Source organism: Gastrolobium bilobum, unplaced genomic scaffold, assembly GCF_033153095.1.
Source record: "Gastrolobium bilobum isolate Gb01-03AN ecotype WA unplaced genomic scaffold, APGP_CSIRO_Gbil_v1 utg24763, whole genome shotgun sequence".
In the NCBI taxonomy this organism is placed as follows: Eukaryota; Viridiplantae; Streptophyta; class Magnoliopsida; order Fabales; family Fabaceae; genus Gastrolobium; species Gastrolobium bilobum.
In genome coordinates, this window is record NW_026898295.1 from 325,454 (window position 1) to 397,542 (window position 72,089).

At 35.2% G+C, this 72,089-nt stretch overlaps 4 protein-coding genes and 1 pseudogene across 5 annotated transcripts; 2 read left to right on the plus strand and 3 right to left on the minus strand.

Moving 5' to 3' along the window:
* Nucleotides 1-5,191: 5,191 nt before the first annotated feature.
* On the minus strand, nucleotides 5,192-6,073 carry LOC133314611 (AT-hook motif nuclear-localized protein 17). The gene has a single exon (XM_061516110.1). It carries the CDS (start codon nucleotides 6,071-6,073, stop codon nucleotides 5,192-5,194), a length of 882 nt encoding a protein of 293 aa, XP_061372094.1.
* Nucleotides 6,074-15,492: 9,419 nt separating this feature from the next.
* Nucleotides 15,493-29,277, minus strand: LOC133314612 (uncharacterized). 2 transcript variants are annotated; one of them, XM_061516112.1, is made up of 8 exons: nucleotides 29,143-29,277; nucleotides 27,947-28,143; nucleotides 27,728-27,819; nucleotides 27,608-27,650; nucleotides 27,444-27,500; nucleotides 26,613-26,658; nucleotides 16,198-16,322; nucleotides 15,493-16,110 (listed from the first exon to the last, which is right to left on the minus strand). In XM_061516112.1, the coding sequence occupies exons 2-8, from the start codon at nucleotides 28,088-28,090 to the stop codon at nucleotides 15,946-15,948; spliced, it is 672 nt and encodes a 223-aa protein (XP_061372096.1). In that variant the 5' UTR covers nucleotides 28,091-28,143; nucleotides 29,143-29,277; the 3' UTR covers nucleotides 15,493-15,945. The 2 variants fall into 2 exon arrangements, with proteins under 2 accessions (XP_061372096.1, XP_061372095.1); XM_061516111.1 differs by lacking the exon at nucleotides 29,143-29,277 and adding an exon at nucleotides 28,410-28,521.
* Nucleotides 29,278-40,590: 11,313 nt separating this feature from the next.
* On the plus strand, nucleotides 40,591-41,868 carry LOC133314598 (RING-H2 finger protein ATL43-like). The gene is made up of 2 exons (XM_061516094.1): nucleotides 40,591-41,622; nucleotides 41,653-41,868. The coding sequence occupies exons 1-2, from the start codon at nucleotides 40,591-40,593 to the stop codon at nucleotides 41,866-41,868; spliced, it is 1,248 nt and encodes a 415-aa protein (XP_061372078.1).
* Nucleotides 41,869-43,583: 1,715 nt separating this feature from the next.
* Nucleotides 43,584-46,211, plus strand: LOC133314599 (uncharacterized). The gene is made up of 3 exons (XM_061516095.1): nucleotides 43,584-44,013; nucleotides 44,180-45,181; nucleotides 45,295-46,211. Exons 1-3 carry the CDS (start codon nucleotides 43,584-43,586, stop codon nucleotides 46,209-46,211), a joined length of 2,349 nt encoding a protein of 782 aa, XP_061372079.1.
* Nucleotides 46,212-61,044: 14,833 nt separating this feature from the next.
* On the minus strand, nucleotides 61,045-69,728 carry LOC133314577 (probable ubiquitin-like-specific protease 2B; annotated as a pseudogene).
* Nucleotides 69,729-72,089: the final 2,361 nt, after the last annotated feature.

The following is a 72,089-nucleotide window of genomic DNA, read 5'->3' on the forward strand; positions in this document are numbered from 1 at the left end:
AAGCCAATTGGATTTTTGCTAATGGCCACACCTATATATCGCCTAGCATAACAATATTTCATGCACATTGGATACATATCATTATCACTCACATTCAAAAGAGAAGATTTCTTCCTTCATTTAATTCCTTTTCTTGTCCCCTTTCTATTCTTTCTCTAGTTGAAAGTATCTATGTGCCCATGAATTTTATATTAGAGAAGTAATATTATATATACATATAGAATTAAGCTAAAATTGGTTTCATAAATGTAGAATTAATGCTACAAACTAAATGGATAAATCTTGCGTCGATCGACACAGAAGCAGCATGGTCAAATATAAAACGAGAACACGAATCATTAGGTTTAGTGGCATTCCCAAAATGGGTTCAAAATATTTGATTTGGTAGTGAGGGGGCAACGATCTTAGAGGATCCCACACTTCTTTAAGATATTGATTAAAGCATGAAGTTATGATTTAAACGAGGATATATAGTCTCTTGTATGATTCGGCTGTTCAGCTGATAATATTAATTATATTTAGATACTATTAGTTTATATGAGTTTAAATACAAAAAGTTAAATTTGAAAAGAAAATAATGTTACTTAGAAAAAGAGCGCATGGATTAAAAATGTGGAAGGTGGTCAAAAAAAGAAGCGCAGACCGCTTTAAAGGAAGGAGAGTGTGAATTTTATAGTATTTTACCTTAGTCCGAATAATCTTACTTGGAATAATTTGTCTTCAAACTTTATATTTCTGACATCCATTTTTGTGTCTATGGTCAATTGGTCTTGTCTTGCTAGCTACATATAAAGTCGTAGTATGATGTTTTATCTTATCCTTTCTCTCTTTTCTTAAACTGCGAAAAATATTTCTGACATTTATACAAATTTTAAGCTACTTCAAAATATATTTTTATGCTACCAAATTGATCATTGCGAACTTCAATGCCCGCGATCCAACTGTTCATATTCTCATGCATGATGCATGCTTTTAACTGGATCTCCCTACGCAATAATAGGCATGTTATTCTTTATTTGAATTTAAAAAATTAAAAAATTATTCGTGAGTTTTTTTTTTTTTTTTGGAGTTAACCCATCTTAATTATCTTCTTGGGGCGAATCCACTATTAGTAAAAAAAAAACTCTTGTAATTATTTTTGGTAAATAACCATAAAAAGATTTAATTTATTCAAAAGTGATTGCAAGAAATCGTATTTCATTCATCTCCCTTCAGTTTTGTGCGTCTTTTACGTGACTATTTCCCCCCCTTAAAATTTGTTATTATAACAAAGACTATCAGATAAAGTATGCAAATTTAATAATAAAAATAATATTTTTATGCATTGAACTATTTTTTTACACCACTAACGCATAAATAATATTCAAATTAAAAAAATTAATTAATTACTTTGTTTTTCCTTTTTATATCACAAATTATTATCATACTCAACATTGATTATGATTAAGCTGGATTCGCTATAAATTTGAATGTTACTAACGATTATGATTAATTAAGCTGGATTCGATTTAAATTTGAAAATACGTTATTAACACTTTTTATTTTTCATTAATTATCAACTAGTTAGATTTAATTCAAATCTTGAAATTATACTCATTGTTAATATTTTTCCCTTAAATATTAATGTACTATTTTATCATTTGTCCATTTATAATAATAATTAATTAATGATTTATAAATTACAATTAAAACTAAAAAAATATATACGTATAACGTATACATTTTTCGAATGCTTAGAGAAAAAGATATAAATCAATTAACTGCGCCTTCAACGTAATTATGTTTTCGCTAAGATAAATAATAACAATAACATATTTAAAGTGAATTAAAATTATATGATAAAAAATTAAAATTACATTAAGAAGTTCATGAATGTTTATAAAATGTTGTAAATGAAAAATAAAAATTTTATGAGTTTGATTTTTTGTATTATCATTAAATTTATAAATGAATAACTAATAATGATGATAGTTTTAAAATTAAGATTTGAATAATTTGCTTGCATCAGATCTAGGGCAAAACCTATAACACTGTCACATAAAGATTCCGAACCATTAAAAAAAGTCAACCTTCTATTGGAAACATCTCAAGACCTAAAAAATTAACAAATAAATCTCAAATATAAATTTTAAACATTGTAAATTACTGACAATATATATGTCATTACACTAACGTCAACGTTGTTTTCCACAAATACAATTTTAAAAAATATTTACCAAAATAATTAACTATTCAAATATATAATCATTCCCGTTAATTAGACAAGACTAATCCCGCACCTCAATTACACATTAGCAAGCCCCGCTGACGCGGATTAATCTACATGTTTATAATGCACAACCGATTACCGACATAACAACTCTAAACCCTAAACCTGGATAAGGATCCTTTAGGGGGTGTTTGTTTCAAGTTTTTGGAAAGGATTACCAGTAATCCTTTTTTGGTAAATGTAATTACCACGTTTGGTAGAAGGAATAAATTACGATTTCTGGATATCCAAGGATTACCGGTAATTTGATTTATAAAGAAAAGTCACTATTCAGATTATCAAAAATAACATGGTAATTCGGAATAACAATCAGAATATCAAGTAAAGGGAAAGCACAACAATAAATTTTGAAACAAAAATACCCCAATACACATAAAAATCTAGACCCAATCTATCAATTACAAAAGTAAAAATAGTTTGGGGTTATTTTTGTAAAATAACCCCATATTCCAAGTCATATTTCGTTCTAAACCAAATATGGAATCAGTAATTTTTATCCAATATTCCCGGTAATATTTTGGCGAACCAAACACCTCTTTCGTAAGATTCCAAGTAAACTCAATTTCTACTGTATTCCTATTAATCATGATTCCCGGTCACCAAAAAATTTCTCTTGTACCAAACACACCCTTAATGTGAAAAATCACATGACCATGTGATGTGAGAAATCATAACCATACAAAGGTAGATCAATAGTAATAAGGGAGGAGAGAAAAAATATATTAAAATAGGTAGTTACAAAATCATAACCGTTGATTTACCTTTGTATGATTGTGATCTTCTCACATGACCATGTCATGTTTTTTTTCCACATTAGAGGATCCATTTCTCCTAAACCTTGGAAATTTCTTCTTAATATCAGATGTCCGTAAATGGGTATATATTTTTGTCAAAAGAGAAAATTTTCTTTTCAATTAATCCATAATTTTTTTAAGTATTTCCCATTAAATTTCAAATTCTTACCTTTTTTTGGACAAATGTATGATACATTTGATGCACCAAAAAAATATTTCTAAACCTCAAACATAAAGGGACTAATCTCGAATGCATATCATGCCTAAATAACTATCAATTTAAGGGTTCGTCGGATGTTTCGTTGCAAAATATTCTGCAACTATTTTTAATTATGTATTAAAAATAATATATAATTATAATATTAAAACTATTTTTTCTCTCTCCTTCACATACCGACTTTAATATTTTAATGATATACTACCTTTAATACATAATTAATAACCAATTGCAGGACAAAAATTTCCATTCCTACACTATAATACTTATATTTTTCTTAATTTAATCATATTCATCAAAAATGCATTATTTAAAAAATTGTTTACATTACAGCGAAAAACTGATTTTTAAGAAGAGAATAATATTTTCCAAAAAATATTACTCTCATTTTATACGAGAATAATTCTCTCATGTCATAAATTGAAACCAAGTGAAGCTCACCATTAAAGCAAAAAAGCAAAAAAAAGAAGGTTGGAATTTTCTAGAAGAAAAAATGAAATAACTACTTGTACAAGATGGAAGTAATATTTTCACTATTATATATATATAAAATAATTTTTATTTTTTATAACATAAAAAAAATCAAAACCTAATATAAAATAGAAATATATATATATATATATATATCTTTTTAAAGAACAAAAACTTCAATACTTTTAGAAAAGAAATATAAATCCCATTAAAAAAATAAAGACAAAAAAACAAATGTATAAATCTCATCTGTGTGTCTATCTCTCTTTTAAAAAATAAAATAAAATAAATTTGTGACACCATTTCCCCCATAAAATATCATATTTATAGTGCTTTTAGTGCCATTGCCCACCGTTAGTAAATAAGATCCCACGATGATGCAATAAAGTTGAAGCACAGTGCACTGAGCAGCAAGTGTTCAAGAATTTCTCTCTCTCTTTAATTACAAATCAGAGGGGCCTATCTATAACAAGTAGACAAAACAAAGTACAAACAGATCAGAGATATAAAGTGAAAATGGAGAAATAAAGTCGGGGAAAGATGTTGTATTCTCAAGAGCTATCAACAACTTATTCGATAAAGCAAAGCAAAATCAGCGGCAAGAGGTGACCGACCGCTGTTGCTGAAAAGAAACTGTCAGCAGGCACAACCCTAGCCACGTTCTCACTGCCATTCACCTTTTTTATCCAAATCAAAGAATGCTAAGGACTAACTCCATTTCCCATCCCATCCCATCATCATTCATATTTGCAGCAGCGTAGCAGAGTTATCAGCTGCTGCTGCTGCTACCTCAGCGTACGTTATCATCATCCACCAACAGCACGTCTCTTCACACTACTGCTGACCATCACAGTCTACAGAGATATTCTCAGGCTCTCAAACTTCAAATCAATACTTGGATTCTCACGCCACCTTCCCGGTCCAACCAAAACCCACGTTGGAAAATCTATTCTAACCAAAACAACCAACCTAGCCACCCAAATATTACCACATTCACATGTTGAACTTTATAAAAATATAAAGGAGAAAGGTCAATTCTCTACCTTGATATAGAAAGGGTAACCACAACACAACGCATTTCGAGTTTCCTTTCCTCACAAGCATTAACCAAAACTAGTTGCAACTTTAGTTCCCAAAAATTCCATTAAGAGAAAAAAAAAAAGATAACCCAACAAACTAAACAGTAATCAATAAAGAACAACGGCTGACAAAGAACTTGAATATGCATCATGCCTAGTTATATTATATAACTACATCACTAAACACTACTCTAAACTAGTGTTTCTGTTTATAACCTGAAGCTAATTAAACTAATACCAAGATTTCAACTAAAATTAATTAAACAGCAGGAAACAAAACAAGAAAAAGAACAACAAAGCATCTAGAAACGATTCACAATAGACACGAAGTTAAGGAAACACAAAACAACAATGTGATTGATCAGTACGGTGGTGGTGGTGGTGGTCTTGCTGTTGGAGCCCAAATCACATCCAATGGCAAGTGACAGCTGTACATGGACATTCCACACGACTCCGCCGGGCCATGCCCACTTTCGCCGCCGCCGCCACCGGAGACAGGCGGTGAATGTCCATCGCCGCCGGAGACGGAGTTTCGAGCCTCTTCTTCCGGCGGCAGCCTGTGATACGATGGGTCGTTGAACGAAGCGGCTATCACGAACACCGTCCCCGCAGCCATCAATTCGCCGGCGACAATCCCTCCAATGATCTGGCCCTGCGGTCCGGCGAGAGAGATTGAAAATCCGTTAGGACCCATCGGCGAAGCACCCGATTGTTGGGGAAGGAAGGTTGCGGATACGGAGAGGATATCGAAACGGCCGTGAAAAGTAACGGTGGCTCCAGGCGTTGTGGAGGGTTGACGGAGAGTGACGTTAACGACTGTTCCAGAACCCGTTAGTATGCAGAGGCCCATGTTCTTGCGTCGACTGAACCGTGCGATGGCTTCGACGACGTCGTTCCCGCCAGAAACTTCGAGAATGTAAGGGCTCATGGTAGGTTCGGGGTCGCGGGTTATGATAACTGGTGGCTTAGGTTTGTTTTTCGATCCGGGTGGACGACCCCTAGGGCGCCTCACGACCTCAATGGTGGCTCCGTCGCCGGAGGAGTTAGGCTTCTGCACGGTGATGGGGGTGGCGCCGCCGCTATTGCGGTTATCGTCCTCCCCGGAGAGTTGGAAAGGGTTGTGAGAAAATGAATGGTGCTGAGGTTGTTGAGATTGTTGTTGTTGTTGTTGTTGGGGAAGCTTTGAGAACATAGTTGGCGTTTCATTGTTAGGAACATGTTGCTCTACATATTCTCCTTTCATCGCTTTCTTCTTCTTCTTCTTCTTCTTCTTTTTGATTTATCTCTCAATTTTCTATGCTTACCAATCCCGAGTCTCTATGATTGGGTCAGGGTTTAGATTTTGGATGGTTATTGTAATAAAAGAGTGTGTTGAGACCAAAGACAGAGAGAGAGTAGGAAGATTCGATGAGAGGAAAGGAAAGAGCACAGACGAGGCAAATAGAGAGAATAGGGAGGTTTTTGGTGTTTGGATTTGTTTATTATTATATATATTGGGTATACTTGAGAAAGGAGATGTGGGATTTTATTACGGAGTGGTGAGAGATTGAAAAGGGTATATAGAGAGAGAGAGAGAGAAGGTTGGTGAGCTTGGAAACTAAGTAAAGACTAATGGCGCCGATGGTTGGGTTGGAGCAAAGTGGGTCCACAATCACACATGAGACAGATAGAGATGGATATATGTCGAATGCAAATTGGGCATTATTGGTTGGCTCAATCTTGCACCGCCTTTCCTTTTTTCTTTTTTCTTCAAAGCTTTCGAGAGGTACTTCCTCTTGTCTTAGGCATGACCTGACCCCGAGTTGATTATTGATAAGGATCCTTTGATGGGTCTCGTTTTGGGTTATGGGGGGATGACCTTTTCCTACTCTCTTTTTCTCTATCTATTCCATACTTTCACTTAAATTCTAATATTATTTCAGCTCATTTGTTTTGACATGACGATCTCCTCCTCGTTGCTTCCTAACGATGACATTCCATTATTTTTATCTTTTCATTTAGGTCAAATTGTCCTGAGTTTTATGATTTTGTTAAGGGATATGCTTGTCAGATTTATTTGTAAACGTTATCAATTCGACCACACTGGGAGCATGAATAACTGATTATGGTAGTTAATTATTAATTTTAGCTTGTTTCAAGAGCTTTGCTATTCTCATGTCACGTGAATTAATATTTTTCATACCATCTACACATTAAGTGATGGATCCACTACTTATTAAAAAAATATATATATTTTTGGATTTTTAATAAAAATTACAAGACCTATTTTAATTCTTTAGAAAAAAAAAAGTTAACTTATATATCTCTAAACTTTAAAATAGATTTAGTTAGTGGAAATCATGGTCTATCTGAAATTCAAAGAAGATACACATTAGTCTTTGTCCCTCAAAATAATTGATATGGATTTATTTTGAATTGTAAAGAAATCATAAGTCAATTTTTTCTAATAAAATAAATTGGTCCTAGTAATATTTGTTAAGGATTCAAAATATATTTTACTCTTAAAAAAAATAACACAAAATTTAATCACTCACAAGGGAAAACAATCTCCTATTACAAAATAAAACAATCTCCCTTGTTTTAATCTAATAAGTCCTTCCCTAGTTCTCCTCATCCGTGCCACTTTTACGCTAATCACCGCTTAATGGGTAATTCTGTTGTTCACTTTTATGCTCTGCCTCTTCATCTCATTTATCTATTGGTGTCATTTCAGTATTATTTGGAACAGTGATCATTGTGCCACTGTTCCCACACAAATTTACCTAAATGTCACGCTCCTGAACTAATTTTTCAAACTGCCACACAGGCAAGGTCACTTGCAGCAGTAGCGAACTATGCATGATGATATATCAGGAAGCTGGTGGTGTCAGAGTTCGCTTCTGACACAGGCGACCTCTGTTTTTAACTAAGTTCGCCTACCATGTAGGCGACCTTTATTTTTTTTTTAAATTTGATACTTGTTATCCACTATAAATGTGACACGTTAGCAAATCGAGTTCGCCTGTGTCAGAAGCGAACTTGCCCCCGTGGCAGATTGGGAAATAACACTGTTCGCGTGGCATTTAGGTAAAAAAATTGGTGAACAGTGGCATTTTGGTTAGTTATCCGTATTATTTGGTCTGCAATGTGAGTTAGGATAACTGACCAAAATGCCACTGTTCACCAACTTTTTTACCTAAATGCCACGCGAACAGTGTTAGTTCTCAATCTGCCACGGGGCAAGTTCGCTTCTGACACAGGCGAACTCGGTTTGCTGACGTGTCACATTTTCAGTGGATAACAAGTATCAAATTTAAAAAAAAAAAAATGAAGGTCGCCTACATGGTAGGCGAACTTAGTTAAAAACAGAGGTCGCCTGTGTCAGAAGCGAACTCTGACACCACCAGCTTCCTGACATATCATCATGCATAGTTCGCTACTGCTGCAAGCGACCTTGCCTGCGTGGCAGTTTGGAAAATTAGTTCAGGAGCGTAGCATTTAGGTAAATTTGTGTGAGAACAGTGACACAATGATCACTGTTCCATGTGAGTTACTGAATTTATCTTATTTGTTATTTTGAACTTTTGTGGTCTCCCTTCACATGGAATAAATATTTAGTGCAATTAATGCACTCAGGATTTAGTGAAATTGTCATTTATTTTGTGACACAATGGACAAAATATATTATCTCTGCTGTCATTTAAATTTTCTTTTTTTCGGTTGATGTGATTTTTTTGGTCTCTTTGTAACAAAATAAATAGCAGTTGCACTGAATCTTTAGTGTACGGATTGCATTATAAATTTATTCTTTCTCACGGTTGTGGTGCATGCACTCAACTTTATATGGTTTATAATCATTTTCTTTAATTACCAGTCTGATCATAATATGAATGTTTTCGGTTCTAATAGAATTGTATCTTATGAAAGATATATCTATTTTATCAAAAAAAAAAGCTCAAATTCATTTATGTAAAGAATCAAATAATTAAGAAGTTTAAGTTAATAAATCATCAATTTTTGCTTTGCAACTGGAGTCTCTGAACAAGAACCTACGAAAAAGAGATTCATGCAAAATTTTAAGCTGCTTTTGACATGTTCAAAACGAAAATGCAAAGGTTAAGAGTGTCACATGTAACCTAAAATTTCTAGTCAATTTAAAACTCTCACTCATCTTTTCTCTTCCTAGCCACACATAGCAAATTGTAGGTGTATTTTGACGGTAAAAGCCTTTCTTGAATAGCATTACCTCCGAGGATAGATTTGTCTCTCAGAAGTAAGTCAAAGGAAGCTTCCTTTGCTTCCTCAATTTTGTGCTAATTTCAAACCAATTGCAGTGGGCTTGGCAGGTACCATTAGATGCATGCATTCAATAGCTGACTCCCAAACTTAGCTCAAATTGTTTATACGCGTAGGGCCATTTGTGTTGTAAATATTAATTATTGGTTATATACAAGTTGAGTGAGAATTATATAAGTGCTGTTTCCAAAAAAAAAAAAAAAAAAAAATTTATATAAGTGCGAAAGACTTATAAATTTCTAATTTTAAGGTTTTCGATTGAAATATAATATCAATCTATTAATTGTTATTTGTTATTTGACACCATTAATGGAGGTATTTAGAAGAGAGAGAGAAAAAAAAACATTTACGAAATTTTATTACATTTTTTATAAGTTAAAGTTCAATGAAAAATAAAACTTTCGTATTCAAATGTCAAGACATTGTCACAACTCACAAGTCTTGGAAAAAATTATACTGATAAATTAATAGAAATTCCATAACTTTTTTATTTATATGGAAATATTTTTTGTAAAAAAAGAGATAAGATAAATTTAAATTTAGTTTCTTATCGATGCATGAACGCAATTTACTTGTAATAATATGCTAACTATTCCAAAGCTCACTAGCACAACAACAGGAACATATTTTTAAAATATTATATTTGATGGTCTAATTTTTTTTTAAATAATAATGACACTGAACTTTAAATTTATGACTTTATTCAAATTATTCAACTCTTTCATACTAAATCTTAGTATCTTGGTTCAAATTTATTTAAAAATAATCTAATATCACTAATTTAGTTTTTTTTGCCACATGTCATGAGATTAATATATTTCATATTATAAGAGATAATTTTATTTTCAATACACACACAAACACTTTTCCTATATATATATATATATATATATATATATATATATATATATATATATATATCAAAAAATATGTGTATTTTTAAAGGACACAAACTTAGATTCTTTTAAGAAAGAAATAGACAAAAAAAAAGTGGAACCCACATCTTTATTTTTTTAGTGGGACACATGCCTCTTTGTATCTATCTCTCTCTTAAAAGGATATAAATTTGTGTTCTTCAAAAGAATACACACTTTTCACACACATATATATATAAAAGTGTGTAGGACTTAAGTAAGGGAAAAAAAAAATTACAGACAAAAAATGTGTGTAAGTGATAAATCTCTTAGAATATAACTTACCATATTTTTGATTACCGAGCATTTTTCATTCCACAAATAGGAAGTAACGAAAGACCAGACAGTACTAGTCCCACGAAACATTATCCTTTTTCCAAAACCAAAATGCGAAACCTTGAGGACAGTATAATGCAATCTATGGCTTAGTGTTTGCCCGATTTGGCCGCTAAAAATGGAATATGTTCTTGCAACATACCTAAGTTGAAATGCGGTTTGAATATAAAAATGGAAACCTGAAATTATATTCAGTTTTAATGGCGGTGTTGGATTAAACTTTGACAGAGTATAGATTCTATTATATAAAATACCGAAATAGTGTTCATATTACATATCCTGCGACCATGTCTCTCTTTCTATTCCCCCTAATCTTTGGCCTCTCTCCCCTCCCAATTTGAACATATGTGGCTTTATAAACGATGTCACCATAAATAGCATATGTTTGTCGTGGACCACAAACTAACGAAGTTATAATTGGTATTTACAACACAGATTATTTTACAAAAAATTATAATTACAATATTTGATTTGTAAAAAAATAGATAGACAAAATATAAAAAAAGAGATATAAACTGTAGAGACTATCCAAATATATAATTTAATCATTTTTAATTTTTCTTTATTGTTAGATGAATGAGTAATTAAAGTAAGGTTTTTAACAAAATGAGGCTTCCATTCCATGCTGATCAACGTAGAGTTCTTAAAGAATACTATTTTGAAGAGCTTTCTCTGGCTCAAATCTCAACGTTTTATTATTTAATAAAAATAGATTAATCTCACTTTTTTTAATCAACGCATGTCCTTACAGGCTCACGTCAAACGGAACTTCTTCTTGTTGCCGTAATGATTGTCGACTTCAATTTGAAAATAGTTAAGAACAATTTACTAAAAAAAGTAAAAGAAAAAATTAAAACATTTTAAATATTTAAGTATAGTGTAAATATTTTTTGGGTTTATAATTCTCATTTAACATGAGAATTACAATTTTCCTACACACCCTTCGATTTCTGTGCTGACATGGGTCCTACATATAATTTTTTTTAACACATGGGTCCCACATACTTTTTATCTCTACAATATGAGATTTCAATTCTCCTTCAACATGAGAATTATAAAACCCATATTTTTTACATACAAAACATTTAGGAGGCGTTTGATTGAGAAGAAATTTTTTGAATACTAGGGAAATTGTTGGAAAGTGAGTTTGGTAGGAAAATGTAAAAAAAGTTGTTTGGTTGACCGAAATATTACCAGAGAAATTTATTTAAATTTGCAAAATCTATGTTCGGGAGAAACTTCGCACCTGTTTTTTCACTTCCCCGGTTATTTCAAAATACCACATCTCAAGTGGTATTCTGTAACAGTGAATTTCATCCAAAAATCAACACAAAAGTCATTTTCTCATCTATCCTATTTGCCTAGTATTTTTTAAAAAAACCTGAACCAAACGTGGTATTTTCCAATATCTACTTACGCTTTCCCATCAATCCCAAAATAAATCTTCTACCAAACACTACCTTAATGACTACCAAATTTTTTAAAAATTTAATTCTTTAAAGAATTATATCAAAGATTTTTTTCCCCTAAAAATCCTTTTTCCAAGACTTTTTTGAGCTTCTTTTCATTCAAAGACTTTTTTTTATATATATAAAACTGGGGAAGGATATTGTGACAACCAAGTTGTGTTACTACTAAGTGACTACCAATCAATCTTACCGTTAGATCGATTATATTGATCCAACGGTTATATTTATTTCCATTTTTGTATGGTCATGATTCCCCAAATTTAATACTTTATATTTATTTTCACCTTTGTATGATTATGATTTTCCATATTTAATGCTTTCACTTTAAATATGGGAATTAAGACCATACAAAGATGAAAATAAATAAAACCGTTGGATCATCATAATCGATCTAACAGTGAGATTAATTGGTAATCACTTGGTAGTAACACAACTTGGTTGTCACAATATCCTTCTTCTATAAAACTTGAGGGGAAATGTGACGATGATGAGGTTAAGTTCGTATTAGAAATAAGTGAGAAGAAAACTTTATTCAATCCTTTAAGATTTTGAGTTAAAATATTATATACGAGGATGTAATTTTATTTCATTCCATTGGTAATTACAAGAGTAAAGTTAGAGAAAATATGTAGACTCATATATATATGATCTCACATTGATACGATCTATTATTTCTTTTTCTTCTTAATTGTATCTCTAGTACTGCAGGCTAGGCTATCCAAATACAAAATGAAGATTTCATTCAAACAACGATGGGAAGGAAAAATAAATAAATATAGAGGGAGTCTTCCATGAAGATGCAAGTGTGGAATTTTTTTTTTTTGGGCATAAATCATTCAGTGTTCGGTTATCAACTATAATCCGGATACAAGCCAAGGTAGAATTATAAAGTCATCAAAATTCTTCTTATCAAATTTTAACACAGTTATGTATTAAAACTCAAATTTGAGACCATAAATTAAATTGAAACAACTCCTCACTAAGTTAATCACGTGCTTGTAAATGCAAGTGTGGAATCTTTAACCCAATCTCTAACCAAGGAGGAGGTTGATAATTTTTTAACCAAAAAAGGTTTCAAGTGATAAATATTTGATTCTGTCTAAATAAGGTCTTGCAAAAAAATTTCTGATTCAAATATGATTGTCTCTCATGAAAAATTTACGTGGTTTATAAGAAAAAAGAAGAGGAGGAGGAGGTGTGACTCTTCCTTTAAGGCGATGATAAGTCTCTAGATATCAAATTGAGGTATCAAAGCTTTCAAATCTCTTAGGCCGGAGCTCATCTTTAGTACATCAGTAGTACATACTACTTTCATTTAAAATCTAACACATGTATTTGAGACCCTATTTTTCTCTATTACATGTCAGAATTGATATTTGTTATTTGGTTTTGATTGGAGGAATGTATAGAAAATTAGGTGCATATGTAATATTGTAGAAATTTCCTTAGGCCGCCTCTAATTCTTTGCGAAACAGTTGGAAATGGTTCATTATGCTGTATTTGCATTGGTTGTTTTTGCTTTGAGATGATGATTTTGTTAATTAAAAATACTCGAATTTTGTTATAAAAACGACACGTGGACTACTTCTAACAATGCTTAACTATATTATCCTCACCACACTAATTACAAAACACTCTATTTATAAAATAATATAAATAGATTTAAAAACCCTCAACAACATTAGTTGGTCGTAAACCCAAATTCAAATTACTAAAAAACATAAAGAAAGGAAAAAGTAAAATAAACACAAAGCCCATAATAATATCAAACCTTCGTGATCCCGAACTTTATTCATGAGCACAACCCATTGACATTTTATATATCATGCCAACAAAAGTCATCACCTAATTAAATACAAAGTATAAATAATACCAAAGATATTCATTGCAAAGTGGATATGAATGCAATAAAATTTAAAGTATCACGTTAAGATTTGAAATATGTTATGCTGCTTCGGGCTTAACAAGTATCTAATAACGTAATATGTACTTTGTTTAACCCAAATAAAACTCATCGTTTGAAATATTTGTGCAAGTCCATTCTCACTCATGAATAGGGGAGAAACAATGGGGATCAAGCATTTGGATGGAAAGAGTACTTGATTTGAGCTGCTAAACTGGACTTCCTCTTATAGCAAAAAAGAAAAAGCATCAAAGCACAACTATAAGCCTGTCAGTTATGCGCTTTTTCCTCAACGGGTAATAGAATAAGAGCGTTTCTGTCTTGTCAAAATAATAAATAAATAAATAAAATAAAAAATAAGAATTCTGCTTGAACACAATACATTCTCTGATGAAAGACAAACAAATAAGGGATTTCATTTCAAGCAACATGAACATGCGAGTGAAAGAGTCTGAAATATTTTAACAAAAGTTGAATCATCTGGTAGTATTGAACTCTTATCAACTAAAAGGTTTTAATTATAGTGATGCTTGTTTATTAGCAGGTCATTTATAAAATATAAATAAGAAATGTCAAGCTTATCATGAGTTTCATGTCAAGAGGTTTGTGGATGCGTGCAATACTCACAAAAACCAAAATATTTTTGGTACTACGAATGTATCGACTACTTGCTACATCTTTTATTAAATACGAAAAAATAGTACATTTACATTACTCTTGTTCTTATAGTTAATTTTTTTCATATTTTCTTTCATATCTTTTTTATTTTTGGAAAAGGAATACCTATTTCTGTTATACCAAAAATATACTCCAAGAAAGGGGATAGACTCCTATTAAAATGTAATAATCTATGGTGTTATCCACGTAGACTATTTCTATTTACAACAATGTTATTTCTACACCTAAATTTATACATCTACCCCTTATATTTATCTTTTTCGAAAGAAGAAAATATCAAATCAACCTCGCTTCTCTCCTCTGTCTCTTTTTAGTCCAAAATTATTAAGCGTGAGAAGGAAGGTAAAATTTTCAAGTGTATGAATTTTGCCAAACATGTTTATGCATGTATGACTCATACTGGATGATTACGTCGGTGTGTTGAAATAAGATGCTCCTAAACAGCAAATTAAACATATTTCCAAGCAAGCCATTTGACTAAAGAACATGTGATATTAAAAGATAACTTTTATTCAAGTATCTTTCTCCACACCTTAAATTTCACCTAGGAGCGTGCAAAAAAACTCAAAAGAACTAAACTAAATTGAAAACCGTGCCAAAATGCCTCAAAAGAATTGGTTTTGTAAAACAATTCTTGAACCTAAACTGATTTCAAAAAAAAAATTCTCCTTTCCCAATGATGTCCCCACTTATTTGGATAAAACTAATTCCTTTTGTGGCATAAAACGTGAAAGTTATTGCCACTTATCCCAAATTGTTTCGCTTAAAATTCGAATTAAAGATCTTTCGGCCTAAAAGAGTTCAGAAAGGTTGGGTTCAAAAAGTTTAATTCTGAACCAATTCAGAACTGATTTAAAATAATTCAGAACTGAACCAAACCATTTATAATATAACATTACACTCAATCACAATTCACTCCAACATTAATACATGTATATCTACGTATTAAGTATGCTGTTTATGACCATATATAGCATTCAATCATATAGTTGGTGAAATATCAAATCGTAAAATGCTTTTGTTTATTATGGGGTAAAGTACACAAACTATTAATAAATATGAATTTGATTCTTAAAGTAAAAAGCGCATAGTTATAGTCAAATTGAAAAAAATTGACCCAAGAGTTGTTGGTCTAATAGCATCCCAGTTAGACACCAGGATTTGACTTGCTCAAAAGGTATTGGGTTTGATTCTTGAGAGTCGTAATTCTTGGAAAAGGTGGAGAAATTCAAACCCAAAACCGGATTAGTAGAACCCACGAGCTTCGAACACCGGTTGGTAATTACAAAAAAAAAATTGAGCTCATAGATATCAACAAGTTTGTAAGACAATTTCATATAAGAAAGTTAGTTGGAAACCAGTTTGAAAATATCAAGAGAGAGCAGTTTCAAAACCAATTTGTAAGACACAGATTCAAAACTAGTTTCAAAACCAGTTCGGTTTTAAACTGGTTTTAAAACTGATTTCTAAACAGTTCGGTTCAAGAACTAAACCGAAAAAACCAATTCAGTTTAGTTCAGCTGGCAAATAAGTTTGGTTCTTAACTACGCCCACCCATAATTCCTCCATTCCGATAATCACGAGCCTTGATTATTTGTCCAACTTTGTGGAATGGTGACCCACGTGGAGCAATGAGACCAAGGTTTTCCATCACTCTCATCCTCCGGGCACTCAATTCTCGAGGCTTTCCTAATGAGTTGGTTTCCTGAGTATAAATAGTGAGTTAATATGCCAGACCAAATTGGAACTAACCAATACATTAAATAAAAAAGGTTTCACTCCATTTACTTACATGACTTTGGCTACCCAGATCATCATCATTCAACGACTCATTTTGCTTTCGGCCCTTGACTTTATTCTGCTCCTCATCTTGCCTGTAGGATTTTCTCTTGCTTGCAGAACTTTTACTTGATGTTCCTGTAAGAGAATGATGAGAGAAATCGCACGCTAAGCTACTTATATGTACTGGAATTTATGCATTCATTTACAATCGATTATAGAGTAATCTAAGCTAACACAAACTAATAATCAGTATCTGAGTATTCTAATACAATCAACATAAATACAGATGACTATACATAACATAAATGTTAATATTCTAACACTCCAACTGAATTTGAAGCTCTACTAAGTTCTCAGCTTGATACATATAAACCCAGCCAAACAGTGGCAGACGCGGCTAAACATAATCAAACAGACCGACCCAAAACCTCAGCAAAACGTACTGAACACACATCCAAACAGCTGCAGATCCTCAGGGAGGATAGGCCACAGTGGATACACAGCCAAACAGCAGCTTGGAGTTGTAGACTAGGCAAGAAGATCCAGAAGGGAAGTACTGCTGAAACATGCACACAGCAGATAAAGTAAAAAGGAGAACAAATGATTGAATATGACCATTACTGATGGCTGACAAAATGAATGCAGCCACCAGAAACTTAAACAAAGAAGACACCAAATGAAGGAGTTTCCAGAACTCCTCTGCAGAATAATGAAAGGAATAGATGGTATTGCTCTAATACCATGTTTATAGAATGAGTGATTGCGAGAAATTGCAAGGTAGACTACATACATGTTCTGGTGTTTATGGATTGATTTACAATCAAATAGAGAGTAATCTAAGCTAACACAAACTAACATCTACCTAATAATCAGTAAATGAATATATATTTTAACAGAAATGCTAATATTTTAACATAAATGTTAATATTATAACAGTTCTATTTTGATCAAAGGCTCTCTTTCTTGCTTTACCCTCAGCTTATTTGCTCCAAGATTCTTTGGCATCGTCTCATTTGCCACAGAACTTCTTTTATTTTAGCTTGCTTAAGGAGTGTGTTTTGGGATAAAGGTGTTGTCGATGTTGAAGGGGTGTGCTGCAGAGTTTTCTGTGCAATCCATCTGGTTTCGCACTAAGTAGATCCTCAGTGCGATCTTGATTGCACTTCTTGTCTCTATATACTCTTACATTTGCTGCCTTAACATGTAAATATATTTACTTGTAAGGAAAATTACTGCTCAGGTAAAAAGTATTACCCCCTCCCCCTACAAAAAAAGGAAAAAAGAAAAAGAGAACACACAGATACATATGGGATCCAAAACCTATAATCCTAATATTCATATCACTTAGTTTTTTCCTCCCTTAGAAAAGGAACAAAGGTAGATGTGATGCTGCTTCGGATTCTTTTAATGCTTAACTTAGAAGAGACTTTACATCATTTTATAATGGCATTTAATAATCAGTCAGAAGAAGCATAACAGCTTTAGTTAGTGATGCTTATTACATAAACACAGTAAATATTTGTTTTTGCCCGAGTAAATGTGCCAAACTAATGGTAATAGATTTTTTGAGTTCCACATAAACTTTTTTTTTTGGAAATATTCCAATCGATTCATCGCTTCCCGACTAGTTCGATTCGGGGCGAGTCCCGGGATTAAGACTTTAAACCCCTCCCAAAAATGGCATTGGGGAAGATCGAACACATGCTCTCATCCTCACCTACTCAGTTCCCTGGCGCCAACTGAGCTACCATCATTTGGTACCACAAACTTTCAAGTAAGTAATCAGCAACCAGTTTTTTAATGTCAAGAATATGAATGCATTTTTAAAATAAATGTTCAAGGAGAAAATTTTACGCAACAACTATAAAATATATATTTTGCACGTGGAGGGCTTCCTGATTGAGTTCTCACCCTCTATTGATAGATCAAGAGTTCCCGCAGACAAAGAATCAGAATAAGATACTGTGCAATGTAAATTTTGTAAGCTAAGCTCACTTTTCCTAAAGATCAGAGAAACTAGAGAAAAAAAGGAGGAAGAAAATAACAAAAAGTGGATGAACAGTAATTTGAGAGAAGCAGATACAACTTTAGTGTCTTGTCACCATGACCTTAACCACTATAGACAGTAAACTGTAGAATATGTAGAATATTCTAGATAGTATTTATTGATGTAGTTGGTAGTTGTATATTTAGTTGGTAGTTGTATATTTATTGATGTAGTTGGTGGTTGTATATTTATTAAAGTAGTTGAGGTAGTTGGATGTACTCAATATAAAAAGGACCCATTGGGTCTCTCAATGAATCAAGAAAGTATTATTCAGATAAAACACTTCTTCCACTTCTTCTTTTCTTCATGGTATCAAGAGCTGGTTATATTCCAGTCTCTTCCTCGTTCTGATTTAATTTTAAGTCATTTTTCTATTCCTTTTTTTTTGTTTTAGCCACTGCCCAAGCCAGAATCCTTACCTAGACACCTCCAACCATGAAACCAAGGCCACCATTAGGTTCAGAACAAGATTCTGAGCCAGCCCACAGATTACTGTAGCAGTACTGTTCATTACTGTAGCAATTACAGTTTCACTGTAGCCAAGATTGCTCTCATTGTATTTGGAGGAACTTTTTTCTGGGTACCTGTTGTTAGAAAACCATGGACGTTGAAAATTTTGAAAATTCATCTTTTCAGAAATTGATGTCTCAACCTGCTGAGGCAACTAGTCATGTTGCTCAAAAAGGTATGGCATTCCATGTTGAACGTAGTAATCGTTGGATCCTTGATTCAGGGGCCTCTGATCACATGACAGGTAATGCAACCTTATTTTTCTCCTATACCCCTTACTATCACCCGTCACGAATAAGAACAGCTGATGGGAATTTCTCCACTATTGCGGGAAAGGGATCCATTAAACTTTCTGAGCATATTATTTTGAACTCAGTACTTCATGTTCCCTCTCTTACTTGTAATCTCATCTCTATTAGCAAACTTACTGCTGAGTTGCATTGTGTTGCTAAATTCTCTGCAAATGCTTGTATCTTTCAAGAACAGGACTCGGGGATGATGATTGGCAGTGCTAGAGAGGAAGAAGGGCTATACTATTTTACAGATGTTCATTGTGAAAAGAGGATTTTTTCGAACCACTCTCTATGTTTATCAGATGACTGTAATGATGTTTTGTTATGGCATCGTAGGTTGGGACACCCAAATTTTGTTTATCTCCAGAAGTTATTGCCGAACTTATTTATCAATAAAAAGCCAAGTTCCCTTCTTTGTGATATTTGTCAGCTTGCAAAGCACTCTCGTGTCACTTATTCTCCTAAGAAATATCATGAATCTTCTCCCTTTACATTGATTCATAGTGATGTTTGGGGACCTGCTCGTGAAAAAAATGTCTCGTGTGCTCGTTGGTTTATTACTTTCATTGATGATCATTCTAGGGTATGTTGGGTATATCTCTTAAAAGATAAGTCTGAGGCAGCATCCACTTTTAAAAACTTTCATGCTATGATTCAAACTCAATTTCAGACTTCTATCAAAATTCTGCGAACAGACAATGGTACTGAATATTTTAATTCAGTTCTTGGAGATTACCTAAACCAGCATGGAATTATTCATCAAAGTTCTTGTCCTAACACCCCTCAACAAAATGGGGTGGCTGAAAGGAAAAATAGACATCTAATTGAAGTTGCTCGAGCTCTTTTATTCACGATGCATGTCCCTAAATATCTGTGGGGGGAAGCCGTCTTGACAGCCTGTTATCTCATTAATCGGATGCCTTCTCGGGTACTAAATTTTCATTCTCCTTTATCCTGTCTTACTAAATCTTTTCCCTCTTTCAGTGCTCTTTCTTCTCTTCCTCCCAAAATATTTGGCTGTGTGATTTTTGTGCATATTCCTCCACATCAAAGGTCCAAACTTGACCCTAAATCCATCAGATGTGTCTTCATAGGATATTCCCATAATCAAAAAGGTTATAAGTGCTACTCACCTTCTCGCCGTAAGGTTTTTGTTTCCATGGATGTTACCTTTTATGAGACACAATCCTTTTTTTCCCCGACTTCTCTTCAGGGGGAGTCTATTGGTATTGGTATGGATGAAGATAAGCCTGGGAAACCAAATGATGTTGCTGTCTTACCTTGGCCTTTGGAAACAAGTGGAGTTATTGGGAAGGAAACAGGGGGAGCAACTATACCTGAATCTAATGAAGATAAGCCTGACAAACCAAATGATGTTGCTGTCTTACCTTGGCCTTTGGAAACAAGTGGAGTTATTGGGAAGGAAACAGGGGGAGCAACTATACCTGAATCTAATTATCCTCCTTGTGATCTTCCTGGTAAATGGGAAAAATTTTACAACAGGCGCAAAACACATGAAGATACTCTAGACTGCCAGGATCCTGACTCGAGTCCTTGTTCCAGCAAACCACTTGAATGTACTAGTACAACCAACGTTGATATGCCTATTTCTCTTCGGAAAGGTACTAGATCTTGCACTGCTCATCCTATTTCCCATTATATCTCATATGAAAAGTTGTCTCCAGGTTTTCGTGCTTTCAACACTATGTTAGATAGTACCAGGATACCCAAAAATATCCAAGAAGCACTTGATGACCCAAAATGGAGGAAAGCAGTATTAGAAGAAATAGATGCACTTACAAAAAATGGAACATGGGAGTTTGTAACATTACCTAAAGGAAAGAAAACTGTTGGTTGCAAGTGGGTGTTCACAATAAAATTCAATGCAGACAATAGCATCAATAGGTATAAGGCCAGATTAGTTGCTAAGGGATTTACTCAGGACATGTTTGGTACGATGTATAAGGCCTGATAGTATAAGCTTATACTATACATTATGATGTTATCAGTTGTTTGGAGTGACCATCGTATTGTATAAGCTTATACATCATAACCCCTTAATACATCAAAATGATGTATAATTAATCAGGTCTTTGGGGGTAGGATTAGACCTGATAAGGAGTGATGTATTAGCTTTAATCCCATCTCATATTACTCTTCCTCTTCTGCCCCATTTTCCCCATTTACGTTAGCCCTCACTTCTCTTCTCCCTTCGCCACCATCGTCTTCAAGCTGCAACCGTAGCACGACGGCGCCGATTTAAACTCTCCAACTTCATAGCCCTCACTTCTCTTCTCCCTCCGCCACCATCGTCTTGCAGCTGCAACCGTAGCACGACGCCGCCGATTTAAACTCTCCAACTTCATATTGCGAGGTATGTTTCTCTATTGTTATACGCCATCCATTTGCATCTGTGTGTTTTTTTTTTTGGTTGATTTGATCGACAATTTTTTTTTTTGGTTTTTGGGGAAAAAATTGCAAACGAAAAGTTTGAGGCTTAGCTAGTCGACAAGAAGAGAAAGAATACAAATTGGCTAATTTCCTCAATAAAACCAACGATTCTCCTTTTTTTTTGTGGTTTGTAATTTTCTGTTGTGGATTACTATCTCATTATTATTTAGATATTGGTCCATCCTTAAGCAAAGAAGATTGATGCTATGAACAAAGTGCATGCAGAGGAACCGGTGGACAGGAGCTCCTAGTGAGGAAAAGAAATAGAACAAAGTGAAAAAAATAGCAAGAGTTGATAAATACGTTGAAGAATAGAGACAAAATGGGATGGACCTCAATCTTGTTATGGCGTGTATATAAGTTAAAGAGAGTAAGAATTTTCAAGTGGATGAGCTTTTGGAGGTGAAAACATATCCAGAAAAAAAAGACACTATTTGTTTCTATCTTTTTCATGTTTTCATTCTTGAAAACTGAAGAGTTACTTATTTGCCATGCCCATATGCTTATAGATAATGTAAAAAATACAATGTCCTTTGTCATCATACAAAGAAATTCTGTGTCATAATGTAAAAAATACAATGTCCTTTGTCATCAGTTGGAGAGAAAGTGAATGCCTAAAGTTAAACTAAATAATATCAACAAAACCATAGTGGGTTTTGCTATGTAAAAAATGTGGATTTAGACTTTTGAGCATGAGGTGCATGGTGGTGATTGGAAAAATAGGACCTGGAACAAAAAGGGAACTCCATTTCATATTTTGGACAAAATTTGCTGGAAGCCAGAACTGGATTGGTAGCTGCAAGTACGAACAAAGTCAATGATTCTTAGGTTAGGGTTGTTATTAAATGATCTATAGAGTAATTAAGGCATGGAGCTTGGACTTGGAGTGGTAATATGCCAAAATCTTAATAGTAAGCAACAAAAAGGGTTACTTATATGTAGTGGAAAAGGTGGAAGACATTAAGAATTCAAATTATGTTTTTGGACATGAGCTCTACAGAGTGCAGTTTGTGAAAGATTTGCTTGATCATAACTCTTGAAAATATTTGATAGTTGTAAAAACCTCAGTGACCTGATTTTTGCTCATTTCATTTTGATCATATTATGTCCTGTACCTAAGAAAAATATTTGTATTTTGAATTGGGATCAGTTTGAACACATAATTCTGATTATTGGTTCTGCTAATTGTTTGCTATTTTTTGCTAACAGTTCTTGATTATTGGTTCTAGCTACTGGTTCTGCTAATTGTTTCTCTTGGCATTTTGTTGGTTATGGTACTGGTTCTGCTAACAGTATATGGATTGAGTGAGATTGGCATGTGGGTAGATAGTCTTATAGCTAGTAATATTGCCTGTGACATTGTTTCAAGGCTTATAATGATTTTTCTAAATCACAGCCAAAGTTGCCTCATCAGGACAAATAATTCGTAGCAGACATCCAAATGGATTACATGTATAATATTATTCCATGATTGTCTGTTCTGTGCATTTGGTGTCATAGAACCTTTGAAAAGGAAAGATGATGCAATGCTTAAAATCCACTAGAACTTAATCAAACATAAAAAACAAAAAAACGCAAGTAAGATCCTACAAGAGCTAAACTTATTCTAATATATACATCTTTCCTCTTCTGCAGGAATGAATTATATATAACAAAAGTGGTTCAACTCTTTTCTACAAAACTCACTCCATTTGTTGTAGTAAATGACATACATTTAGAACTTCCAAATAAGAACAAATATTATATTCCTTTTATTAAAAAGTTGGTTGAAGAAATTTACAAAATGTATTAGTTACGATTTTTTTTTAAAAAAAGATTGAAGATTTTTACTTTTATAAAAAATATTTTATTTTTTGGACATACTGATTCATAGAATTTTATAAAAATTAATATTATATGACATATTTAAAAGAATTATATAAATTTTTTATTAAAGGGTATTTTTGTCAAAAAAAAAAATTTTATCCTATATAGTATTATACAGTATATTACCAAACACTGGATAGTATTATTTTATAAAATACATTATCTTATACAATGTTATGCCAAACGTTGGATAGTATTAAAATTTAATCAGGTCTTATACAATCAGGCCTTATACTATCAGGTCTTATACTATCAGGCCTTATCCTATGTGGTGTACCAAACATGCCCTCAGACTCATGGGATAGATTATCAGGAGACATTTGCTCCTGTTGCCAAACTTAACACTATCCGCGTTCTGCTATCTCTTGCCGCCAACCTTGATTGGCCATTGCAACAGTTAGATGTTAAGAATGCCTTCTTGAATGGTGATCTCCGTGAGGAAGTTTACATGGATCCACCTCCTGGTTTTGAAAAAGGGGATGGTTCTGTGTGCAAGTTGCAGAAGTCTCTCTATGGACTTAAACAATCTCCCAGAGAATGGTTTAGGAAATTTACTCAAGCTGTTAAGGGAAGAGGGTTCACCCAAGCTCAGACTGATCACACTTTATTTTTTAAACACTCCGACAAAGGAAGAATTGCTATTCTGATCGTTTATGTTGATGACATAATTGTCACTGGTAATGATAGCGAGGAGATAACCTCTTTAAAAAAATGTTTAGCTGACCAGTTTGAACTAAAAGATCTTGGATCTCTCAAATATTTCCTTGGCATGGAAATTGCTCGGAGTAAGGAAGGAATTTCTTTAACTCAGAAAAAATACATTCTAGACCTGTTGCAAGAAACAGGTATGCTTGGGTGCAAGCCGGCAGAGACTCCAATTGAAGCTAATATCAAGATGGGAGTTGAGGACGGGGAAGATGTTGATAGGGAGCAGTACCAGAGACTAGTGGGAAAATTAATCTATTTGTCTCACACTCGTCCTGATATTGCTTTTGCTGTGAGCATGGTTAGCCAATTCATGCATTCTCCTAAGGAAAAACACCTTAGTGCTGTTTATAGAATTCTCAAATACCTCAAAAATACCCCTGGTCGAGGAATTTTCTTTAAAAAGGGGCACAAAAGGATGATTGAAATCTATACAGATGCAGACTGGGCTGGCTCTGCAATGGACCGAAGATCTACTTCAGGATATTGTACTTATGTCTGGGGAAACCTTGTGACCTGGAGAAGTAAGAAACAAACTGTTGTTGCAAGAAGCAGTGCAGAAGCAGAATTTCGGGCTCTAGCCCATGGTATTTGTGAAGGAATTTGGTTACAAAGGCTTCTGGAGGAGCTGAAGATCTCTTATTCCCTACCTATCAGATTATATTGTGATAATAAGGCTGCTGTCAGCATTGCTCAAAATCCTGTTCATCATGACAGAACAAAACATGTGGAAGTTGATCGTCACTTTATCAAAGAGAAATTAGAAGACGGTAGTGTATGCTTGACATATATACCTACCAAGGAACAGACGGCGAATATCCTCACCAAAGGATTACTTAAGCCGACCTTTGAGAATTTGATCAGCAAGTTGGGAATGATCAATATATATCTCCCAACTTGAGGGGGAGTGTAGAATATGTAGAATATTCTAGATAGTATTTATTGATGTAGTTGGTAGTTGTATATTTAGTTGGTAGTTGTATATTTATTGATGTAGTTGGTGGTTGTATATTTATTAAAGTAGTTGAGGTAGTTGGATGTACTCAATATAAAAAGGACCCATTGGGTCTCTCAATGAATCAAGAAAGTATTATTCAGATAAAACACTTCTTCCACTTCTTCTTTTCTTCATAAACCTACATAACAAATCATTGGAGAAACGGTAAAAAAATACATATATAAAGCAGTAAAATCAATCTGTTATATTCAATGATCTAGTTGTAACTTGAAAACATGATGAAAACCTAAACTAAAATATTTAAATCAGTCAAAAGAAAAGACTACGGATGCTTATGTAAAACCATTTCCATTTTGTGTCGTCAAGGGTTTCTAATACGAATCTTGGGCGAACCTCATCCCAAAGTCCAGATAAACCCCACACTAGAACCTTATGTTTTCAATGTAAGCCTCCAAGTCCCATACCTTGCAATTGGATTATAAAATCCCACCACGCTTTGCAGCCATAGTGCTCGCGCGGGCTGGCTTGGGGCTAGTTTCTTACTAGCCTTGGCTAACACTGCAATGCCAGCGTCACCAGTCGCACCGCTCGTTTGCAGTTGGGAGACATAGTTGAAGCTCTTATGCCAATTGATACGAACCTTGGGAGAACCTCATCCCAAAAGCTAGCTTATAAGGTAGGAGAACCTAAAGTCCATATAAACCCCACACTAGAACCTTATGTTTCCGGTGTGGGACTTCAAGTCTTATACCTTGCAATTGAATTATAACAGTTTGCTTCCATGTGTCTGGGTCCAAAGCCTTGGCATGTTGCACCATATACATGTCTCATAAAGATATGCACAACTAAATGGATAACGATAATACATTGTGTAGAATATTTTCTTTAATTTTCCAATCCAACTTTTCTTAATCAAGTTGATTTGCTTAATATTCTCTCCTTTTTATTCCTTCCTTTTAACATGACTTGAGCAAACACTTTAGAAGGAGTTAAATGTAAAAGAATACGATTTGATTAGATATGATTGGATTCTGTCTTATCCGTAAATAGTCTGACTGTATTCTGACTGTATTAGGATTAGGTTTGGATTAGGTTTGGGCCTTACACTTAAGCCCATTAGGATCTCTATATATTGTAACTCCCTGACACAGATCAATACACAACGTATTCTTTTACATTTTACATGGTATCAGAGCCTCGCCGCCCCCCACTTTCTCTTGTGGACTTTCTTAGCACAGGTAGGCTGGGCCTGTTGCATCTTCCACTCTTCAAGCCCAATGGGCTCTCGTGTGAGGGGGCGTGTTGAGATATATAGTCCCACATTGGTTGTATGTGCAACTAATGTGGAGTTTATAAGGTCTTGGGCACTCCCACCCTTTGAGCTAGCTTTTGGGGTGGTGTATCCCAAGGTTCTTTACAGAAGGCAACAATTACCAATAACAAAAATTGGAAAAGGAATGCCATCAAACCCTTGATTTGTTTATATTATTCTCTTTCTCTCTCCTATTTATCCCTAGAAAGAGAAAAATGAAAATAGCTATGCCATTTGTATTTTGTAGAGCAGAACCATTAGAATTACAAGAAAATGGGCTAACCTTTTGATGAACCCTTTGATCTACGGGATTTTGTGCTAGGAAGATCCTATACCAACAAAATAAAAAAATACAACACAGTTAATTTAGAGTGGTTAAGATCATATCAACTAGAATCACACGATTCGCAATTTGAATCACATGATTCAATAGGATTTGACAAGCATTGATATGTATCATGTGATGAATCATAAATGGCTTTTGAATTGTGCGATACATGCATTAATTGGTGCGATTTCGTATCACTAATACGAATTGCACGATTTAACAATTCATTATTTTTTTTCTTTTTTGCTTTTCTGTCATCATTCTCATAAAATAAATTGAAAAGTTAAATAAGACTAAATTTTTAATTGAAAAGGAACTAAGGAATACTATTCAACGCGCCCTATTTGATTATTCCACTGCCCCATTTTCATTCTTCTGAAACAGGGACTTACAGAGTCCCTTGCTCACTCTATCTGATTTGGCTATATCATTTATCTGTTTTTTCTTCTTCTAAAACATAGGCATCATGTAGTCACTTTATGTTACTCAAGTACGACTTATAATTTTGTTTTGAGACTTATGGTTAAGTTGTTTACTCAATTCCTAGTTCCCGATTTAAAATTAATACATTGAGCATTATAGATCATTTATATGATATATTTCGAGATAATCTTACGATGACACGATTTATGATTCACAATTCAAAAATTAACATGGCGATTCACGATTTGAATTGTGGTTTGAAAACCTTGTTTAAGACAATTTTCTGCCTAGAAGAAGTAAGAAAGCTGAAGACCATGCTCATAACCTCATTATTAGCAACCCAAACAAAGAAGGTATAACTACCTGTTCAAGAGCTTGCTGAAGGATATTTTTCAAAGAACCACCATTATGCTTGAGTATCTGAAAGCCAAGGTATATAAGCACAGAGACAATCATGCCAAAGCCATTAGATTTACAAAAACACAGAAAGTATGTATATATCAAATGGTTACCAAATATCAACTTACCACCTCAAACTCAGAACGACATTTAATAGGATCTGCATAGGAGCTGCACAAGGAAACAAAGCATGTTATTACAAATTATTGTGCAAATTGTACAGAACATAAATGAGAAAAAGTACTGACTATGTATAGCTTCCATAGATCCTAACAAGGACTTCCCCTGGCGATCTTTTGCCAGGTTTAATGCTCTCATTAACACTATTGTCATCAACAACCTACAACAGAGCTAATTACTTTAAAGAAGGCAATTTAAGTATCAACTAATCATTAATCAACATCAAACAGTGTATCCTGCCTTTCATAAAGGTCATATAAACCAGCAAAGTATTAAAGTTCACATACCTGTGCAGGCCACCATGTGCCACTTCTAAGCCTGATAAAGATCACATCTCCGAATGCCACAGAATCATTACCAATTTGCTCTCCCCCTCCTTCACTAACATGACTCTTCCCACTCCCACTGGTAGAAGTACCCCTAGTCTTCATATTTCAACTTCACAAGCCAAGAAAACTCAAATGTCCCAAATTTGTTGTTTTCACTGTTATCCAAAATGATGTTAAAATAATTGAGAGGTGATAATCTGTGTTAGAGAAATTACTTTAATACTATTTTTAGTTCATGAAATACACACAAGAAATTGAAACATGCAATAACACATAATTAAAGCGTATCATACAAAAATATATAAATATAACAAGGAAAAATCCGAGCCCAATGTTAGACACTGTGTACTTAAGACAACTTTTCCCTCTCTATGGTGCCCAAGATTAGTGGATAAATGTCTCCCAGAATAGAACGGATTACCTTTATTCTTGTGGCGACACTTCCACGTTAAATAACCCCATTGAACTCAACTTATGTCTGACCAATCGCACTAGAGTAATAGAATGCAAATGCAAATAACTTACAAAAACTAATAGAGAAAAACATTTAAAAATTCTGATTCTTAACATAGGGTCACGATTGAAAAAACACCATTTTAAGGATAAAGCAACACATCCGTTAGGATGAAGCAACACAATCGTTCATCTTTTCAAATCAAACTCCTTATTCAAAAAAATAATTAATTTAAAAATTAATTCCAACATTCACCCCTAACTAAAGGAGCAATCCCACAAACATAACAACTTTTGTTATCAAATAGAACCAATTGCTCCCCCGTCTTCACCTGTGAAGTCAAAGATGCCAAACATAAACAAACACATCATAGCACACATCACATTAATCCGTTCTTCTTTAACCATAACCTTTGTCACCCTTACCAAACCAGAGGATCAAAGAACAAGAAATAATTAAAGTTTTTATTTATTTATTTTTATAAAAAAAAAAAAAAAAATCTTGAGAGTAAATAGAAGGGTTTCAAGTTTCTCCCTTTACCATTGACACATGCAGAGAAGAATCAAATAAACAGCTCATATCAACACCAAAGAAAAAGAAGGTGTTTTTTGTGTGTGTGTGTGTGTGTGTGTGTGTGTGTGACAGACAAGTGCAGTAAACAATTACAAAATGTGTAAGAAGAAAGAGGAAGAGATCGTACTAAGGCAGGAGCGAACAACTAGGAAGAACAAAGCGCATAAAATGTGTGAATAAATGAAAGAAAGAGACGATGCTATGAAAACGAGGCGCGATTTCGCAAGAGAGCCCAAGAGTCTTTGTTCAACTCTACGAGAATAAATGTTCCAAGAATCAGATTATGTGGCGCAATTACTATAAATTATAATGACGTTGTTGATGATCAAGGAAAGAAAATCTTAGTTTTACCACAAAAAGGGAATAAAAATAATCTGATTTGGGAAATAATAGTATTTAAGAAACTAAATAAATAATGTAGATAATTCATCTACATTAAATTTAAAATGACTTTATTTTGAGACAAAAATTAAGATATTTTTATAATTATAATTTATTTCAATGTTATAATAGTTTTTTCATTATAATTTTTTAATTTTTGCTCTCAAAACGATGTCATTTTAAGAGTGAACGTAAATATTAAAGTCATAAATAAATATGTAAAAGAAAAACTAAATAAACATTTTTGGGTATTTTTTACTTTATATTTAAATTATTTGGAGTAATTACTTTTTTCTCATACCAAATTTTATTATATCTCTAAAAAATATAAAATATATATTATTTTTTAAAATCATTTTCACAAAATATTTAGTAGTATTTTTTTCAGTTTTTTTATTCTTAAACACGTATAGTATTATGAGAAAATCGTTTATCATTTTAATGACATAATTTTGTATTATTTTAAATAAAATGACATCATTTTGATATATAATTGATATTTTTTATCTTTTTTATTTTATTTTCTCTCTCTTCCTAATTTTATGGAGAAGAGAAAATGTGAAAAATTATTAATTATATACCAAAATTATGTAATTTTATCTAAAATAACATAAAAGAGAAAATGATAAATATTTTCATTAGTATTATACTCGGTTAATGTTATTCTATTTTCACTTTTTTGTGACTGCAGATTAGTTTTATTTTTATACATAACAGACTAGGTAGTTTATTATGCGCATCATGGTTAGTTTATTAGTTGACCGCTTGGGTTTGCCCCTTTGTGGGCTCATTTTTTTTTGTTGATAAAATGCCAAGCCCAGAATCAACTAAATAGACAGACTTTGCAAGTTCAAACACATATGCTCCATTAACAAATTGGAGCTTAAATCTAACCAAGATGGTAAAATACTAACAGGGGGAGTGGAGTAAAACATCGACTCCTCCCCCTTAAGCTTAAAACCCTATTTTTGCTAATGAATCAGAACACACATTAAAATCTCTTGGGATAAATTCCAGCCGCAGCTGATCTATTTCCTGGGCAATTTTCCTGATCTTGCAAATAAGGGAAGAAAACCCACAGAACTCAGCATCCTCATTTAAGCAAAGTAGGGCCTCTTTGCTATCACATCCAATCCAAACCTCATTGAACCCTAAATCTCTTGCCATTCTGAGGCTACGATATAAGCCCAATAACTCAGCTTCCAACACTGTGCAGCTACCTATATTATAAGAAAATCCACCTATCCACTCTTGTGGGCTCATTTGTATTGGACTAATTATGATGAAAAATAACCCAACTTAAAAGCTCGTGTTTGGAATCATCCAAAACTCAAAGGAACGGTCACCATTTTGCCACACCTCACAAAAAAAATTTCGGGACTGCCACACCAACAGTAAATTTTGTCAAAATGTCACGCGGCATATTTCGCTACACTGTTCGGTACACAGTGTAGCGAAATATGCCATGTCAGGCTGCACAGTCAGCAAAAATGACATATGTCAAGCAGACAGAATTCAAGCATAATTTGCTACACAGTGTAGCGAATTTCTACCTGCTTGACACGTGTCATTTTTGCTGACTGTGCAGACTGACATGGCATATTTCGCTACACACTGTAGCGAATTATATGCAAACATATTTCACTACACAGTGTAGCGAAATATGTCGCGTGGCATTTTGGCAAAATTTACTGTTGGCGTGGTAGTCTGATAAATTTTTTTGCCAGGTGTGGCAAAATGGTCACTCTCCCAAACTCAAAAGTATAAGTGATTTGATTTAATTTTGAAAATTAAGAACATGATCAACTTAAATCAGTGTAAAAATAATAAGTTTTACAGTCAATCTTAACTGTTAATTTTTGTGTAGCAAACAATTGTAATTTATTGAGTTACATTATTAATTTATTATTGATTCCTAATAAATTACCATCGTCGAATATATGAAAAATAACTCTTAAAATTTAGTGTAAGATTTATTATTCTTATATCGGTGTAAGAAGACCCTACTCTAAAAATTATATTCAAATTGATTTCCATATAAAATTTCATGTCTAGATCACATTTAAATATCGATTGGAATTATTTTAAATTGATAATTTACTTTATTATTGTTAGTTTAATAAGTTTAATGACTTGCTTAATAAGGGTGAAAATGTCAATTTAGAAATTAAAACTAAAATCAAATTGAATTCACTTTTATTTATGGATTTTATATTTCTTAATGTTACATGATATGAGTCTTCTTATGCTATAGAAACAAAAGTCACGTGTGACTCATATATTAGAAAAAGTCATGTGTCAGACTCATGTCAACACAGAAATCGAAGGGTGTATAAGAAAATTTCTCTTCTCATATTACATGGGAAGTATAAAACCCTATATTTATAGAAAAATATGTTTCTCATATTGCATATTAAATAGATAAAACTTGCCATGCTTAAGTTTGTATTCCTCGTATAGCCTTAAGGTTATGCTTAAGTCCTTCTTGAAATCAATTCCATCTCTTTTCATTGATTTTAACATTGACTTAAGCATACGGTGGCAAGTTTGTATTCCTCTTACCTTGAAAGAGAGAAAACCTTTGGTACATCCATTATACCTATATATTTGCTAAATCAGAAAAGTCTGAGGAGGCGTTTGGTTGAGGATAAATTTTTTGAATACTAGTGAAATGTAATTGATAGGAAAATGATTGGAAAGTGAGTTTGGTAGAAAAATGTAAAAAAAGTTGTTTGGTTAGAAAAAAAATTTACCGGGCAAATTAGGTAAGATTTATAAAGTCTATGTTTGGTTTGAGGTAAAATATAGATGGAGAATTAACTTCAAGTTACAAATATAATCCCATAAAAAAGTGGAACCTTAGCACTTTAGATGAGGGTATTTAAGTCTACTAGTGAGTTGCTCTTTTGCCATTTAGCTAGCTAAATGTAAAATACCATCTTCAAGTTGTCTTTCTAAATAGTAATTTTGCCTTGCTTTCTATGAACAAATAAGATATGCTATGCAAATACAACACCTAGAGAAATTTTGTAAAACCTTCTACCAAACATTACTTTCTTACTTTGCCAATTTGATTTGCATAGGTAAATTTTAAGAAATCTTCAACCAAACACCACCTTAGGGATTTAGAGGGAAAAATAAAAATAAAAAACAAGAATTTAAATGGAAAAAAAATCATTTGGAAAAAAGATGTATCCAAATTCAAGAAATATCCCAAGGTAATTGGGTGGCATGCATACTGATTAGCCAGAGCAATGAATAATGGAATTCATTAACCGAAAAACAATGCAAAATTAATTATACAATGAAACTATAAAATTCAAGCCCAGTGTTTAAACTCTTAGTTTGTTTGACACATTTTTTTTTTTTAAGCTAAGAGCTACTTTTAAGCTAAAGTGTAAAAAAAAAATGTTTTTATTTGATGAGTATATAAATTTTTTAGCTTAAAAGCTATTCATTTCAAAAAAAAGTTGATACAACTTAAAAAAAGCTTCTCCTAGAAGGCTTTGGTTTTTGACTTTTTTTCTTTATTATAAAAAAAAAATCTCTTTATTTTAGGAGTTTTTGTAAAAATATATTTGACCTAGTTTCTACTTATAAGAAGAAAAGAAGCTAAAAGACATCCTAAATAGGCACTCTATGTGCTTAAGACAATTTCTTCTATCTATGACATTCAAACGGAAATGACAAATGACTCTTAAGATAGAATAAATAATCTTGATTTGTTGATAGCACTCTCAAACAAATAGCAGCTACGGACGCAATCTTCATCGGAACTATCTGTTGATATATCCTAATGCAGATACTAAAGCTGACGTGGATGCCAAAGCTAATGTGGAGTAAAGAAGCTGAGCTGTTAGATTTGCTGTTATAATTTGTAACTACTTTTGGCGCTCAAAGTTTGTTAGTAGTTAGAATTTGTTATTCTTTCCTTCAGCTTTCCACTGTCATATATAAGGTGGAAATGCTTTGATGTAAACTCAGATTTTGCAATACAATGAATTTCAAGAAAACTAAGACTATCTCACAAAATGAATATAGGATATATGCAAAGATTTCAAAGAACAATTTTGCAGAATTTCGATAAATGAGAGAAATCAGAGAAGTCGCCAATTTATTCTAATTTCCTTTCATATTTATAAAACATGATGACCATGAGAAATAATGTTGATTCGATGGTGAAAAATTATATTTGTTCAACAATGAATAATTATGTGAGTTCCACAGTGACAAAACATTTCTCTTCACTAGCTCAACTTCTTATCTAAAAAACTTCATTTCTCTTCGCTCTATCACTACGAAAAAGAAATACTGCAAATTTAATCAACATTCCAAGTCCAAGAACCCCACAGAGATGCTTATCGTTTCAATTAACACCGATTATCCACATCAGCTAAAAAGCTGATTCCTTGTGAGTTTATGCAAGAAATAAATTATCTAAATGCACCATTTAGACAAAAGGCAGCTTGATAAATCATTACTCAGACAAAATGGGTGGAAAATGCTTGGCAGGACAATTTTTTAAAAATTGTACAGCAAAACATTATTAAGCTGTTAGTTTGTCATGGATTCCAATATTAGACTCGTCGACGTTAGGGATGAAACTAGGTCGGGCTGGCCTACAGGAGCTTACGGCTCGACCTACGTCAGGCCAGACCTGATCTAGTATATTTCGTAAAATAGGTCAGGCTTGGGCCTTGAAAAAACCTGTTTAATAAAAAGGCCGTAGGTCCACTTTCACAAGGTCTGGCCTATAAGCCTACAGGCCGGCCTATATTGTACTATTTATTTTAAATAAAATAAAATAGAATAAGTATGCCTTGAAGAAAAAAACAAAAGATATTGTTATGGAATATTTCCATATCCTAACCACCTACCCAAGGATCCCTTAAAAGATTATTCTCCAATTATCCTAACAATATAAAACAGTAAGGCAACTAAGGATAGAGTCCCTATCCCAACAGAAAGGAAGTTAAATCCTACTACAACTAGGAGATCTACACAAGCCCAAGAGGTAACCCTTATAAATAAGAGGTTAAAGACCCCAGGTATACACTTTTAACCTATTTACTAATACTGTCAACACTGTGCACACACCAACGTCTTGGCTATAAGCCTATTGCTTGTGCGCAGTGATTGGGACCTCGGCTATAAGCCAACTATACATCAGTTTATACAATATCTCTGAGCGCATACCATACGGTATAGCAATACGGTCTTTCCATGACCGAACATTGGCGCCGTCTATGTGGAACGACAAATTTCGACTCCCATCCATGGTGAATATGCGCGACATAGCACGAAGCCACAGATTGCAGGCAACCTCGCGCGCCCTGAAATTGCTGAAATCACATACATATTAGGAGACAAATCCTACCGCAAAAAAGGATTTTGATCCTCCGAGAGACTCTATAATGGAGCCCTAGATCCAAGCAATTGACGATTTGACAAAGATTCTCGTCGTCGCAATTCTTGATGGAGCAAGTGAAGACCTGGAGGTTATTAAATCATAAGGTAAAAGCTCCAACTCAGCCCAACAAAGGGCTTCGACTTTAATAGCTCGGCCTTGGCCTTGAGCTCAGCCCAACAAAGGGCTTCAAGTTTAAAAGCTCAGCATCAGCCTCGAGCTGAGCTCAATGAAGGGCTTTAACTTTAATAGCTCGGCCTTGAGCTCAAACTCAGCCCAGTGAAGGGCTTCAAGATTAAAGGTCGGCCTCGGTCTTGAGTTCAGCCCAACAAAGGGCTTCAAGTTTAATAGCTCAGCCTCAGCCTTGAGCTCCAACTCAGCCCAATGAAGGGCTTTAAGATTAAAGCTCGGCCTCAGCCTTGAGCTAAGCCCAACAAAGGGCTTCAAGTTTAAAAGCTCAGCATCAGCCTTGAGCTCAGCCCAACAATGGGCTTCAAGTTTAAAAGCTCTGCATCAGCCTCGAGCTCAGACCAGTGAAGGGCTTCAACTTTAATAGCTCGGCCTCGGCCTTGAGCTCAAACTCAGCCCAGTGAAGGGCTTCAAGATTAAATATCGGCCTCGGCCTTGAGCTTAGCCCAACAAAGGGCTTCAAGTTTAATAGCTCGACCTCGGCCTTGAGCTCCAACTCAGCCCAATGAAGGGCTTTAAGATTAAAGCTCGGCCTCGGCCTTGAGCTAAGCCCAACAAAAGGGCTTCAAGTTTAAAAGCTCGGCATCAGCCTGGAGCTCAGCCAAACAATGGGCTTCAAGTTTAAAAGCTCGGCATCAACCTCGAGCTCAGCCCAACAATGGGCTTCAAGTTTAAAAGCTCAGCATCAACCTCGAGCTCAGCCCAGTGAAGGGCTTCAACTTTAATAGCTCGGCCTCGACCTTGAGCTTCAACTCAGCCTAATGAAGGGCTTCAAATTTATTAGCTCGGCCTTGGCCTTGAGCTCAACCCAATGAATGGCTTCAAGTTTAATAGCTCGGCCTCGACCTTGAGCTCAAACTCAGCCCAGTGAAGGATTTCAAGATTAAAGCTTGGCGTCGGCCTTGAGCTCAGACCAACAAAGGGCTTCAAGTTTAATAGCTCGGCCTCGGCCTTAAGCTCCAACTCAGCCCAGTGAAGGGCTTCAAATTTATTAGCTCGATCTCGGCCTTGAGCTCAACCCAACAAAGAGCTTCAAGTTTAAAAGCTCAGCATCAGCCTCGATCTCAGCCCAATGAAGGGCTTCAAGTTTAATAGCTCGGCCTCGGCCTTGAGCTCCAACTCAATCCAGTGAAGGGCTTCAAATTTATTAGCTCGGCCTCGGCCTTGAGCTCAGCCCAACGAAGAGCTTTAAAATTAAAGCTCGGCCTCATCCTTAAGCTCTAATTCAGCCTTAGCCATAGCTTCAGGCTCCGAGGTCAAAATGAAGACAGAAAAGGAGAGATGTGATCCTAAGAAAAGTATTACACCCCAATCTGAGATAAAAATGAAGTAGAAATTGGAGAGATGTGATCACAGCAAAAGCATCAAACCCCAATCCGCAATAAAAATGAAAACGGAATTGGAGAGATTTGATCCTAGCAAAAGGATCACACCCCGATCCGAAAAAAGAAGAAGAAGAAAGATGGAATTGGAGAGATGTGATTCTAGCAAAAAGGATTACACCCCAATCCGAGAAGACGAATTGGAGAGATCGTGATCCTAGAAAAGGATCACACCCCAATTTGAGATAAAAGAAAAATCGAGGCGGCATATGATGTCGGGCTCCTGTTCAAGATTTTGGCAACAAAGCCAAATGACAAAGTTTGCGGCCCAACAGGCCATCCTCAAATTAAAAATCCATCGCTAATGAAGCATTGCTTAAAGTAGAAAGCCACGGTATGCGAAGTCGGGCTCAAACAAAATATGGTAAAAAGTCTAGTCCAACAGTAAAGCCACGATACATTAAGCCGAGCTAAAATCAGAAAGGCAAAGATACTGCCTTCAAAAGTGTAGACAAGGCAAAAGCCAAGTCAATTTAAAGAAAGCCATGGTATCTGAAGCTGGGCTCAAAATGACGAAGGCAGAAAACTGCCCTAGTAACTTAATACTACAACAACAAAACCAAGTCGTTAAGGTTTTGGCCACAAAGGCCTAACAGGCTGGCCTCAAATCAAAAAGTCATCACGAATGAAGCGGGACTCAAAATAAAAGCCACGGTATACGTATTCGGTCTTAAAATCGAGGAGGCGAACTCCTCCTTCAAGAATCCAAGACTATGGCAAAAGAAGCCAAGTCCGTCAAAAACAAGAGAAGTCATGGTATTCGAAGCCGGACTAATCGTTCAAGAAGGCACGGAAGACCTTCCCAAAATTAAGATATATGCAGCAAGTCAAATCCAAAAGGGGGAAGTCGTAGTAAGAAAATTCGTGCTCCCTAAACCTTTGCAAAAGGTCAAATCCATGCTAATAGAGATCTCGGTATGCGAAACCGAGCCAAATCTGAAACCACGACACTTAACGCCAGGAAGTGCAAAGTCGGGTTAATTATTAAGGAGGCACGAAATGCCATCCTAAAAACTTAGGCGAACGCCTATATAAAAGACTGACTATAAGCCTAGTCAAAACTAAAAAACCTCAGCAAGAGAAGCCGAGCTCAAAGTCAACAAAAAAAGGCAAATACTGCCTCACCACTCAGAGACTTCAAGAGAAAAGAAGCCAATATAAAAAGCTAAGCCCATAAGAGGTAGTCACACCAGACCCAAGGCATAATCATAGTACCTCGGTAGGGTCGACCTATTAATCAAACTTAGGCACCCCAGCAGTTCGAGCTTCCAAACTACCGGGCTAGGGGGCAACTGTTATGGAATATTTCCATATCCTAACCACCTACCCAAAGATCCCTTAAAGGATAATTCTCCAATTATCTTAACAATATAAAACAGTAAGGCAGCTAAGGATAGAGTCTCTATCCCAATAGAAAGGAAGTTAAATCCTACTACAACTGGGAGATCTATACAAGCCCAAGAGGTAACCCTTATAAATAAAAGGTTAAAGACTCCAGGTGTACACTTTTAACCTATTTACTAATACTGACAACACTGTGCACACACCCACGTCTTGACTATAAGCCTATTGCTTGTGCGCAGTGATTGGGACATCGGCTATAAGCCAAGTATACATCAATTTATACAGTATATCTGAGCGCATACCATACGATATAGCAATACAGTCTTTCCAAGACCGAACAGATATAAATTTAATCAATTGCAATTATTTATAACTTAATTATATTTGATTATATTTTAATAAAAATCTGACTTTATTTCTTATATAGGAGAAACCAACATCTCAAGATGTTATATTGTGTATATGAATATGTTAAAAGGTTTTTGGGAGAGGTTATACTTACTACAAGCATCATGATGTGTTTGTTGGATTCATGTAGTTATTTTAATTTACATAATATGAATTTGTTTGTTGGATCTAATGAAATTTATGTTATTTAGTTTAAGCATTTTGTTTTTGAAACAAATTGTATGAGTTTTGTTGTGATTCATGATTTTGTTTGGACGTTGAAATTATAATTTTTGGTTTAGCAATAGAATTTGAGTATTTTGTAAAGTTGATTCATGGTTCTACTTGGAAGTTAAAAATTAACAGGCTAACGGATTAGGCCAGACCATTTGCTTTTTATAAACGGGTCAAGTCAAGCTAACAGTTAGACTCGTAATAAGCTTGGACCAGGCCAAACTGAATTTTTTTTACGTAAGCTTGGGCTTTTCGGGACAAAACTTGACCCAGCCCAGCCTACTTACACCCCTAGTCGACGTGTAGGGAAACAAATCTTTGATTAGAAAATCAATAGCCAAAAGGCAGAAGTGGTTGTTTAAAGAAATGGTGGTCCACAGAGCTAATTTGTAGATTAGCACTTTGTATAAAACTGACCGCAAAGCATGGAAACATAAATTTGAATGTCAAAGAGTATGGCATAAATTGTAATTGACGTCAATTCAAAAAATGGGGCAAAATTTTTTGGGAGTACAAGAAAGAAATAAATACAAGTTTCAATCTTGCATGTGTTTTCTTCCAAGTTGCAGGAGTCATTCATTCTTCATGCAGAACAAGAAATAAATAAATCAATAACTACGTAATATTCTAATCTCCCTATCCGTATTCAATTTGGCTCAACCACGCTACAGTATCATAGTTACTGCATTAATTATTATTTTAATTTTTTTTTATGTGATCTCATGTGTATCTTCTGCATACTAAATAATCCATAGAAATATTTACTGGGTTCTACAATTATATTATTAATCTAACGAGTAAAAAACACGTTAATAACTCTAGATAATTAGCTGGTAAAAGGACAAGAATTTGCCAATGGTAAAAAAGTAAGCTACTATTTCAAAACAATTTATGCAGACAGCATCAATTTGGCTTCACAACAATACTATAATATTTCACCCTTTGACTTAATTTATGTCATCAAGGAACTACAACCAGTAAAACTGAGATTTGAGTAAAGAAGATTTATTGTAAGGAATAAATTACCACAAGGACTGAGTTGAGAAGTAGCTTTTAATAGGTGCCACTCCTATCTGCACCCTGCAGTTAACTTGTGAGAAATCAGAATCTTTATCACATAGATTGATAAGCTTGATGAAACTTCACATGCCAACAAACAACACATGACCAGCAAAAGCTAAAAAATAAACACACACATAGGAAATCCTGGAAAATAGAAACCATTAACCCCACACACACACACACATATATATATATATACGAGGTAGGATCCTTTGACACCAGTGTCAAATTTCAAATTTGACACCTCATCTGATAGCCGTTAGATAACAAAAGATCAATGGCTCTGATTCGTAAGCATATGACATCATTGATCTTTTTTGATCTAATGGCTATCAGATGAGGTGTCAAATTTGAAATTTGACACTGGTGTCAAAGGATCCTACCTCTATATATATATATATATATATATATGAAAATGAAAATGAAATCAATATTAGCATACTTCCTTGACCTCAGCAAAAGAAGCAGAACTTGAAATACAAAAAGGCTATATAGGCTCTTCAGATTCAGAGTGGAAGACCTATGTATCAACACTTTTTGTGGTCCTTCCTTGCGTATTGCCTACATAAAAATATCATAGGTTCCTATCTTAACCCATGCTGCATAATAATTCTGATGACGAGGGGCCGTTAGATCCTTCCAACCCATATAACAAGTTAAAAGAACCACCACTCTTTTTGTCTACCTTCTTATTTCTGGTGATGTTGTTGGGGGGTTTTTGTCTTAGGTCGGTTTGATGTTTTCCTCGTGCAAATTTACCATTTTCGTTGCCGATAAAATCTTCTTCTTTTTTGTCTTCTGAAAATCCTGAAAAACTACACGATAATAACGTAACTGAACTCATAAAGGGATATATTTACATGAATAATTTTATATTGTTCTAAACGATAAATATTATTACTTTAAAAAAGAAAGAAAGATATAGCATTAATGATATTATTATATTGTAGGTGATGCATTAATTAAATAAAAGTTGAGAAGTTATATGTATTTGTCTTTGTCTTATTGTATCTTTTCCCCCTGAATCCCTACCATAGAATCTCTCTCCCAAAAAAATAGCCACCGAGTTCTAGCACTCACTGTCCTCACATGATTTCAACTCAACTAACCACTAAGCAGTAACCAGTAGCCAGCAGTGTCTATCTTAATGCTAACACAAAAACACCACTACCATAGCTCTTACTCGCACATGGGTGGTGTTGTAGCTTCTTTCTTCAAGTTCAAACCATTCAACTTCAGATTCTTCTTCTTCTTCTTCCTCCTCATTCTAATTGTTATATACGCAGAGGCCAACGACACCAGAGAAACGCCAACCCCAAATCCCAATCCTGATGGCACAGAAAAAACCTCCTCCGCGTTCAAACCAGGAATGGCCGTTGTGGTGGCCGTTTTGACAACCATGTTTTCTCTCACCTTCCTCCTCCTCCTCTACATCAAACACTGCAACGGCGCCGGGAATATCGACACCGGAGGAGGAGGTAACATTACAACTTCACGAGCGGTGCCACCTTTGACCGGAAGGAAAAACTCCGGCATTGACCGGTCAATAGTTGAATCTTTACCCATCTTCAGATTCGGAGCACTGAGAGGCCAAAAAGACGGTCTCGATTGCGCTGTTTGTCTCACAAAATTCGAAGCTGCAGAGGTTCTTCGGTTGTTACCAAAATGCAAGCACGCATTCCACGTCGAATGTGTTGATACATGGCTTGATGCACATTCCACTTGCCCTCTATGTCGTTACCGTGTGGATCCAGAAGACATTCTTCTAGTACAGGATCCTGCGAATTCGAAGATTTTAAGGCGTAACAACCAACAACAATATTTGGACATTGAAAGAGGGAGAAACTCGAATCACGAGATTGTAGAGTATCGGCGGAGGCATTCGTCGGTGGGAGAAAGTGAATCGGAACGTCAGAGCAAGAGAACGACGTCGTCGTCGTTTAGGAGGTCATTGGACAGTGCCACGTCGACAAAGAAGAACGAGAGCGTTGGTTGTTTTATCCGTCCCAGAAAAGACGGGATGTTGTTGGCACAAGAGAGGGACAGGACGAGCGTGGAACGGAGGTTGGAGCACCGGATTATTGTGTCGTCCACCCCACACAGGAACGGTGGGGTCCACCATCATCAACGGTGGAGCGATGTGCAAGCGTCGGACTTACTGTATCTGACGTCGGAGATGATGCGGTGGAACACGCGCGGCGCGAGAAGAGTGGTGAACAACGTCCGGGGTAGTAATGATGATGAGATTGAGTTGGATGAGGACAGTTGGAAGGGGAGGGGTATAATAAATTCGAGAAGCGTGTCTGAAATCACGGGATTGAGCAGGTTCTTGAGCAATAACATTAACAACAACCACAGAGAGTGGGAACAACGACAACAACAAAGGCACATGGAAAGAGAGGAAGGATTAGTGTCGAGGTGGTTGACTTGGATTTCAAGGTCACGGTCACAGCCAGCTGTACGGTAGTGGATGTATTTTTTTTTTTTTTGAGATTATCCCACGTAATCCAAATTGTTATCCGCTAATTCGGTGTTTGGAACAGATTTAACATTAATGTTTTAATCTTCTATCAAAAATGATGCGGGAGAAAATCTAATACATAATTACATCTTCATTTATGTAACTCTTATGCACTAACTGATTTATCATTATTTCACGAGGGATATAGTTATCGGATTTGGATCCTATTACGTGGAAGAAAAATGATCATGTTATTTGATCATAATCACTCATTTAAACATCATACACTCTTCTCTATTTTATTTCATCATCAATAAATGATTATGATCAAATAATATAATCACTCTTTCAAGTCCATTGTTATCGCTGCCTTCTCATTTATGATTCAGAGAGAGAACCTCTTCTGACTCACTGCGTACTGTTTTTTTTGAATCTGCCTCCCCTTGCGTTTGTATCTTAGCTTAGCTTAGCATTTGTTACTGAGAACAACACAACACAAAATAAACTTACTTTAAATTTTAAATTTAGAGTAAATATCTTTTTCGGTCCTTAGCAAATTTTGTGATATCTGTTTGAATTCTTAGCAAATAAAAAATTATTTGTAGTTTCTAAAAAATTTAAAATGGATATGTTTTAGTCCTTTTGAGGGATTATTGTGAATCTTTTTGAATTTATGAAGGATCACAATTTCAACTAAATAAGTCCATTTTAAATTTTTTAAAAATCACGAATAGTCTTTTTATTATCTATGGACTAAAACAGATATTGTAAAATTTACTTAAGAGCAAAAAAGATATTTATTCTTAAATTTATTTTATTATTATTATTATTTGTTGCTTTTTAAATTTGAGATATGGGATAGAATAGAAGGAATAAAGTAGAAGAAATAGAGAGGGGAAAAGACGTAAAAGAGAGAGAAGCGCGGATACCGAAGCGTATAGTAAGGGGAGTGGCTTGGAATTGAAAGTCACTACGAGAAGCACGTGATACGATGATCCCTTGTCCTGTCTGTCTTCGCAGTTTCTCAATTATATCATTACTTTCCCCTCCTCACTCTCGATCTATGCATTCATGCTCTTTGATAGACACGGACATCCGGTAATTTATTTTAGGGTTTATTCGCTATTTCTTAGGAGGCGTTTGGTACAGTAAATTTTTTTATTTATTCGGAAATCTCAATTTTCAAAAATTTGATTTTTGCATTCAGTTTATGATAATATCCAAAAAAAATATACAGTGCAGTGCTTATGGAAAATTTCTTTGGAAACCTACATCAGTTTACTAAATTAGAAAATTTGAGTTCCACTTACATCCAAATCTTCTTGTATATTTTCATCCAAAGCTTTGTACTTTACCTTTTATAGAAAGAATATACAGTGCAGTGCAGTAGTAGTACCAAAAATTTGTTAGTGCTTTTGGTTTTTGAAAAAAAAAAAAATTAATAAGAAAAAATATTTATTCTTTTAAAGATTGATTATTTATATTAAAATTAATATTTTTAAAAAAAAATTAAATTAAAAAAAGTATTCATTTTCTTCCTCAAGGGTTTGCTCTGCTAGGGTTTCTTGGATCCCTCGCCGCCATGCAGCCACCCAACGTTCGCGAACTGGATCTGGCACCGGATGAATCAGATAATCTGCATAGGAGTAAAAAGAAATACAAGGGAGAAGGTCATTTTTCAAGCGAGCAAACACCTGTCCAAAGGGAAGAGGCATGCATGGATGGATGGGCAGACGAGCTTCAAAGAAATCCTCATGAGGCATAATGGGGAATGGGATCTGGATGAAGAAAAAGATTTGGAAGAGAGGAACAAGATGCTCCTGGATGGGATTGAGCATGATGCGCACGTTCAGGAGAAAGAAAATGACCATGAGAAGATGGAGGAGCCGTCAGAAGTTACGTTAGAAGTGAGGGAGGATGGAAAAACGAATTTCAAACTCTCTGCTCTTTTCAAGCAAAAGGCGTGGAAGCCATGGCAGCAGTCGCTGATTATTAAGTTGCTTGGGAAGAAGCTTTCGATCAATTTTTTGAGGAAGAGACTGGATAACATGTGGTCAAGAGATGGCAAAATCTTCGTAACAGACATTGAGAACGATTTCTTTCTTGTTCGGTTTGAAAAGAAGTCAGATATGGAGCATGTTTTATCAGGAGGTCCTTGGATTTTTTTCGATCATTATTTGGCAATACGATCTTGGGAACCAGATTTCAATGCTTTCCAATCTCCTATTAATAAGATCACTGCGTGGGTGAGGCTGCCAGGGTTTCCTATTGAGTACGTGAACACCCCTCTGATAAAAAAGTGTTGGAGATTGGATAGGCAAGTTTATTCGCTTGGATACTGCTACAACAAATCTTGCTAGGGGTAAGTTCGCCAGAATTTGTGTGGAGGTTGATTTAACCAAACCTCTAAAAGCGGAATATTTGATTGAAGGAAGATATAAGCAGGTGGAATACGAAGGTCTTCATCTCATTTGTTACTCTTGTGGCAAGTATGGCCATAGAGCTGAATCATGTAACAGCAACTTGGGGTCGAATGGTGTGGCTGAAGGCGAACGAGGAATGGCTATTGATGTAGATGGTCATATGGATAAGGGGACAGCTGGGGTTGAGGAGGACAGGCAAGAAGGCTTCGGGCCTTGGATGGTGGTAACTAGAGAAGGAAAAAAAGGAAGAGTTGTTTCTGGTAAAAGGGAAGGTGGAGGAGGAAAGGAGGCGATAGGAAGCAATACTAACTTTGAACAAATATCGAAGGAGGATAAACATGAAACAAAAGAAAACAATGAAGCTGCTAATGTTCAACGCGTTGAAGGTTTAGAGAAAGCAATTATTTTGGTGGATGAGAAGAAGACTCGGACTTCAAGCAGACAGAAAAGGCAAGGATCCAATGATAGAGTTAGGCTTGTGGGAACTCAAAATGCTTTCAATCTTGTTTGGGACGATATTATGAGTCAAGACAAGGAAGAAGAGATAAGTTTGATTGATCAAAAGGAAATTTTCAAAAGGATTCAAAACGCAGTGCATGTGCGTTTAAATCCAACTTTTGATGGAACTAGGGAAGATGCTAGTTTAGGGCAGTTGATGGTGGAAAATACAAAAATAAGTTTGACAGGTACTGCGTCAGATATGCATGTACAACACGTTAATCAGGCTTCAGATGGTAGGGGTAGAGTGCAACATTTGAAACCTCCTGATACAAAAAATAGGGGGCACAAAGAGAGCAATGCCAAGCCGAGAGCCATAGTCTCCCAACGTGGAGTAGGAAGGAATTTAACTGGTCGGTTGTCTCAGGTGCAATCTCAGCCTGGATCTTCCAATAAAGGTATTTAATGTCTTTACTTTTTTGGAATTGTAGAAGTGCGGCCAAACCTTCACTCGGTCGAATTCTAAGGATGTTAGTAGATAAACATGATATCTGTATGGTGGTTTTATTAGAAACTCATACTGGTAGTGTAAACAATAGAAGGCTAATGAAGAAACTTCAGTTTAGTTCTGCTGTCTTTGAGGAGGCTAATGGTTTTTCGGGTGGTATTTGGGTGTTGAGTAACGATAAAAAGGCAAGAGTGCAGCTTTTGTCTCAGTCGAATCAGTTTATTCATATGACTGTGAAGATTGATGATGGTCCTAGTTTTCTTTGCACGGCTGTTTATGGCAGTCCTAGAGAAGACGAAAGGCAAGTTATGTGGGATGACGTTAAGCAATTGAGTCTCAACGTTAACCTTCCTTGGATTTTAGCTGGTGACTTTAATGACATAAAATGCATGGGGGAGAAGAAGGGAGGTTCTCAACCTGATTCGAATAAATGTGATAGGTTTGCAGGTTTCTTAAATGATTGTCATGTGGATGATCTTATCAGCTCTGGCTCTGAATTTACTTGGCAAGGCCCAAAGTGGAACCACTTGCAAAGAGTTTATAAAAAGTTAGATAGAGCAGTTGTTAATGTGAACTGGAGAATCTGCTTTGAAGATGCTGAAGTCCGAATTCTTCCAAGGCATCAGCCCGATCATAGTCCCCTTCTTGTGAAATTCTCCAATCGTCCCAATCTTTGGCAAGATAGACCGTTTCGGTTTATTGCTTCTTGGTTAGACCATCCCAACTTCAACGATCTGATGCAGGATAAGTGGAATAAGAACGTTGATTTTAATCAGATGCTCAATAGATTTGTTCCAATTCTTAAAAAGTGGAATAAGGAGGTGTATGGAAACATAGGTAGAAGGAAGAACAATTTGGTTAATGATATTGCCTCTGTCCAATTAAAGAGGTCTGTTGCGGATAGTCCGAATCTTCATGAACTGGAAATCAGTTGTCAAATTAGTCTTGATCATGTGCTGGAGGAGGAAGAATTGTTGTAGTTTCAAAAATCCAGACATAATTGGATTATGGATGGAGATAAAAATATGAAGTTTTATCACTTGCGGACGGTTATTAGAAGAAGCAGTAACAAAATTTCAAGGTTACGTAGTGAGACCAACCAATGGATTGAAAAAATGAATGAGTTAAAGGATCATGTCTGCAGTTTTTATAAAACTTTGTTTACAGAAGATATCGAAGAGTGAAGATGGCTCGCGTCTGCCAACCACTGGACGTCACTGTCTAACGCTCTAAAGGATGATTTGATCAAAGTTCCTAGTATGGCTGAGGTCACTAAGTTATTGAATGGCATGAATACGTTTAAGGCGCCGGGTCTAGATGGCTTCCCTGCAATTTTCTTCCAAAAACAATGGAATCTTGTGAAGGATCAGGTTTATAATGTTGTTATTGATATGTGGTCAAATCCGGATCGAGTGGAGGAGTTTAATAATACCCTTCTCGTTTTGATTCCGAAAGTTAAGAGGCCAGACTGCATCTCTCAGTTCAGGCCTATTTCCCCTTGCCCTGTTTTATATAAGATTCTGTCAAGGGTGATTGTTCATCGGTTGAAGCCAGTTATGGATAAATTGATCTCTTCATCTCAGGTTAGCTTTGTTCCGGGAAGACAAATTCAAGATAACATTGTGATTGTCCAGGAGCTTATTCACTCAATGCATAAAATGAAAGGTAGGAAAGCTTTTATGGCAGTGAAGATAGACTTAGTCAAAGCTTATGATTGGGTTTCCTGGAATTTTTTACGTAGAACTTTGGAGGAGATTCAGTTTCCCATGTCGTTCATTAACTTTATCATGCAGTGTGTTCAAACCTCCAAGATCAGTGTCCTCTGGAATGGTGGTAAAACTGAGGATTTTAGGCCTTCACGTGGTATTCGGCAAGGTGATCCTCTATCACCATATCTTTTTGTTATTGCACTAGAAAAGTTAACTCATATTATTAATACTGTCGTGCTGGGTGGTCTGTGGAATCCGATTCGGGTTGGTAATGGGGGTCCTCGTCTTTCCCATATTGCTTTTGTCGATGATTTAATGCTTTTTATGGAGGCTACGGAAGAACAAATTGATGTGTTATTGCATTGCCTGCATTTATTTGAGGAAGTATCTGGGCAGCGTCTTAGTGTTGATAAAACAAGTGTTTACTTTTTCAGGAATGCTAGTGAAGATGTAATATCTAGAATCACGCAAAAAAGTGGCTTCAAGCACGTGAGGAACATGGGCAGATACTTAGGATCCATGATGCAGCATGGGAGAGCGTCTAAGGAGTTGTATGCAGGGATCATAGAGAAGGTAAGAGATAAGATGAATGCTTGGAATCAACAATCTCTTTCGCAGGCAGGCCGCATCACATTGTCTCAGTCGGTTGTGGCTTCCATGCCTTATTTCCAAATGCAAAGTTGTAAGATTCCATTGTCTGTTTGTAATGAGATTAAGAAGCTGCAGAGAAGTTTTATTTGGGGTGATAAGGAAGGAAGGAGAGCTAATCATCTTATTAATTGGAGTACCATTACGAGTCCTAAGGAGGTTGGGGGTCTCGGCTTGAAACGACTGGAATTTATGAATGATGCCATGCTTGCTAAGAGAGTTTGGAGCTTCTCAAACAAACCAGATCATCTTTGGGTTCAGGTTCTGAAATCTAAATATGAATCAAGGAGTTCGAGAGCTGCGGGTTTTATGGCTTGTAATGGTGACTCTTCCTTGTGGAGGAATATGTGCCGTATTTGGAGGATGATGGAGGGGAGGCTTAGATGGGAGGTTGGTGATGGTAGGACTGTTTCCTTTTGGCATGATAATTGTCTCACTTTGGCGCAGCCTCTTCGTGAGCTAGTCACATCTCCGAATTTGGATGTTAATGATGTCATGTGTGTTGCTGATATGGTTAACTCTAATGGAGATTGGAATTATGATTCTTTAGGCCTTTGGTTCCCGAGAGATGTCATTGATATTTTTCGTTGGACATTAACTCCAGGTGTAAATGATGGTCCTGACAGCAAGTATTGGGATCTTGATGGTGAGAACACCATAACAATAAGGGAAATCTATAAGACTCTTGTTGGCCAAGAGTTAATCTCGGGTTTGGCTGATGGTAGATGGCAGTGGGTGTGGGATTGGAATGGTCCTAAAAGAATCAAGTTGTTTATGTGGAAGGTTTGCTACAAAAAGCTCCTCACTCGAAGTAGGATTGCTCTTTGGGAGACTGGCACTGAATCATGTCCTATTTGTAGGGAGGAGAGTGAAACCTTGTTACATGCGATTCGGGACTATCATGAGGCTAAGTCCGTTTGGTCTCATTTTGTGCCTTCGGACAAGTTTGCAAACTTCTTCTTTGGTGATGTTGATCATTGGTTATCGGTTAATATGGACATGGATAAGCATGGGATTATGAATGGTTGGAGGAATTGGTTTTTGTTTATTTGTTGGAAAAATTGGAAGTGGCGTAATGAATTGGTGCATGACTCGGCTTTTCCTTGCTTAAATGTGAGGAAAGGGACTATTTGCAGCTCTGTGAGGGACATTAACAATGCTTTAGCTAGTGCTCAGGAGAGGCTTCCAGTAAAGTTTTCAATGAAGATGGACATTACTTGGCAATATCCAACAGATGGGTCAGTAAAAATTAACATAGATGGTGCAGCTAGAGGTAATCCTGGCCTAGCTGCTTGTGGGGGTTTGATTCGTAATTCTCAAGGGAGATGGCTGGGGGGTTTTGCTTACAAATTGGGGGTTTGCTCTTCTTTTAAGGCTGAGCTCTGGGGTGATCTTCGTGGTTTGGAGCTAGCTTGGAACGAAGGATTTCATAATATAATCATTGAGAGTGATTCATCTAGTGTGATCACTGTGCTCACCAAGTCTGGTGTAGTAGTCCGTGAGTGTCATCTGATTGCTCGTATACGGACATGGATCAATAGGAGTTGGTCAGTTACTTTGATGCATACTTATAGAGAAGGAAATGTCTGTGCTGATTGGTTGGCGAATTTTATTCTGGATTCAGATGATTCCATTACTTATCAGTTTTGGAGGGATCCTCCTCCTGGCATTCTTCATCTTCTCCGTGGTGACTTTACTGGTGTCAGGGAAGTGAGGTGTAGGATTTAGTTTTGGTTTTGGTTGTCTTTGTTGTTCTTTTGGCTTAGGCCTTCTGTTTACCAAAAAAAATAAAAATATCAAACCTTTTTAATAATATACATAATATAAAAGAGAAATAAAATTTCTACCAAAGGTTGACTCACATGCTTAATTCTGCTTAAGCACGATCTTTGATTCAAATTCTTGTGAATACAAAAAATCTCTCGAGAGAGAATTAGCTCCACCGAGATGCCAATGTTTCCGATTCGAACAGAATTACTTCCGGTAGAGAATATTTATAGTTTATCCAAAAAAAATAAAAATATTCAAAAAAATTATTAAAATATTTATATTTTTTTTCCCTAAATCTTAAAGGGGAAGGATATTGTAACAAACAAGTTGTGTTACTACCATGTTACTACCAATCAATCTCACCGTTAGATCGATTATGTTGATCCAACAGTTATATTTATTTCCATCTTTGTATGGTCATGATTTCTCAAATTTAATACTTTATATTTATTTCCATTTTTTATGGTTATGATTTCCTATATTTAATGCTTTTACTTTAAATATGGGGAATCATAACCATACAAAGATGGAAATAAATATAACCGTTGGATCAACAAAATCAATATAACGGTGAGATTGATTGGTAGTAACACAACTTAGTTGTTACAATATCCTTCCTCAATTTTAAAATAATGTTATTTTGAAATTGATAAAGATAATTTTTATCAGAGAAACATATTTTCCCTTTCTCTATAGTAAGATAACTTTATCTCCTGATAGAAAATATAGAAAGTGAAAATTTTGTATTAAAGCACTTCAAGTTATCCATAAGCGGCTATAAAAAATTGTTCTGCATTTAATGTACAAGTTGTGATTGTCAAAGAATTATAACTGTAAATATATTAAATATTACTTATTGAAATTAGAATTACAAGACGACAAAGAATATAAATTAAATAGAAACATCTGAGTTTTATCTAGTTAGATGTCACTAGTTAACAATTTTGTATAACAAACTTTCCAAATTGATTTAGCTAGACTCTCCAGAAATATAGTATTTACAGTAGTCACAAGTTTGTCGTAATTAAAAAAATAAATTGTAAATATTTATAGATTAAGAAAAGAGCACTAAAGGTCATATTTTTACGATGTCTTGTAATGGGTAACTAACTATTCTCAACGCACCATTGGACAAGTTATAGTAAGCCTGAATGAAGCAGATATGCCACAACGAATCATAAGGGTGATCATGGCAGGTATGTTGGGTTTAGTATGCTCTTTTCACGTAAGCCCAATAGCTATAGTGAGAATGAACCCAAATTCTAATTTTAACTCATGAAGCTTAGGGTTAGTTTTGGATTGGACAGGGTATATAAACTCTCTTTTCTCTCTAGTGCCTCAAAAGGGTTACAGGCATCAGAAACACACCAAAGAGGCAGGCGTTCATCATCTGAATGGTTGCCCACACGACCTCTTGATCCCCTTGAGTCATAGCCTGGAAGATCAACCGTAGAGTGAAATTGCGACCATTCGTGGTGTGTTGTTGCAGATCGTAAGGCTTGAGAAGGAGAACTGAACGTGAAAAATTGTCACGCTCGCTACTTCACCCCAGGTAATCAAAACAGTGTCTCTCTTCTTCATTGCAACGGTACGATGCGCTTCCGCGTTTCTGATGATAAACCTTCATGTGGTATCAAATCCAGATTGTGATGGGGATTAAGATCAGTTTTGATTTATTTATTCTTTCTATGTGATTTTTGAAAATATGGCACCTTTATTCTGTATCTGTTATTTATTTTCATGTTGTTGATTCTTTATAGTTCTTTTTCACAAAAGTTTAAATTTTAATCGGTAAAAATGCTTTAATCCAAGGTTAGGGTCTCTCGTGTATTTCTCGATTTGTAACAAGGAGGCTAATCCCATATGATTAGGTTTCCTCCTTGCTGTATTTTATTTATTTTTCAAAATTTCTGTGTATTTTTCCAATATTTTGTAAAAGTTCAAGATCGAGAAATCGCGAGGAAGATGCGCAGTCAGCACTGTCAGAGACTTTTTGAGGACTTCCCGAGCTCATAATGGGGTGATCCATATATGGTTTGAAAGAGGACGGAAAGACGAACACAACGGTGGGTGGATCGCCGCCACCGGAGCCTGGCCGCCGCTCTTCTGCAAGGAATGAGCGCGTGTGGGAGTGTGGTGCCACCTTTTTGGGTGGTTCTGGCGGTGGTGCACTCGTTTCTTTGTGGCGGTCCTTCCCCTGGATTTTATGCCTGCGTTGACTTCGGGTGACGGTGCGGCAGACCTGACGGCTAGGGTTCCTCTTTCGTGTCCTAGGGTTTCTCACCAAAGGATTGGGTCTTTGGGCTTTTGGGCCCATGGAAACCCTAAAGGGGCTTGAGACATATACTATGGGCTAGGCGAAAGTCGAATTCCAAAGTAATATTTTTTATTTTATTTTTTTAGTTTCTTTAAAATAAGAAGCCATGGATTAAAGTAATTAGAATTTATTATTTAATACTTTATTGTTTGGTATGAATTATATGTGTGATTAACATGATATTTGCGATAACATGTCATATAGGATAGGAAGGTGCCATATTGTTGCATAATCACATGTCATACATGCATATTTACTACTATGTCATTACCGACTAGTATGATAGTTTATGCGCATAGTTTTTGATTTTAAATATTTCGGTAAAATAAAATTATGATTATTATGATTTTAGAAACAAAATCTAGATTAATGGTTATATTAATTTCGAAAATTAATTAATTGTTATGATTTTGGTAAAATCTAGAATAATCAAATTGATTATTTTTGGAGTTTAAAATCAAGACAAATTAGTAAGAAAATTTCTTAAGAGAATTCTTTTATTTTGCGAGTAATTTGTAGGTCTACTAAAATGGTCATGTGTTAAGCACACGCTGCCTATCATGACTGGAAATATGCTCATAACTTAGAAAATTTTGATGAGAAATCCAACACTTTGTGATTTTGAATTGTTTTAGGATTGTGTAATTGAGTTGTTGTATGGTTGTATGAGTTGATGGTAGGATTGTATGAGGTGTGGAGTAGTTGAATTGAATTGAAAAATTCTTGGTATAGGCCAAGGGAGAATTCGACCATATGTAGGAAAATACGGAAATTGGTGTTGTAAAATTATTTGGTTAATGTGTTGTGTGATTAAAAGGTATTTGAATGAGTTGTATGTTGAGTGAATGCATTGAAAGTTAAGGAAAAATAATTGGATGGTGCATGGGGTGCATTTGAACCTAGAGCGAATTAATTGACAAAATGATGTTATGATGATGTAGTATGCAAATTGGCACCTAAAATGACATTGGGGTAGCCTTGAGACGGTTAAGAAAAATGAAAAGAAAATAGAGAAAAATAATTTGTATTTTACACAAATTTGGCTGAAACTCACTTGGTGGGGGGAGGAAAAATCGACGTTTTGTGAATTTGGTGGTTTACCGTGTTCTAATGATCCGTATATGATCAATGTATGTTGCCTTACGCGGATTTGAACCCTGAGCTCGGTGGGTTGCCCTTGGTCCCGGACCAAAGGGGATTGTGGTAAGTACTTTGAACCACGTATTTATGCTTGATAATTGGCCTGTAATTGGTGAATGGAAAATTAATTGGGAATGTCCTATGTGTAGGCATTTCTGTTTGTGTACCTAGCTTTATATTAAGATTGATTGGTAGTAACATGGTAATAACACAACTTGGTTGTTACAATATCCTTCCCCAATTTTAAAACAATGTTATTTTGAAATTGACGAAGATAATTTTTATGAGAGAAACATCTTTTCCCTTTCTTAATATAAATAACTTTATCTCCTGATAGAAAATATAGAAAATGAAAAATTTGCATTAAAGCACTTCAAGTTATCCATAAGCGGCTATAAAAAATTGTTCTGCATTTAATGTACAAGTAGTGATTGTCAATATATGAAATATTAATTATTAAAATTAGAATTACAAGACGACAAATAATCTAAATTAAATAGAAACATTTGAGTTTTATCTAGTTAGATGTCACTAGTTAACAATTTTGTATAACAAACTTTCTAAATTGATTTAGCTAGACTCTCCAGAAATATAGTATTTACAGTAGTCACAAGTTTGTCCTTATTAAAAAAATAAATTGAAAATATTTATAAATTAAGAAAATATCACTAAAGGCCAGATTACAAATTTAAAAGTTTACGATGTCTTGTAATGGGTAACTAACTATTCTCAACGCACCATTGGACAAGTTATAGTAAGCCTGAATGAAGCAGATATGCCACAACGAATCATAAGGGTGATCATGGCAGGTATGCTGGGTTTAGTATGCTCTTTTCACTTAAGTCCAATAGCTTTAGTGAGAGTGAGTCTAAAGTCTAATTTAAACCCATGAAGCTTAGGGTTAGTTTTGGATTAATTAGGGTATATAAACTCTCTTTTCTCTCTAGTGCCTCAAAAGGGTTACAGAAACACACCAAAGAGGCAGACGTTCATCATCTAAACGGTTGCCCACACGACCCCCTGATCCCCTTGAGTCATAGCCTGGAAGATCAACTATAGAGCGAAATTGCGACCGTTCGTGGTGCGTTGCTGCAGATCATAAGGCTTGAGAAGGAGAACTGAACGTGAGAAATTGTCACGCTCGCTACTTCACCCCAGGTAATCAAAACAGTGTCTCTCTTCTTCATCTCTTCATCGCAACAGTACGATGCGCTTCCACGTTTCTAATGATAAACCTTCATGTGGTATCAGAGCCGGATTGTGATGGGGATTAAGATCAGTTTTGATTTATTTATTCTTTCTATGTGATTTTTGAAAATATGGCACCTTTATTCTGTATCTGTTATTTATATTCATGTTGTTGATTCTTTATAGTTCTTTTTCATAAAAGTTAAAATTTTAATCGGTAAAAACTCTTTAATCCATGGTTAGGGTCTCTCGTGTATTTCTCGATTTGTAACAAGGAGGCTAATCCCATATGATTAGGTTTCCTCCTTGCTGTTTTTATTTATTTTTCGAAATTTCTGTGTATTTTTCCAATATTTTGTAAAGTTCAAGATCAAGAAATCGCGAGGAAGATGCGCAGTCAGTACTGTCAGAGACTTTTCGAGGACTTCCCGAGCTCAGAATGGGACGATCCATATATGGTTGGAAAGAGGACGGAAAGAAGAACACAACGGTGGGTGGATCGCTGCCACCGGAGCCTGGCCGCCACTCTTCGACAAGGAATGAGCGTGTGTGGGAGCGTAGGGCCACCTTTTTGGGTGGTTCCGGCGGCGGTGCACTCGTTTCTTTGTGGTGGTCCTTCCCTTGAATTTTAGGCCTGATTTGACTTCGGGTGACGGTGCGGCAGACCTGACGGCTAGGGTTCCTCTTTCGCGCCCTAGGATTTCTCGCCAAAGGATTGGGTCTTTGGGCCAATGGAAACCCTAAAGGGGCTTAAGACAGATACTATGGGCTAGGCGAAAGTCGAATTCCAAAGTTGTAATATTTTATTAGTTTTTATTTTTTTTATTTTTTTTAAAATAGGAAGGCCATGGATTAAAGAAATTAGAATTTATTATTTAATACTTTTATTGATTGATATGAATTATATGTGCGATTAACATGATATTTGCGATAACATGTCATATAGGATAGGAAGGTGTCATATTGTTGCATGATCACATGTCATACGTGCATATTTACTATTATGTCATTACCGACTAGTATGATAGTTTATGCGCGTAGTTTTAGATTTTAAATATTCTAGAAAAATAAAATTATGATTATTATGTTTTTAGAAACAAAATCTAGATTAATGGTTATATTAATTTCCAATTGTGGGTTTATTAGTGAATGGTTATCGCTGAAGCCCCATCGGATAAGGATAATCGGATTTCACTAGATTAAACCTTAATATTTTCAAGATTTTAGTAAAGTTTTGTACGGCCCATCGTCGGCAACACTTAGACACTAAAGATAATTTTGAAAGTAAACAATGGTTAAATACATTCAACTTAGGTAAAGTTGTTAACTCTCCCATCGAGGCTCTGACAATGGAAGTAAAGGCCCTAATAACAATGTTAGTTTTACAAGTATCTTGCCCATTGTAAGCCTTGTAAAGATAACTAATGGATTGTTAAACAATAAATGATTAGTAGTTATTAGAATCTACTAGCGATATTTCTCTTCGGTCTGACCGAGGGGGTGAATGCTTATCTGGCAAGTTCAGGTCTTACTTGACCAAAGAGGGGATAGTTTCACAATTATCTTATCCTGGGACACCCAGCATAATGGAGTCGCTGAAAGGAGAAATAGAACCCTTTTAGAGATGGCAAGATCGATGCTCAGTTATTCACTTTTGCCTAATTCATTCTGGGGATATGCCTTACAAACTGCTATGTACCTTTTGAACTTGGCTTCATCAAAATCTGTTTTAAAGACACCAATAGAATTATGGAAAGGATGTAAGCCCAGCTTGAACCATATTCGGATTTGGGGTGCTCCGACACATGTCTTACAACAGAAGCCAAATAAGATGGACTCTCGTACATAAGTGTGCATGTTTATAGGTTATCCTAAAGGAACCAGAGGATGGTTATTTTATAGTCCGAAAGATAAGAAGGTCTTAGTGAGTACACATGCGACTTTCTTAGAGGAGGACTATATGGCAAATCACAAGCCGATGAGTACGGTTATACTTGATGAGCTAGACTCGGATCAAGTTTCGCCTCAACCTCAAGGGGTTCCAGCTTTTATTCCTGTATTTGTTCAAAGAGGGAAAAATATGCCTGAAGTTGAACATACACAGGAACCAGAAACAGAACCAGAAATTCAGCATGATGAACAACAAGTAGAGTTACCTCTCTTGGAAGAACAAAATCAAATGGTCAATCCAGAAATAAATGAGGGTCCTCCTCCTGAAATTGTTAACCCACCAGACTTGGATCATCATGTAGATGCTCAAAAACAAGTGCAGCACAGTCGTAGTGGGAGATTGATTCGTAAACCAGCAAGATATATCTTGTTGGATGAATCGAGTCAGGATGTCGTCATTGAGAAAGATGATCCCACTAGTTATGACAAGGCACTAGAAGATGTTGATGCTCAAGAATGGCTTGAGGCTATGAATCGTGAGATGGTATCTATGTATTCTAACTCAGTTTGGACTCTTGTAGAAGCACCTAAAGGGGCAAGACCCATTGGATGCAAATGGATCTACAAGAGAAAGAAAGGATCGGACGGAAAGGTTCAAACCTTCAAAGCTAGATTGGTGGCGAAAGGGTACACCCAAATAGAAGGTGTGGATTATGAAGAAACCTTTTCGCCGGCTGCCATGCTCAAGTTCATCCGAATTCTCTTAGATTTTGCAGCAAATCTTGATTATGAGATTTGGCAAATGGATGTCAAAATCGCTTTTCTAAATGGAAATTTGGAAGAGGATATCTATATGGAGCAACCAAGAGGGTTCATAGCCAAAGGGCAAGAAAATAGGGTATGCAAGTTGCAAAGGTCCATCTATGGACTTAAGCAAGCATCCAGAGCATGGAACATCAGATTTGATCAAGCTATTAAGTCTTATGTTTTTTTTGAAAAGTCCTGATGAGCCGTATGTGTATAAAAGGATCCAAGGTAATGCAGTATCTTTTCTAGTACTTTATGTGGATGATATTCTCTTCATCAAAAATGTTGCAGAGGTATTGTCAGCTATAAAGACCTGGCTGAGCAAGCATTTTGATATGAAGTACTTGGGAGAAGCCAATTATATTCTTGGTATTAAACTCTTGTGAGACCGTAAGAATAGGGTATTGGCATTATCCTAGGCTAACCACATTGAAAAAATACTTGCCAAGTTCAGCATGGAGAATTCCAAGAGGAAAATTCTACCTTTCAGGCATGGGATTCATCTCTCTAAGGAGCAGTCTCCTAAGACTCCTGAGCAGAAAGAACGCATGAGTATGATACCTTACGCTTCAGCGGTAGGTAGTCTCATATATGCTATATTGTGCACCAGACCAGATATCTGCTATGCAGTGGGAGTAGTAAGCCGGTACCAATCTAATCCTGGAGAGGAACACTGGATAGCGGTTAAACATATACTCAAGTACCTATGGAGAACGAGAGATTATATGTTGGTCTATTCTAGTGGGAGTCTTGAAACCGTTGGTTACACAGACTCAGATTTCCAAGGAGATATTGACTCAAGAAAGTCAACCTCGGGATATGTGTTTACCCTTAATGGCGGGGCCATTTGTTGGAGGAGTGTCAAACAGTCATGTGTGACAGACTCTACAACAGAGGCTGAGTATGTAGCTGCTTCTGAGGCAGCAAAAGAAGCCGCATGGTTAAAGAAGTTTCTAACGGATCTTCAGGTGTTACCTGGTGTTAGTCGTCCCATTGTACTTTACTGTGATAACAGTGGGGCAGTAACACAGTCCAAGGAACCAAGGTGTCACAAAAGGCAAAAGCACATAGAGAGGAAATACCACTTGATCCAAGATATCATTGAAAGAGGAGACACAGTGGTTGCCAAGATAGCATCAGATGAGAACCTTGCTGACCCTTTTACTAAGAGTTTTCCTGAACGTATGTTCGAGAGGCATGTTACATTTATGGGTCTTAGGAGGATTCCAGATTTGCTATAGCTTTAGGAGTTAAATTTTCATTTTGTTATTTTGTGCTTTTTGAGCAAGACATTATGGCATTGTTATTTTTCTGTATGTTATAAATGAGGCATTTTTCATTTATTTCGCACACTATTTACAAACACTAAGGTCCGGATCAATTGTGGAGTATATGACCATATGGATACGTTCATGGAGGACATGGTCATTGGTTCTCATAATTGATGAATAAGTTCACAACTGTTGATAAAATTGGACACTTTATTTAGGCTGCAATATTTTATGAAATGGTTTTGTCTGAATCAATGTAAAATATTGATGTAAAATAATACTGACATTGAAAGGATCAAAGAGAGATTTGATTAAAGTTGTTTTTCTGTCATAAGGAATCAAGTCTCCAGTTAACTTTAGTTATGTAATTGCTCTAAATCCTGAGTTTATTTTAAATAAGTAATTGAATAGTCTTCATTCTTTGATTTACCAACGGGTGAGGTTCGATCAATTGGTGGCCAATAACTCGGTATTTTGGGATTGAGATTATCTGGTTATCAGTATTTATGAGATAAACAACAAGGAGTTTATAGGAAATGTCTTCTTGATATGTTTCAGTACTTGGCTATTAAAGACACTGGCCAGTGCAATTAATCCATTAGAGAAACTATCATAACAGAAAATTCATCAATCAATTATAGAAATTCTGTAAAGGGGCAATGCATATTCATGTTATAAAGGTCATTAATCTTGGAGTTCACGTTCAGGCTTTTAGCGGAGTAGCGCCGAATTAGATAATCTTTCAAAGATTATCAGGAGCCTTGATAAGTGACAAATGGTAGATCCCCAGGCTAGCTTGTGACAAGGGATGAGTTGTATAATCAGATGATGATGGCTTATGGGCTACATAGTCTTGGGCTTATGAACTCAAGTTTGTGTCCAAAAGAGCAAGTGAGAGATTGTTGGGTTTAGTATGCTCTTTTCATTAAGCCCAAGAACTTTAGTGAGAGTAAACCCAAAGTCTAATTTTAACCCATGAAGCTTAGAGTTAGTTTTGGATCGGGCAGGGTATATAAACTTTCTTTTCTCTCTAGTGCCTCAAAAGGGTTACAGACATCATAAACACACCAAAGAGGCAGACGTTCATCATCTGAAACGGTTGCCCACACGATCCCCTAATCCCCTTGAGTCATAGCTGAAATATCAACCGTAGAGCGGAATTGCGACCGTTCGTGGTACGTTGCTGCAGATCATGAGGCTTGAGAAGGAGAACTGAACGTGAGAAATTGTCACGCTCGCTACTTCACCCTATGTAATCAAAACGGTGTGTCTCTTCTTCATCGCAATGGTACAATGCGCTTCCGCGTTTCTGATGATAAACCTTGAAGGTATTGAATCAACTCAATTCTGTATTCTCGTTTTAAATTGAATCCTTTTTTTTTTTTTTATCTCTAAAGGAATCAGACAAGGTGATCCAATTTTTTTAAAATTTTTGTTTTTTATATGAAAAAAGTTTAGTTGTCACACATTATAGTTAACGCAGTTCAACAAGGTAGATGAAATTCTATTAGAGCAGGCAAGCATTGGTCAAGAAATTTTCATTTTTTATTTATAGATGATCTGCTTCTGTCTCTGGATCGGATGAAGGAGTTCTTCGACTGTCTCAGCTTGTTTAGTGAGTTTTTCGAACAGAAAAAATCAGCGTTATTAAATGTGGAGGATGTTGCTTTAAACGGGTTACGAAGATGGGACGTTATCTAGAAGATGGGACTGTATCTACTATCTAGGACCTATCATGGGGCGTGGTTGAGTCTCCAAATAGCTCTATGCTGATACTATTGATAGAGTCCGTGATAGACCTCAAGGTTGGAAAGCGAAGCATCTTTTATTTGCAGCTAGAGTTAATTGACAAAATTAGTTTTCTCTAGTTTCCCAAGTTTTCATATGTCGAGAAATAAAGCATTTGCAGCGGCAATTCATCTGGGGGATACAGATGACAGGAAACACCCCATTTGGTCCCTTGGAATACTATGTACCTTTCCAAAGCTACGGGGGTCTTGGCATAAAAAATCTTCAGGTGGCCTTCTGTTAGGATAATATTCCAAAGTATGAAATTTGGAGTCTCACATTATAAATATAAAATTTTGGTGTAAGGTTTATATGGATTTTAAACTCTCTTACCTCATGAACTAGATTGTAGGGTGAAGCTTTTCAAATTGGTATCAGACTAGCACAAAGCTAACTCGTGTGTGTGCCTCAGGATCTTTGGGTGGAAGTGATGGTATATGGCAGGGGCAAGGATCTAAGAAGAGAGGCGAAAATGAGGCCTAATGACTCAACTCCTTGTAAAGGTGTGTGGTCAACATGGCAATTTTTTCTTCTGGGTTTACATTGGGAGTGAATGGAGAATCTGTTAGTTTTGCTATCTAGAGCTCTTAATTTCCTAGCAACCGACTCCTCTTATTGAACACATTCTTCTTTCCATTGCGGATGCTACTAACAGTGTAACTTTTTCTTTACATTTTGCTTTGGGCTAATTTCTTAATAGGACAGGTTATTCTCTCATGGTGTGAAAATAAGAATAAGAAATTTTATACCTAAATTTAACTATTAATATATTTACATCTAACAACTTACATAGTTAATAAATTAAAATCATTATATATAATTAAATTAACGCTCAAAATAAAAAATATAATTAATGTTAAATAATCCTGACCCTTTCCTAATATATGTCGTATAAAATAATTTTTTTAAAAAGGGTGGAAATATAATTGTTGTAACATTACTGTAGCCGCGTCACGTGTTTCCTTACACTGAAATTAGTTTTTTATACTATTTCACTTCTATTTGTAAGAGAATACCAACTCAACCGTAAGTGTTAAAAGTTTTACAAGCAAGATTAAAATCATCGATTTTAAAATGATATAAGGTTATATCTTTTTTTTTTTCAAAATAATATAAGGTTATATCCTTTAAAAGAATGAAATTTAATTTTTTCATGTTGCATGAGAATTCAATTCTCATGTTGTGACTCAACTAGTGGTGGGTCCCATATTTATTAAAAAAAAAAAATTTACACACAAATTGAAGAGTCACAACATGAGAATTGAATTCTCATGTTTTTCCCTAAAAGAATATATGTTTTTCCCTTTTAAAATTTACAGTTCGGAGATTAGGATACAAAGAATGGGGGACGGGGGAGAACTTGAACGGTTTTCATCTAAGAAAAAAAATTGTAAGATTGAATTGAGTCTAAACGACACAGAAATGACCGCTACCCAGCAAAGATACTATTCACATATTGGCAAAGTAGAACCTAGAAAATTTAATTAGAAGTAAAACCTAGAAAGAATTCAAAAACAAAGGTAAGGAGCCTTTTCCATCCATATCTACAAATTGGATTCTGTCACTATTCCCTCACTTCTGCATTGCAGGGGCATAAGCCGCCGCCTCTTTGCTACTTGTTCCTCACAAATATCAGGTGCCACGTCATCAAGCATCTGACCATCATTACATGTGGCGTTCTCATCCACTGCATCAGAGATTTGAAGCAATGGTACTGTTCGAGTTTCGTGACAGGAAGAGTGGAGATCTCCATTCTTGTTACCATCGCACTTCGTAATTGACTCTCGAGAAATTCCCATGACACAGGTATTTGGCAAATTGCTATCATCAGATCCAGAAACATATACTAAATGCTCAGGATTTTCCGTGGGTGAAGAAATTTTTTCATCTCGTTCAGCTTCATTAGATGATCTGGGTTCATTATTCCCAATGGGGCAATTTTCGATGATCCCTATGTCTTCTGAATCATCTGAGGCATCACTTGATGCAACTAGAGATGCGTCAGCCATGTCATGCTCCATTTGCAGAGAGATTTCTGGCATCTCATGCTCCACTTGCAGAGAGATTTCTGGCCCAAGACAAGTCTCATCCCCACAATCCCTGGGAAGGTATGGCAAAGAACACGTTTGAGGTGTAATTCCAGCAACTTGCTGTAAGTTGGGGACCGTAGCCAAATACATAAAGTCTGTGTCTTCCTATTAAAATAAAATAAAAAAGGGAGGAAATTAGTTTTACAATATCAATGATAAAAAAAGTGATAGAAAAAATAGAAATCTACGAATCATTCAATAATTATATTAGGAACTATGCTCCAGCAGGTAATAGGTCCTGGGTTAATGTCATCGTATAAGGCAGCATAAATTACTCAACCAGCCTAAACTCCCCACTTTGTGGGATGAGGAAACCAGCTGTGTCCATAAAACATGTTGGTGGACCCGCAGGAGAAGTTCAAACAATTTCAACAAAACAAATGCACATATTGCAGACGGACAAAAGAAGAGTAGAAACCTCCATTGAAAATATGGTGGAACCATTGAAACGAAAATCAGATGAACGCTGGTCAAAAGATTGGCATTGTCCCAGTAATGTTCGAGTTGTTGTAGCTCCTGGCTCCAGAAGCTCCTTAGGAACCAAGCCTGAATTGTTATAAGATTGAGGGTTCAAAGACGATGATCCAGACAATAGAGTGATTTCTATTCCCTGCTCTGCATTGGAAGTTGTTGACTCCATATTGATTTCAGCACACTCAATGCCAGTTCTGTTCTCATTATTTTCTAAGTAAGTCTGGTCATCACTACATTCATCGGAAGAGTTTTCATGTGAACCATGGTTTTCCACAAGTTCAAAGATTAACCTCTGGATAAGTGTTCGCTTGAGATAAGCTTCAGCAGGCAGGAACCAGTTCACATTGAGCTGGAAAATTACTAGTTATATTAGGTCCAATTCATATAAGAAACCATATGAATCAATAATGAAGTTGCCAACAACCCTTGGAATGTTAAAACAGATAACATATAGACAACTAACAGCTAGGCAAGGAACTAAAAAAAATTGGGAGAGATGTAATGCCAAAATAGGCATGATCAACAGATAAGATGAAGATAAACGAAAAAGAAGAAATTGCAACAAAGTAATTATGGGTAAAAATATCTCAAACTCAAAAACAATAAACACTCAAGTGGTTAATTAAGTCAACTGATGGTTAATTATTAGCCGTTGTTTGAACATTGATAACTAATTAGTGGTTAATTGATTTCAGAAAGGAAATATCGTTTCCAATGATTTCTTTTTTGTGATTCCCCATGATTTTTTTTTTTTTTTTAAATAAGTCAAAACTAAGAGTAAGAAGATCACTTACAAAGTTGGAAGACTTGGTTATTTTGCATGGATTAAAACTAAAAGGAGCTTCAGCGAGGAAGAGCTCTAGGTAGTGCAGCAGAAAGAGGCCACAATCATACGAATTTTCTTGCTGAGGCAACTGTTATGGAGTGAGCATTCAGCAACAAAAGATTAGTAAAAAACAAAAGGCATTCGGTGTTCCTTTATAACTGACAATTAATCATAAGCCATGGTCAATTGAGGAAAAATACAAATGCAATAAGCATGTTGTTGGATTCCAGTTTCCTTGAATTTTTCTAAAGCAAACAAAAAAATAATGGGGAGAATTATCAAGTGATAGGATTTTCCTTTTCAAGTGTATATAAACACAAATGATGGCAGTAAATTCCCAGCATATAATGGATTGAAACAAATACCTATATTTTATAAGAACTATTAGGCCTCACTTTAACAGTGAATGAAAAGACTATCATGTTCATCAATATTAGATATTTTTTAGAAAGAGACAGCATACATTTTACATTATTTTCCTAAAAAATGAAGAATCTACTTTAGACGAATAAAACTGAAATTCAACATTAATAACTAATAAGTCTTTAATGGAAGAAAGATTATCCCTGTTGAAAGTTATCAAAATATTCGCAGGCAATACCGCAAGTGGAAGAAAACGCATATTCAAGAATTCTGATGAAAGGTCTTCTTCCAATGCATCCTTATGTCTCTCTTTCCATTCTTCACACAAGTAACTGTCAATATCAGATGGGAAGGGATCAATGTCTAACTCCCTGAGTTCAACTTTTAAAATGAGAATACAGACAAATATAAGGAAAAGGAAGAGAAGCAGTAATAGAAATAAACATCTACAATATAATAGACATAACGTTGCAATTAAAGTGAAGAAACAGAAAACAGAGAGAGAGCTACTCATGAAGCAGAAAATGCTAATACATGGACCAAGCACCAACCATAAGCACATTATCTTAGGTTTTCTTGTTTATTTTGCATTATCAGTCATGATATTCGTATTTTGAAAGTTCCAACTCAATCTAAAGGTGAAACTACAAGAACTACGCCCTATAAATCCAAAATTATGAAATTTAACACTATAAGTATGTGTTTAGATAGCCTAGAAGAATATTTATCTAGAAGACTCGTTAACAGTTCCTTTAATTCAGGATCAACAATTTCAGCTCTGTTTTTCAATTTTTATATTTATAATTAGTGAAGAAGTTGAGAATAACTATAATGCGGATTAAGTTTAAATGAACTATTATACACAAATCTTAGCGTAAGGATATAATTTATTTACTGTCCTAAGGCCACAAATAAGTTCCCTTGAATGGTTACTGGGCTGATAGATAAGTTTAGTAAATTAGTTGGTATATTTTGACAGTGGCGTCAAAATATATCATTAAAAGAAGCTTATTAACTACAAGGAACTTCATTATCAATTTCTCAATAAGATCACAATTTAATAAAGGTACTGCCAAATCAAAAATTGCAAATTCAGGTGTAGATTAATCACCCTGGGGGGTTGGCAGGAGAGGGGAGGCTGGAATGGGCTAGAACATGCACCCAAATCCAACTTGCACTTGTATATATAACATCAAATTTTTTTTGATAAAAAAAACATAAAAAACAGCATACAATTTTTTTTTAGGCCAAGGGAGTGGTTGAGCGAGGAATAACAGTAAGCAAATAAGAAGTTCTAATTTACCTTTGCACCAGGTTTTTCAGACCACTATGACTTCCTTTTATAGAATCCATATGCAATATACAGGGTACCTTAAGTGACTTGTCCAGCTGTTTATCTGGAATATGTATCAAAACATAAATCTCTGCAAATACAGAGTTTCACAAGAAAGATCACAAGCTGAGACCTCACCATTAAAATTAACCACTTCACCAGGATGACATATGACTATTAAACTCCAGTGAAGACTGCCATTATATCAAAACGCTGATCAGCACTTGGATACAGATAGAGACAATAAGAGAAGCAAAATTTTGACAGTCTTACTTGAAGTTCACAGGAATGAAGATATAATCCTTTTCAAATAAATTTACTTTTCTTGTCCATTTACGAACACGTAGAAATGCTGCTTTTCCATCAGAAGCACTGGATGGATTTTTGTCCATATCAGCCAGCTTTCGAAAGAAAAAACTATTAAAAAAATGAAATCTAGGCTTTTCCTCCTCTTGTATCTGATTCTTCAGATACCTGCCAAAATTGAGATTTTCAGAACCGTTGAACCCATCTTTAAGAATAAAAATGTGGATAAGAACCCTAAAAATTTCCATGTATAGTATTATCTACTTGATTAACATTATCCTATAATCAGCAATTATTGTATTATTCTCTCTCCATAAACATGACATATCCAACTGTTCCTCTGCATATAATTGCTTACATATATGATTATCTTTTAACTCTAAAATGCATATTACAAAAATCATATAAAAATGCATCTAGAGCAAAAGATAAAGGAAGCTCCGTGGTTCACAAAGAGACAAAAGAAAAGTAGAAAAATTACTATACACATTCCTGAGTAGAAGAATAAAATTTTCAACAAAAACACAGGACAAAAGAATGCAACATTCCAAAAGCAAAACATATATACATGTAAACTTACTGGATATAAAAATCAATAATTGTGTCATTAATGAATGTATCCGGTTGCAATAGATCAACGTCTCTCTTGCCGAGAGAAACAGCATCTGGATCCCCTTTTGGATAGATAACTTCGTCAAAAGGCTCCTCAAAACTGTTTCAGATCATAAATTTTCAGAATGAGCAACCATCTGGTATATGGAACCCCACCTCCCCCAACCCACAAAACACATACACATAAAATAAGAAGACAGGAACATGTGAAATAGAAAGCAAAAGGTTCTCATTGGTATAAACAAGATATCAATCATGATCTTTTACATCCACTCTAACAAACACATTAAAAAGGACTAAGCGATTAGGTGATTTATGCGTAACATTTTATCCTCAACATAACAGATGCCATGCAAGTTTCAACTTGAAGGCCTGTGGGAAACATGAAATAACATACAAATGGAACCAAGGACTCCAACATCACATTTCCAAAAAATATGTAACTAAGGATGTGTGACATCCTGAGCCAAACATCTCAGAAGCACACATTAAACAATAGAATAAACAGTGAAACACGAGGAAAAAGATCAATAGACACCATATACCATGCAAAGGCAAAAGAAATAGGAAACCAGAAAGCACTTGAGCAGAAAATATTTACAAAACCACAACTATGGCATCAATATTCAATACTTCTTCTAAGTATACTTGCTAAAAAAAGGAAATCAACAATTTTACTCACTTAGGGAAGTAGCATCTTGATCCATGTGAATCATTTCCATTGCCTTCTAAGTCCGTACTACAAGAGAAAAAATAATCATATGAATATTACGGTAAATGTAATGCTATAAACTGGCATCCAGATATCCATTTCATATAAATTTTGAACCAATAAAATGTTTGGCATGACAAATGGAATCACACAATATGTTTATATGCAAAAGACAAATATTACAAGCAACAGAGTCCTGCCAAGACTCATGTGAGTTGCAATCTATCCATCAAATATAATTGATGGAAACCAGCAGCAGTTGTAAACCTGCAAACTGTGCAACAGTCTATAGAACCATTGATAGCTAACTGACCAAGGAAAAAAGTAATAAGAAAAACACTTTAATTACTTACTGAAGCACAACATTCCAAATAGCCAAGTATTTCATATTAAGAGATGTGATCTGTTTGTGTCTCAGGGACCAATTGGAATCAACAACGGCAATCTCCAATTCCTCTATGCCTAGCATAAGTATAGGCATGCAATTACAATCAGTAACAGAGAATCTACTATGTGTAAAAGCTCTTAAAACTAGTAATACTAGAAATTAGCCAAATAAATTTATAGTTACAGTTTAAAAAAATGTCAGCTTATGTCAAGTATGACAAGCTATAATGAAAAGAAAATCATTCCACATTGATCAACTACATTAACTACACTCACCAGAAGTGTCGCTCACATGTTTTGACTGACTTGCATTACTTGATATCACACGAAGCTTTATAATGACCGTTGCACTCTGAAGAAAGTGCACATCAGGAACTACAAATTTTATACACACAAAAAATATTGCAAGCAACAAAACTATAAAACTCACGTTTTGAAACTGCTGACACTTAATATCAATGACATCATCAACTTCCCATTCAAGATCAATGGCTCCTTGCTTTTTACATGCAGTTGAAAAGTTGAGCTTGATGCAACAACGTGAAAAAGTTAACTTAGGCTCCATACAATAATTATCCTGGTATATGACATAATCAGGATGAAGAATAACATCTGTATTTGAGCCATCCTGAAGATTACATGAAAGAAAATAATAGTAAATACAAAAACAAACTGAATCATCACAATATACCACAAAAACAGTGAATGAAATGCTGTAGATAGCATCTTATATTGATAAACTAAATTTAACCATAAGAAAGTACAAGGCTTGTAGCTTCAATAGATTGCATATCGTCTTATATTTTCAGGTAAAACAAAGGTAAAAGTTGATGAAGCATTAGAGGGAAAAGAAACCAATCCAAAAAATTAATAGGCATCTGTAATGAAATAAGTAAATAGCAATAAACAACAACTGTACAAGAACAACCAAAGTAGCCTCAAAAGTTAAAAAATACTGCACGTAATGTCAACTTCTTTACCATATTAGAATTGTCTATGCCATCGAATCCACAACCATTCAATGAAACTGAAATTATGAAAACTAAGTTTAGTGAGTAAACTGCAATATAATATATCTGAATCAAATGTAATGGAGTTAATAAGCATCAGAAATTCAGGATTATGATAAAACACACCATTATCTGCAATATCAGAACCAGGACTTGTTGGAGCACTCTCATTCATGCAATCATCAGCATCTGAATTAACGTCAACAGATTCATTCTGCAAAAAAAATTGAACACAGATATAAATCTAGCAATTAAATCCTTTGCTTAGGCTGTAATATTACGAATAAAAGTTACAGTACAATAGATGGAGACCCAGAAGGATCTACTTGGCTCGTCTCAGGTGAAGATACACCATCACTTGTATCCCTTTTCTCTGGTTCATTATAGTTGTGAATATCTGTTTTAAAATGACAGAGATATTCTTGACTAATGGAATTCAATTGATTCGCAGCTTCTAACTCAGAATTCTTCTCTTTGCTTTCAAATATATCTCCCCCAGTGTCGAGAGAGGGATCTGAACCACCCTTTTCCAAGTTAAAGTTACCACCAACAATATCAACATCAACACAAGGAATACTGGCAACATTCTTTACGCCAACCTTGTCAACTTGGGCATCTGTAAATATGTTACATGAGCTATTTACAATCAATTTAATCCAAAACCAGCTTAAAAATGAATAAAAGCAAAACAAGAACATGTATGTTATGGCAATCACAATAGAATTGAAATTCCTATATAATATAAAAGAAAACAGAAGGAAGTTGGGTACAATATAGGAAAAACATTTCAACCTGAGTGCCAAATTACTAAATCCAGGACTAAATGACGAAGTTAAAGCACATTTTCAATAATAAATAGCAGGACTCTCAACCTATCAATTCATTTGCTTGTTTCAGCTTTAACCATGTATTATTTCGCTTTCACCTGAAGGTGGTGAGTTGCCAAATTCATGTCGTTTCTAAGGGACAGATGTACCGCATCAAGCCATATCAGTTAGGTAATGCCGTGTGTCAGCAAAAAGTATGCCCAAAATATGGCAACAGCCATACCATATGCATGTCAGATATGGACACAATTATGACATGGATTTTGCCATATGCAACTTGCCTCAATAAAGATAGCCAGCCATCATGAAATCAGAGATAGCTGACCAACTTTGAGTTGTTGGAATTGTTGAAATGCCGATTAACTTTAAATCATGAGAAATTTTATATATTATTTGCCATAGAAACTATATTTTGAAAATATGGATTTGTACAAAAATTGGAGTAAATGAAAGGCTTCGTAATTGGAGAGACGTCTTCAATTCTGACCAATCATAAACGAATGATAATCCACTACAGATGTGCCCAAACCTGATTGGTTAGGGCAAACAAACTTTTGTGTTTAACTCTTAATTAATTATAATGGTGATCTTGGAAAAAGTAAACATTAAAATACTTCAACCCAAGGTACATTCTCCAGGTTTCAGTCCTCTCCTTCAGTTCCTCCAATTTGCATCTCTAAGAAGCATACACTACACTTGAAATTATTAAATCTAACTCAATGGCGCCACCTATTTTCGCACGGAAATTTTATCAAGAAGATTAAAAGAATACTATATATCAAGAATTCCAATTGAGAAACTCGTTTGTTAGGTAGAATTATAAATTTTCCAGAAATCGTCTTACCGTGGCAAGAGAGGGATTGGTGATCGAGGATAGGGTTTTTGTTGGTGAGGTAATTCTCGGAAGCAATCTCATCCTCTTCCTTGAAATCGAAGACTTCGAGATCTTTGCGCGGAAACTTGATCATCGTCCCCTACAAGGGTTTTTGGAATTCCGTACTCTGGAGTGGACCGAGATTAGAGCGCGAAATTGATGCAGCTGTAATAGACAATTTGGGCTTGGTGGTGCGTTGAACTATGCTCTTAATACTGTGGATTTCCAATTAGAAGAAGCCACGTGTCCTAAACCTCAATTGAAACTTCGGAGAAAAGTAAGCTACTACTCAGCGAGCTAGTAAATTTTATAATTTTTTTATCAAAATTAAATCAATGATTTTCACTTAAGTTACTTTGTAACTTTTAAATTAATTTTGATAAAACGATAAAAAAATTTATAGTAAAAAATAGTAAGAAAAAAAATAATAAATATAATCTCCTCTAATAATAATATAGATTAAATATAATTATTTTTAACGTCCATAATATGTATAAATTTATTTCAACATAGGATACCAAAAAAAAATTATTTCAACATTGTTGAGTTAAATCATCCTTTATAATTTTGTTTGGAGTTGTAGGATTATATTATTATCTTTAAAAAATCAAGCACATTAAGAAAGGAAATCACTTAAAAAAAGTTTAATTTTAAAATTCTATAATCAGTCATGAAAACTTTACCAGCTAAATTAATTGATATCTTTCACTTATTACTTATTTTTATATAAGTTAGTCGATGAATATTTTGATTCCATTATAACTTATTATTTATTTAGGTGCATCACTACAAAATTAAAGTATTTTACGGGGGTTATATTTGCAAATAGCGGAGGTCTTTGACCCCACAAAATTATTTGTGGGATTTTCCCAAAACGTCAGTATTGCATGCGCCTCAACATATTTTGTGGAGGATTTTGTGTGCAACGACACTATTTGTTTAAATATTTTTTGAAGGTTCAAACCCCCCAACAAAGTTGCAATTTCTGGCATTCTTCAACCTCCACAATATGTTTGATTTTCTGTAGGCTAAATATCTTTATAAAATTATACAATTTCTAGCATTCTTTAACCTCCGTAATATGTTTAACTTTTGTAAGTTAAAAACCTCCGCAAAATGTTTTACTTCATGGAGGGTGTAAACTGCCACAATTTATTTAGTATTTTTGCCATCCCTAAACCTCCACTATTTATCCCTAAACCTCCACCATCGACTTGACCCCTTTGCACAACCACTATCGTGATTCATCTATTCACCTGTTACGAAATTGGCTAAACAAAATGAATAAATGAAAGCAATCAAATAAATCGGGTCTATAACCTCATAAATAGGCAACGAAAAAGTCCTAAAATACATAATGATATGATCTTGTATAAATCTGTTTTCAATCAATCAGTGAAAATAAATAAAGATATGATCATAGGAACTATGGGTTGTGTTGTTTTTTTTTCCAGCTCATATATATGCAATTTGAAGTTGATTGTCTTAATTGCTGTCTCATCCAAATTCAAAGTATAAGATAGATAATTAACAAGAATAAATAAATAATCAAGTCCTACAATTATTGAGATGATTGCACCATCCACTAGCTCAATAATATAACACGCCAAGGTGCACGAATTTCTCTTTTGCATTCAAATATAAAGTTGATTCTACGAGTATATTGTTATTGAAGACAATGGGTGATATTATATCACTAAGAGATTTGAACCCATGTATAAGGAAGAGGAGGTAGATGATCAGAATTATCACTGTGCAATTATAAAAAATATAAGAACAGACTTACTTGTAGTCAGTATAAAAAATCAGAAGAGATTAATGTATGCAGTAGAGGAATTAAATCCGAGCCCACAGAATGTGTCTCCTTAAGACAATTTGCCCCCTCACTGATGCCTAAGGTTGATGGACACTTGTCTCCCAGGATAGAACAGATTACGTCTGAAGAATGGTGGCACTACCAATCAACAGCCCAAACGAACACAACAATTGCCAGAGGAAATCACACCGGAGGATGAACAACAGTATGCAAAACCGGAAGGAGAAAAATTCCGGCAGAGTTTAAGTGCGGAAAACTGGATCCATTTTCTGAAGGTGTCAGTGTCTATTTATAGACAACGTAAAGTCACGTTCCAAAAGGCACCTATTCGACGACGAAACAACACATCCGTTGGACACGAAAAGACACATTCGTTCGACACGAAAAGACACATTCGTTCAACACGAAAAGACACCCATTCAAGGATGAAACAACATGTCCGTTAGGGTGAAACAACACGTCTGTTAGGATGAAACAACATGTCCGTTAGGGTGAAACAATACGTCCGTTAAGATGAAACAACACATCCTTTAGGATGAAAAGATACATCTGTTTGTCGACGAAAAGGCACACCTTTTCACTACCAAACTTCTTATTCATAACCAATAGATTGTCTACACAATTTATATATATATATACATAAATTCCAACAATCCCCCACATGGATAATAAGTCAAATCATCGTGACAAAAAATGCACA

What these genes read in the sequence shown, in the direction of transcription:
- LOC133314599 (XM_061516095.1), top strand. Translation starts at nt 43,584, where the DNA reads ATGGATGGGCAGACGAGCTTCAAAGAAATCCTCATGAGGCATAATGGG. An exon ending in GGAGCATGTTTTATCAGGAG is followed by an intron (nt 44,014 to 44,179) that starts GTCCTTGGATTT and finishes GAGATTGGATAG; the next exon opens with GCAAGTTTATTCGCTTGGAT. An exon ending in GCCTGGATCTTCCAATAAAG is followed by an intron (nt 45,182 to 45,294) that starts GTATTTAATGTC and finishes TGGTTTTATTAG; the next exon opens with AAACTCATACTGGTAGTGTA.
- LOC133314598 (XM_061516094.1), top strand. Translation starts at nt 40,591, where the DNA reads ATGGGTGGTGTTGTAGCTTCTTTCTTCAAGTTCAAACCATTCAACTTC. An exon ending in CGAGAAGAGTGGTGAACAAC is followed by an intron (nt 41,623 to 41,652) that starts GTCCGGGGTAGT and finishes GATGAGATTGAG; the next exon opens with TTGGATGAGGACAGTTGGAA.
- LOC133314611 (XM_061516110.1), bottom strand. Translation starts at nt 6,073, where the DNA reads ATGAAAGGAGAATATGTAGAGCAACATGTTCCTAACAATGAAACGCCA.
- LOC133314612 (XM_061516112.1), bottom strand. Translation starts at nt 28,090, where the DNA reads ATGAAGACTAGGGGTACTTCTACCAGTGGGAGTGGGAAGAGTCATGTT. An exon ending in GTCGTTCTGAGTTTGAGGTG is followed by an intron (nt 27,501 to 27,607) that starts GTAAGTTGATAT and finishes CTTGGCTTTCAG; the next exon opens with ATACTCAAGCATAATGGTGG. An exon ending in TTCAGCAAGCTCTTGAACAG is followed by an intron (nt 26,659 to 27,443) that starts GTAGTTATACCT and finishes TTGTTGGTATAG; the next exon opens with GATCTTCCTAGCACAAAATC.